At 36.0% G+C, this 60,948-nt stretch overlaps 1 protein-coding gene across 1 annotated transcript; it reads left to right on the top strand.

Annotated features, from left to right (window-relative positions):
- The first annotated feature begins 11,691 nt into the window (after nucleotides 1-11,691).
- Nucleotides 11,692-59,568, top strand: LOC149782342 (ATP-dependent translocase ABCB1-like). Its single transcript, XM_089933720.1, has 28 exons — nucleotides 11,692-12,051; nucleotides 19,627-19,672; nucleotides 20,226-20,352; nucleotides 27,940-28,079; nucleotides 28,888-29,021; nucleotides 31,041-31,212; nucleotides 31,795-31,919; nucleotides 33,419-33,535; nucleotides 33,956-34,031; nucleotides 34,505-34,618; nucleotides 36,403-36,513; nucleotides 36,998-37,123; nucleotides 38,745-38,948; nucleotides 39,872-40,042; nucleotides 40,454-40,670; nucleotides 41,359-41,474; nucleotides 43,387-43,551; nucleotides 43,922-44,011; nucleotides 45,708-45,869; nucleotides 46,126-46,258; nucleotides 46,658-46,728; nucleotides 48,182-48,282; nucleotides 51,083-51,223; nucleotides 52,120-52,276; nucleotides 52,944-53,141; nucleotides 53,583-53,783; nucleotides 55,380-55,526; nucleotides 58,955-59,568. The coding sequence occupies exons 1-28, from the start codon at nucleotides 11,960-11,962 to the stop codon at nucleotides 59,150-59,152; spliced, it is 3,852 nt and encodes a 1,283-aa protein (XP_089789846.1). The 5' UTR covers nucleotides 11,692-11,959; the 3' UTR covers nucleotides 59,153-59,568.
- The last annotated feature ends 1,380 nt before the right edge of the window (nucleotides 59,569-60,948 follow it).

A 60,948-nucleotide genomic window follows, 5' to 3' on the forward strand; every position in this document is an offset into this window, starting at 1 on the left:
TGTATCATGAACCTGTAATTCGATTCTCCCCCGCTGATTTGGTAGTCTTGCGTCATAAGAATAAAATTGATAATCACGTACTGACTCGTACTTAAGGACAGGTGCCTCCATATCAAATGCTGGGTCTGATTCGCGCCTGAACATTTTTATTATAGTTACCATTTTTCCAAATGATGATCATCGTCGACGAAGACCACTTCCTGCTATTAAATTTGATGTTATATTTTTTCCGCTTCTTCAGATATCGCCGCTAGTTTTTGATTTGCAGCCTGATTTATTATTTTACTTACGTCTGCGGGCATCACCTCAGTACTTGCCAGTTTCACCGGTGGTTGTTGTTTTCGTCGCAATAATCGTGCTAGTCTTTCTTTGATCGCCGAGAACGCCTTACCAGCAACATTGACAATTGCACCAGGAGCTTTATCACGAACAATATCAATAGCCTTCATCGATAATTGTTTTGCAACAGGTGCTACTTTGGGAGCTATCCTCGTGAATAATCCTCGAATGACATCACCAAGTCCATTTCCGTAAATAACACTATAGATTGGTAATCGTGAGTTTACCGCTCTAACCTGTGTGGGTTTACGATGATTATCATGCACAATCATCTTATTTTATTTACCATTTATCTAACAACTAGTCATCAACGAGCTCATCAATAAGTTCTCGGTAAACGCCGATATCCATGATACCACCTTGAAATAGTCGCCGACAAATATCAGCTGCTTCATTGGTTATTTCTGGTGAATTATTTCCAGTTCGTTTTCCTCCTATGAGAACTTCTAACCGTGACACGTCATTGATGATATTATCAGGACATAAACCAGATCCTGTTTTAGGTTCATCTTGAGGTGGTGGTTGCATTACCGGAGTAGGTACTTCAGTGGTGTCCGGGGGTGAGTCACCTTCTTGAAATCCATGTGGTGAACCTGTCGGTGTAAATGTCATTTTCGGTGCAGAAATTTTCTTCGAGAAGGGTGATTTAAGTGACTTTTTAGCCTTTTTAATTTTCGACATCAACCCTTGCTGTGGCGAAGAAGATTGTTGTTGTTGTTCCATTTGTTGCAGAGGTGGAGGAAGCTGATACTGGAAGGACTCTCCTTGTTCTAGTTGTTCCCGTCTCCCTCTAAGTCTTTCTACTTCTTCTTTAAGTCTTTTAAATTCCTGACCTCTAGCTTGTTTTCTGTTGTAATATACGCGATATATCCATTTAATGAAATTATCATCACTTGTTTTTTCATGACCGGGTTTTAAAAAGTTAGATTTATTAGATATATTTTTTGATATCATCTCAGGTAATCTCTCTCTTTCAGTGTTTCTAATTTCCTCAACAACTCCTTCGTTAAATCTTGCAATTAATCTTAAGCTCTCTTCTACTGTTTTGGGTTCAGATGCAAGTTTTTTTCTCACATCGGCGACTTCAGCACGAAGTTCTCCAATACCTTCAAGTATTTCCTCACCAACAGGTGGAGGCTGAGCTGCAGCTATGTCAGTTGGAAGGTCTCGTAAAATCTTTTTTGTTTGTTTGGTTCTTCTTGCTGTTTTTTCAGCCTGCACTGCAGTTTGTTCTAATACCGGAAAAATACCCTTTTTCCTCTTCTCATCTTCCTCCGCAATATCTCCCCATATAGTTTTTTCAACAGCCGATGCACTTTTCTTAGTAGCTGCAGTGACGGGTTTAAATAGTTTTTTAGTGTCTTCTTCGTACTCAACTTTTGATTCTTGCTGCGCTTGCAGATTTTTTCTAAATGAGTCTCTGACAGGAAGAAATTTTTTAATTGTTTCTAATCGTTCTCGTGCTGTTCTTGCAGTATGAGATTCTGGATGTACCATTTTATTATAACATAATAATTTAATTAATATCACCAGAAGAGGAGCAGCAGAGAGGGTACCTACCAACGTTGGTCGTCAAAAAAATAAACAAGAAATAAATAAACACGTAGAGTACTTTATTTTTTCAGCTACTATTTCAAACTGAGGTTTTATTAGCACAATCGGTCATTGCAAAAATAAACATCTCAAGGAAAGTTCATTTGTAAAATCTGGACCTTTCTACGAGATGATTTATTTGTTTGTTTTATTTGTTTTGTCGGAATTCTATGGTCTGTTCACCCTCTCTGCTGCTCACGTACATGTACTTCCTTACCACCTGAAAATTACATAAATGCTATACATGTAACTCTACATCCTGTAACCATGTACATGTACTGCCTTACCGCCTGAAAATTACATAAATGCTGTACATGTAACTTAGACCAGCAAGTTGTTCTCCACCTTTTTTTTTCATTTCTGACTGGCGGCGGAGACCAACGTTATTTTGCACCACTCGTGCTGAGCCGTCCGCGCTATGTATTTTCGGATGATCGGACCGCGCGCTATTAATTAATAAATTTATTTAGACTAACCTTTGTATCCAGACGGTAAGTATAATCCCTCTTCTAATGATCCACAGCGTTAAATCCTTTAGAACACACACTCTTTTAGTATAAATTCCTGTCAGAACAGAACACCTGTGTATTCATCGGCTGTTGACCTCAGATTTGAATTACCCACGCATGCGTGTAAAGCAGCATCACTACATGGCAAGAGTAACGCGTGAAAACCGTCTTGCGAGGCATATATCATTGGAAACTTGCTGATGCTTGGGTGGGAGCTGTGTCGTTACGGCAGAAATTTAGGACAGAGACACACAGAGAGAGAGAGAGAGAGAGAGAGAGAAACAGAGAGAGAGACGTCATGTCAGAAATGTGAGATAGAGTGAATGATAAATAAATTGTAAAAAGACCACAAACTGTATTCACATGTGAAAATATGTTACACAATAATAATAATAATAATAATAATAATAATAATTTATTATTATTACTGGTGGTAGTATCTTCAATCATATTTAATAACATTTACAATGGTATAAATAGATTTTATGACATACATACATATTTACATATTAATACTTTACATTACTTATGAGAAGAACAAGATAAGGGAAACAAGATGGCCGCTATCGCTTAATCGGCTTGAAGCAGCTGTTCCGTTTTTAGTGCCGTTATCATTATATTTATGCTTGTTGCCTGTTTTCATCTTCGTTATTGTGCTCATTATGTATTGGCTGTTAAATTCGTATGTGTTTCTTCATCTCCTTGTTTTGGAAACGAGAATAATTAGACTTTTTCTCAGCTGTCTTGTCCATTGTTTTTGAACAACCGCCATCACGTGATACTCGCCAATCAACCCGTTTATGCTACGATGGACCCTCATTAATTGCTTTAAATGTTCACTCCTTGGCTCTCCACACTACATTGTGCTCTAGACTAAACGAACTGGGACTACATTCATCATTACCTAAATGTAAACAGAAGCGAAAAAAGAAACGTTGTTTCAAAGCTGGCCGGCATAGAACAGGAAGAAGAATTCCAGTTATCTCCCTTATTTCGGCACAACCATTTAAAAAATTTCGACCGTTAATTTAGATAACCTAGTTCAAATCCCAATTAATTCGTCAACCTTTGTGTCAACTATCCAAGAAATACCTCTGCGCATTGCATTATTCAATGTCCAGTCAGTAGGTCCACCGGAAAAGCGCACAGAAATAGTTAATTTTATCAAGGACCAAAATGTTGACATATTTTTCGTGACAGAAACATGGCTTAAAACATCAGGCGATGAGCCCAAGTGTGCGGATCTAACACCCACTGGTTACTCTATCAGGTATTTCCCCCGTAATTCTCGCGGAGGTGGAATTGCTGTCATCACAAAGAACTCCATGATAAAACATCCCAACTATACCACAACAGTCAATTTCGACCACATATCGTTTGAATTAGTCCAAACCACACTCACACTGGAGCAAAGGTCAGTCCATTTTTTCTGCCTATACCGCCCTCCTCCTAGTAGAAAGAAACAAGCTGGCTGACTTTCTCTTTTTGGAGTAGTTTCCGAATCTCCTGGACTATGGAAATTCGATAAGTGGCAACCTGATTATTCTTGGAGATTTCAACTTTCACTTTGACTGACCCGGAAACTCAAATACATCAAAACTCATAGATTCCATTAATGTTTTCAACCTCAAACAGTCAGTTAACCAATCCACCCATAAACATGGTCACATTTTAGACTGGATTCTTCATAGACCTGATGATAACATTCTACGGTCCTCCCTGGTATCCCATGACCTTGCATCAGATCACCTCTACATTATATGCCATCTTGACGTATCAGTCCCTAACCCTCCACCTTTATCTGCTACTAAGAGAAACCTCTGTATGATAAATAGAACCAAACTAATGCACGACATCCAAGCTAACCTAACAACTGGTTTACCTCCTGCCACAGAACAACTCGATAACTGTCTGCGTTCATTACTTGACAAACATGCCCCAGCTACCAAGTGCAGAGTATCAATTCAAAAGTGTTCTCCATGGTATAGCAGTGTTAGGGACCAGCTTCGCACTACTAAAAGAGACCGCCGTAAAGCTGAGAGGCTCTGGCTTTCCACCAGATTCACTATTCATATGCAAATCTATGAAGTCGCTAAGAAGAATGTCACAAATATAGTCCATGCAGCGAAATCAGCCCACTGCACTACTAAGATCATGGAAAGTTCCAGCTGCAAAGAGCTCTTCAAGATTACTAACAAGCTAATGTCAAGGAACAAATCAACACCACTTCCAACTACCTTCTCTCCAGTCGACCTTCCGGATATGTTTGCAAATTTCTTCCGTGACAAAGTACAAACCATTAGAGATAAGCTTGACACCACAATTTCAATTGACTCGTCGTCACCATACATTTGGGATACAGAATTTGAGCGGCAACCATTAGCAGCATTTGAACCTGTCTGTGGATTTCGTACATACAATCGTGATGAAGAGTGCACCAAAGTCATGTGAACTTGATCCAATTCCAACATCACTGCCGCTTGAGTGCTTAGGTCCAGTATTGCATTCACTAACTGATGTTATTAATACCTCTCTCTCATCTGGGGAATTCCCATCATTTTTCAAAACTGCCATTGTAAAGCCTCTGCTGAAGAAATCAACACCAGACCATAACGATTTAAAGAACTACCGCCCAGTTTCTAATCTCCCATTCATTTCAAAAATCTTAGAAAAAGTTGTTCTATTCCAGCTTGTATCTCAACTAAATTCAAATAGTCTTTTAGCAATGTACAATCTGCATATCGCCCTTGCCACAGTACTGAAACAACTCTTCTAAAAGTAGTTAATGACATTCTCTTTGCGTTGGATAGCGGAAAGATTACAGTCCTCACCCTCCTTGATTTGTCTGCAGTATTTGACACAATAGACCATGATATATTACTTCACCGTCTCCAGCATGTATTTGGCATTCATGATACAGCCTTACTGTGGTTCAAGTCCTACTTGGTCAACAGCATACAAATTGTATCTGCAAATGGAATACACTCCAGCCCAGTTGATCTATGTTGTGGTGTTCCACAGGGGTCTGTTCTTGGACCTGTTCTCTTCATTCTGTACACTCAGTCGCTCTCAAATGTCATAGATCATGATCCAGTATCTCACCAATTGTACGCTGATGACACCCAAATATATAAATCTAGCCACCCAACTGAAGTTGATGCTACCATCCAAGGTGAAGAGAGGTGCATTTCTGATGTGAAGTCATGGATGACTTGTAACAAGCTGCAGATGAATGATGATAAAACTGAGGCCATTCTGATTACAACACAAAGATTTTCTCATTCACATCCTTTACCTCAAACAATAAATATCAGCAACGCCAACATTAAATTCACACAATCAGTACGAAACCTAGGTGTTACTCTGGACAGTACTCTCACATTGCACCAACATGTCATGAACATATGCAAGGCTGCATATCTTGAGCTGAGACGCATTAGCTCAGTTCGCAAATATCTTTCAGTTGATGCCACTAAAACACTTGTGTGTTCATTAGTAATTTCAAGACTGGACTATTGTAACTCAATTCTGTCTGGTTCATCTCAATATCTGCTCCAGAAACTTCAAAAAGTTCAAAACGCAGCTGCTCGGATCATACTTAGAGTACCACGATTAGAGCACACCTCCCCGCTGCTCTGTACCCTACACTGGCTATCCATTCGATCCAGAATCAAACACAAAATTTGTTCTCTGTGCTACATTTCACTGTCGGACTCTAGTCCAACATACCTATCTGACCTCACCCATGTGTACACACCTGCAAGATACTTACACTCCTCTTCTAACAGTTGTATACTCATTATTCCCACTATGAAAACAAAGTCATATGGACAGCGTTCTTTTGCATACCAGGGCCCAGCTACGTGGAATGAATTGCCCACTGAACTTAGACACAAAGACACAGTGATCACATTCAAGAGGGCTCTCAAAACTCACTTATTTCGACTTCAAGAACAAACTTAAAGACCTAATAATGTTTCCTACCTGAAATAATCTCAGCATGTTTTTAACTTTTTAATGTTTCTCTAATTTCGTGTTGTTTGTTTTTGTAACAATAGTATTATGTTTCTTACCTTACAGGTGTTGTCTAATGTTGTAAAGCGCTTAGAGCTTCTAAAGATTAGGCGCTATACAAAGTCCTCATTATTATTATTATTATTATGAACATTATTAATAACATTTGCAATGGTATTTATGAATACATACATACATACATACATACATACATGCATATTAATACTTAACATTAATTATAACATGATTAGTATGATGAACTTTATTAATAAGATTTACAGTGGTATTTATGAATACAAACATACATGCATGCATACATATATACGTATGTTATAATTTTACACCATAACTTATAACATTGATAATGTTATATTTTAATCAAAAACAATAGTTTCTTCTTCCCTTGTGACCACGGGTCTTCAAAATTCCTTAATAATTATGTCCTGTGTCTCTTTATCTGTGGAGGAATGATACATTTCAATCAAACGTGTCTTTGCTGATTTTTTGCCTCAGTATACTTGGTCTCCCTATTCTTCAATCAACCAGGACCAAACATTATAAACAGCACTGCATGTTCTGAAATAATAATAATAATAATAATAATAATAATCCTTTTCATATGAAATATTCCCCCGCCCAGCTGGTATCAGACCACGTACATCCGACTCACTTCCCCATCTCCTGTTTTGACTGCAAATATAAATTTTCTCCTTCATATTTTATTCCCTCGTGAAACAAATCTTTACTTATAACATGATTAGTATGATGAACTTTATACATGCATACATACATACATACATACATACATACATACATACATACATTATAAATTGACATGTGAGTTAGCGATAATTTTGTTGCTTTTGTCAAATTTGCGTGACAATTTGTTTATGTGCGAGATGTATATGTCTGTGTTCTTTATTCTTGCTTCTGAGCGGAAATTCTGATAAGCTATGTGATATCTTCCAGGGATTTCTCTTTAGAGTTCCTCATCCTTCAGTACTCTGACAAAAGTTTCAATATCATTTCTTCGTGAAAATGTTGATTTTCCTGTCTGGAAACTTTCCAATTCGGAGACTGTTGTAGAATATATTTTATCTAGAACATGGCCAACCCCACCAGCCAACTTGTTATGTCTGGCCAAAGTGGCGTCACTCAGCTGATGATCGGCCGATCGTAAGCTTTATATAAAGATAATAAAAAGTAGCATTTATATTTTAACCTCCAAAGTTAACATTATGTGGTAGTTTTCAAATTAATGAACACATAATATATTAGACATCAAGAACATCATGTTAAAGTCGTATTTCCACGAATTACAAAATACTGCATATACTAAGACTTCATATATTTATAAAACAATAATTCCGTTATCAAATGATTTACCTTTGAACTCCTTGTTCAAAAAGTCATTGACTAGGTCAACATCATCATTGTTTCCTCCTCGACGATTAACTGTTCTGTTCCACACCAAGTCTTGCTGCATTCTCTCTGATACGCACCCAGACAAGTCTGCAAGAATTTAATTTGCTTTGTTACTTAGGACTGTTTTCTCATTGTTTAACTGATTCTTATACAAATTTACTGTTACTGACCCACAAATGAAATAAAGATGTTATATACTACCGCAGAATGATCACACTAAATTAAAACTATTTTCTTCAGAATATTTGATGTATGCATCTGATGATTCTGATATAGTCCTAATGGATATTCAGCTGTCACGTCCTTGATGTTCCAAAATTATATTAAATATAGGTGACATTTTATAAATGAACCGATATAATCTTTACTGTGGAACTTTTGTAACATCCAATTAAACACTTGTCATAACTTTTATAATTTATTTTGACTTGCTTTTTTAATACTTTTTGTACTTTAACCCTAAATCAAACACTAAGTGCCGCAAAAAACGGACCAAAAAAAAGTATAATGCAGGAATTTCTTATAACTAGTTTATGAACAAGCAAGCATTTAGTGGATTTTTCTTGTATGTGTTTTATCATGGATAACCATTTTGTTCTTTATAGTCGCTGGGAGAATGAACTAATATAGAATAATTACAGTAATAAAAGGCTTCAATGTAGGTTGTTCCTTCAAAATATTAGATGGAGTTACCTTGACCTAATTGACATATAAAGACATTAACGCTCTGAAACAAATATAACATGGCTTACTTGTAATTAGATTGTGCCCCAGGATAAAGTATTTTATGTGGTTATTGTTGTCGAATTTGACAATGTCTTGCTTCCAAAAAGGACACCATTGGTGGGCCATCATTTTCTCCGACAGCATCTCTTCTTACTTTCTCTTCCATCCCTCTGATGAGAATTGTCTTTGTATACTCGAATTTTCGGTCGACAGCCTTTTCGCATACAGAGTCTTTCTTGCTCTTCCCTTTCTTAGATTTCCTTCTTGATATCTTTTTGCAATTATAACAGACGTATATCTGTATTATGCACGTATTTTTGTATTCATAAATGCCACTGTAAATGTTATTAATAAAGTTCATCATACTAATCATGTTATAAGTAATGTTAAGTATTAACATGTATGTCTGTATGTATGTATGTATGTAAGTAACGACACAGCTCCCACCCAAGCATCAGCAAGTTCCCAATGATATATGCCTCGCAAGACGGTTTTCACGCGTTACTCTTGCCATGTGGTGATGCTGCTTACACGCATGCGTGGGCAATTCAAATCTGAGGTCAACAGTCGATGAATACACAGGTATTCTGTTTTGACAGGGATTTATACTAAAAAAGTGTGTGTTCTAAAGGATTTAACGCTGAGGATCATTAGAAGAGGGATTATACTTACCGTCTGGATACAAAGGTTAGTCTAAATAAATTTATTAATTAATAGCGCGCGGTCCGATCATCCGAAAATACATAGCGCGGACGGTTCAGCACAAGTGGTGCAGAATAACGTTGGTCTCCGCCGCCAGTCAAACAAAAAAAAAAAAAAAATAGGTGAACAACTTGCTGGTCTACATGTAACTCTACATCCTGTAACCATGTACATGTACTGCATTACCGCCTGAAACTTAGATAAATGCTCTACAAGTAACTCTACATCCTGTAACCATGTACATGTACTACATTACCGCCTGAAAATTAGATAAATGCTCTACATGTAACCCTACATCCTGTAACCATGTACATGTACTTCTTTACCGCCTGAAAATTAGAGAAATGCTCTACATCCTGTAACCATGTACATGTACTGCCTTACAGCATGAAAATTAGATAAATGCTCTACATGTAACTCTACATCCTGTAACCATGTACATGCACAGCCTTACAGCACGAAAATTAGATAAATGCTCTACATGTAACTCTACATCCTGTAACCATGTACATGTACTGCCTTACCGCCTGAAACTTAGATAAATGCTCTACATGTAACTCTAAATCCTATAACTATATACATGTACTGCCTTACCGCCTGAAAATTAGATAAATGCTCTACATGTAACTCTGCATCCAGTAACCATGTACATGCACTGCCTTACCGCTAGTACTAATATTAGTACCCTTACTCGTACCTCGTGGACAGGGTACTAACATGAGCATATACGTGTTAATGGAGCAAGCCGGGTGTGATTCACACCCGGCGCTCTTTTAGCCGAATAATAACACTTTAAACATATTCCTTGCATATAATCCAACAAATTGAGTAGTCCTCTTATTTAATACCGGAAGTATCGAAAACCATTGTAGAAATAGTTGTAAAATCTCGTTTACCTTTTTTAGCCGATATTTTCGTTTAGATCGTCCGCCATATTATTTCAAATAACGATTACTTCCGTTCTCAGCCTCGTTTGTTTGTGTGCCATATAAGGACATTGACGCCTTATTTGGAAATGTAAACAAATCGTAGTAAAAATTTGGCGCCGTTTGGGTCAGAAATTCTGCGCATTAAAACTAAATACGGTTTATCGGCAACTTTGAAATTCACCAAGAAGCGATTATTCGCACTGGATTGATAATAATATAGCGTAGAATATCCAAAATATAGTCTGGCAAGCCTTATGTAGAAAAGGGGTCACGGCGAGAGTCTCGCGTTATCTGTCATGGCGGACAGAATAAGATTAGAGTAACCATGCCAATTTATTTTATCGTCTAAGGGCTTAATAAATTCAAAATAAGCCAAACTTCTTTTACAACATGATTATACTTATGTAGTTGATTTCTACATTGTTTTTCTGATTTTAGTGATGATTTGTTTTTGCTCCATTACATGATATGGGATCAGTTCGTATCCTCAACCACAACAAATCAAGTTGAGGCTACGACGTCGTAGCTACCTTACCGCCTGAAAATTAGATAAATGCTCTACCTGTAACTCTACATCCTGTTGTTGTTGTTGTTGTTGTTGTAGGGTTTAAGGCCATTTTTCAGCACACGATAGGCTATACATGGCGGCCAGTATTAATGGTGGAGAAAGAACCCGGGAAAACCCGGAAAGAACCACCGACCCACGAGAAGCTACTGGCAAGCTTTTTCACATACCCACATTAGCCGAATCCGAGACTCGAACCCACGCAGACAGAGGTGAGATGGCAGTGATCCGTAACGGAGAGCGCTTTAGACCACTCGGGGCCCCTCTACATCCTGTAACCATATGCATACACTGCCTTACCGCCTGAAAATTAGATAAATGCTCTACTTGTAACTCTACATCCTGTAACCATGTACATGTACTTCCTTACCGCCTGAAAATTACATAAATGCTATACATGTAACTCTACATCCTGTAATCATGTATATGTACTGCCTTACCGCCTGAAACTTAAATAAATGCTCTAGATGTAATGTGCAATTTGTATGATTTTTTAAAACAATCTTTCTTTCCTTTTCGTTCATTATAATTTGTTTATTTATACATCCGTATACATACATCATGTGTGTATTCACCTGTCCATTATTCCATTCATGTATGCAATATTGGCACAATAGAACTATGATGAATATCATGGGGCGCCCGCATACTTATTTGGAGGGATCAAATATTTAGTGGCCAGCAATTACGTTTTACGGATATAAGCCAAAACATGTTTAGTTGTGAAATCGGTGGGTTGGGGTTGGTAGGGGCATGTGCCCCCCCCCCACACACACACACACACGCATGCTCCTATGTACAGCGCCCATGGTCCTGTTAACTAATGCATTTACATCACCCAGGTATGTCAGCCAATATCGTCACCGATCGAAGGTCCAGGTTAGGGGGCTATGTGTACAAGGGACACAGTACTTTAATCTTGAAAGGTAAATAAGCCGTACATGAAGATATTGTGCAATATCACAGCTCGGTGACATATACCGGTAGGCCATCCCTGTTCAGAAGTCATGACTATTTATATGCATATTTCGTCAGATGGATCTAGTAGCTGTATTATTCATTGATGTTTTAAACTGAACCACGACCATTCAGTGTCAACTGAAAAGTCTTTCCACTTGCATTGTCCACTTCTATTAATCTTCAAAGAAGTATTCGAAATGAACGACACGGTGGCGGAGAAGACGCCTTTGCTAAGAAAACCCCCGGCAGCTAACAGTAATGGGTCAGTTCCAATCGCCGACGACAAAACGTAAGTTAAATACGACACGTGTCATTTTTAAATTTATAAAGTATTCTAATGTCGTTGGCAACATTGGGCCTAGCGTATTCCGGGGATATAGTCGATACAGTGGTGCAGTTATGATGTTTGGGCTCCTATGCGAGCTCCTATGCAAAGCTTACCGATGGACCCCTGCCTAATTTATTGTGTACGAGAAAAAGCCCTGTGCCCCTAACCTGTACACACTCTTTCTATATGCTACCCTGAGTCGGTAGAAAAAAAAAAAAAGAACCAAGAACCCACACAGTGTTCATTTGACTTTACGAGCACCGAGTTTCATTACAAATTATACGATCTGACACATTTACCATAGAGGGAATGTAAACAGTTATTAATCATTTCAGTTTAGTGTTGTGTCAGCTTACGTTACGACACGTCTGCACTTTGTAAACTCTGTAATGCTAAGAACGGGGGGGGGGGGGAGGGTGAGGGGCTGAACTACTGAGCTATACGGAGGACTTGTCACCACTTGATCCCTCAGTTTACACGAGTTCGTTCCACGCACACACATAACATTATTGTATACTTTCTCTCTCTCTCTCTCTCTCTCTCTCTGGATCGATAGATCGATCGATGCATGTTACAACCACAAAAATATACCATAAACGGAATGTAAACAGTTATTAATCATTTCAGTTCAGTGTTTCATCAGCTTACGTTACGACACGTCTGCACTTTGTAAACTCCTTAATGCTAAGAACGGGGAGTGTGTTTCTGAAATACTGAGCTATAAAGAGGACTTGTCACCACCTCATCCCTCAGCTTGCACGAGTTCGTTCCACGCACACACATAACATTATTGTATGCTCTCTCTCTCTCTCTCTCTCTCTCTCTCTCTCTCTCTTTAAACATTGCTTTATTTCTTTGGGTTTTCCTGGACCAATTATGAAAATCTTACAAACAAACACCCACATTTGTCTTTTCTTCTGTGCCCCGCCTGCCAAATAAGGAGTCCGAAACTTCACGACGGAAGGAACTTAGAGTTTCGAAGTCTGCACGTGTCTTTGTACAACGGATTTTACATTACCTTAGTTTCTTAATGCAATACAAGAGAAAACACTCAACATTTAATTGTCATTTAATTGTAAAACACTGATACAAAACAAGCTACCACGATAAAGCTGGATTGGTTCACGGCAGTTTATGTCAAGTCTCAAAACGGGTCATTCTGGCTATAGATGAATTTACCCCATATAAAATACGATATAAAGCCCTCTAAAAAAAATATATGATGACAGGGTGAGGGCTAATGTAAATGCATTACATGGGTTATGCAACTGTTCACTTACTATGCTATAGTGAAGAAGAATGTTTCATTGCATAAATGAAGTTAAATGATACATAAATATGTAATAGCTGCATGTTTAGGTATTAACTTCGTTAAAGGTCCTTGGTAACTCTTACTGGCCGGTGTCTTATTGTATAGTCTTTCGGCATTTTGGGTCCTAAGACAAGCCGACTTGTCCAGCTTGACTGACTTCGCACTTGTAACAAAAGATACGACCAAATCACCCATCCTAGTAATTAGACACACAATATCATTGTTAAAATACATATATTGGTTTTACAAATATCCATCAAATGGAAAAGGTATAAAACTCAATTGTTTCTGCGCCAAGACATTAATTTGACGGATCGTTGATAAGAAACAGCATTTAGTAACCTAGATCAATATTTGGAAGTACAAATGTACAGGTTAGAAATTATTCTCGCGGAATTAAATATGACTTAAAAACGTTCACCTGGATTCTAAATTATATTCCATGCATCTGCTAAAGTACTATTCAGATAGATGTGCCTTGTCATGTGTGTTGGTTCCATGGGCCACACATCGTGTAACGTGTACAAATGAATCTCGATCAAGCTTTCAATAATCAGATTGTCCCAACCAAACCATTGTAGACGATAACCTTACTGTGTCCAGACACTTATTCTTGTTTGAGTGAATTACAAAGGTGTCGTATGTTAAAAGGGAAAATCAAATTTGAGCTGGTTTTGAAAAAAATTAAATGAAGAACAAAGCCGGTATAAATTTTAAAGCTAAAGCTTTGTCTTCTTGGTAAATATTAGGTTTCAAAACAGAAACCTTCATGGTATTTAATTATTTTGTGTGCGCCATATGATGAAATGTTTGCATTAATTTAACCTGAGGGAAAGTGTACTTTTTGTACATCGTATTATTTATGAGTATGTAGGTAGAAATATGTGTCCTGTTATAAAGTATCACTACCGTTTGGCATGTTGGAAACACTTCACGTTAATTTGGCCTAAAGTCTAAAGTACCGATTCTACATACTCATAAAGTGGGCATGCTGGTAATACGTCACGTGACATTGTCATAAAGTCTGAAGTACCGATTATACATACTCATAAAGTGGACATGTTGGTAATACGTCACGTGACATTGGCCTAAAGTCTGAAGTACCGATTCTACATACTCATAAAGTGGTCATGCTGGTAATACGTCACGTGACATTGGCCTAAAGTCTGAAGTACCGATTATACATACTCATAAAGTGGACATGTTGGTAATACGTCACGTGACATTGGCCTAAAGTCTGAAGTACCGATTCTACATACTCATAAAGTGGTCATGCTGGTAATACGTCACGTGACATTGGCCTAAAGTCTGAAGTACCGATTATACATACTCATAAAGTGGACATGTTGGTAATACGTCACGTGACATTGGCCTAAAGTCTAAAGTACCGATTCTACATACTCATAAAGTGGTCATGCTGGTAATACATCACGTGACATTGGCCTAAAGTCTGAAGTACCGATTATACATACTCATAAAGTGGACATGTTGGTAATACGTCACGTGACATTGGCCTAAAGCCTGAAGTACAGACTCTACATACTCATAAACAGAATAACATTTTCATGTCGGACCGAGTGGTTAGATCGTCCGCCTCGGATGCGGGATATCGTTTCGAATTCCGGTTGAGTCATACCAAAAACTTATAAAAATTATTCTAACAGCTGCATCGCTAGGCGCTCAGCATTCATATGTTAGTGTTAGGACTGGTCAGCCTGGTGTCAGGATAATGTGACTGGTTGGGATATCATGTTACATGTCTGGGGCATGATGCCCGAGAGCTATACATCTCTATAAACTGACTCACTGCAGACATCGTAGCGATATGAAGGAAAATGTTTTAAAGCTACGCTAATAATCCAAATATCACACACACACATCACTGAATTATCACCAATCAAGATGACTTGATTTACTGCCTATGAGAAAAGACTATGAGATGACAGAGTTATGTTGAGACAGTTCGAGCGAGACATACACATGCGATAAGATTCACCCCCCACCCCCTTTCGATTAGAATCAAAGCATTGGAAACAAAGCAAAAATGTTTAGTAATTAAATATGCATTGTTAATTTTTCCAAATAATTTGATCGTACGGTTTTATTAATATTCAAATCAGACAGAAATACAATAACGTCATCGAATCAAAGAGATGTTGAAGTTGTAAGTCGAAAATAATGAGTAATTGATTTATTAAAATGACTTAATCGATATAATATTGCTGAAAAATATATCAGATGTATGACAGGAAACAATGAACCAGTGAAATTATAAAGTAATGACGTCAAGTCCTGCAAAGGAGCAATATCAGAGCCATGTGAATGGGTTTATAGTCGTAACACCTTTGTAATTTCGGTTATTTTAATGACATTTGATGTTTACATTACCTGATCAACATAATCTTACATCTGCGTTCAATTTTTTATTTTAATTTATGTGTGTGCGTGTGATTTGGAATTTAACATAGCTTTAACAATTTTGCAGTCATATCGCTACGGTGTCTGCAGGGTGGCAGTTTATAGTGATGTCTAGTACTGGGGCATCATGCCACAGACATGCTGCATCAAGTTGCACCCAGTCACACTATATCCAGACACCAGGCCGTCCAGCCCTAACACTAACCTCTTAATGTTGAGCACCTAGCCAGGCATCTGTTAGTGCCATCTTTGAACTCTTTTATATGACTTGGCCAGGGTTCGAACCCGCTACCTCCCGCATCCGTGGTGGACGCTCTAACCACTAGGCTACCGAAGCGGTAAATGAAAAAATAAAATAAATTGCTAAAACACATATCAGATGTATGCCAGGGAACAATGAACCAGTGAAATTATAAAGTAATGACGTCAAGTCCTGCAAAGGAGCAATATCCGAGCCATGTGAATGGGTTTATAGTCGTAACACCTTTGTAATTTCGGTTCTTTTAATGACATTTGATGTTTACATTACGTGATAAACATAATCGTACATCTGCGTTCAGTCGAAATAAAAAAATATGTGTGTGCGTGTGATTTGGAATTTAACGTAGCTTTAACAGTTTTGCAGTCATATCGCTACGGTGTCTGCAGGGTGGCAGTTTATAGTGATATCTAGTACTGGGGCATCATGCCGCAGACATGTATCACCATGTCCCACCTAGTCACGTTATCCTGACACCAGATCGACGAGTCCTAACACTAACCTCTGAATGTTGAGCACCTAGCCAGGCACCTGTTAGTACCATCTTTGAACTCTTTTATATGACTTGGCCAGGGTTCGAACCCGCAGCCTCCCGCATCCGAGGTGGACGCTCTAACCACTAGGCCACCTGAGCGGTAAATGAAAAAATAAAATAAATCGCTAAAACACATATCAGATGTATGACAGGAAACAATGAACTAGTGAAATTATAAAGTAATGACGTCAAGTCCTGCAAATGAGCAATATCCGAACCATGTGAATGTGTTTATAGTCGCGACACCTTAGTAATTTAGTTGTTTTGTTTTTTTACATATGAGGTTCTCATCAAATGACAAGCATAATATTACATCTGTGTTCAGTCGAAATAAAAATAAGGAAACGAAATGATTAATTTCAATCAAAATTACGACCAATGAAAATCGGTTTATGGTTACATTTTTAACGCACGGTTCGTTTCCGACCGATTGAGCGATTGGATATAAGTTTAGTTTTTTTTTTTTCTTTCCGGAAGCTAAAGTCAGTTATGTTTTTTAATATCATCAGTCATGGGTATGTCGGGATAATTGCTGAGCTAGTCTCTTGTTTTCGAAAGCTAATATTTCTATACGGATATAAAATGTTTTGGTAGCTACATTCATTCCTACTTCTTTTTCTAACGGCAAACCTACAAGCCATGTGTGTTTTTATATCCATGGTCGCTTCTGAAAAGTATGGTAGAGTTACGGATTAGATATCAAACTACTTTAAAACGCAATCTTAAGGCGCTACGGCTTGTCTAATGCATATGGAAAACTAGTCCTTAAAATAGTGTACACAATCAAACTTAAAACTTGCTAAAATTTAAAGATAACGTAAAGTTAAACATACTTTGACATTGTGTTATTTTCATTTTAACGAATGTAATATGTTGACTCATAACCGTACGCAATACTATTAAACACAAATCTGTGTTTAACGGTTTATAAGCATTTTAACAGGTAATCATGATATTTGATGAAAGATAATGAAGAATTTATTGTTTTAGCCATGGATGATAACCGTCAAAGAATTAAACAAAAATTGGCTTTAGCAGAAAGAACCAAGTCTATGTGCCTGTGGAGATAAAGATGGTTATCAGTTTGTATGAATAGTGAGGTAACAAGAAATGAAGTTTGCGACTTCAGTTCTAAGAAAGGTTTAGTAAGAAAAAAAATTCATTTCCTATGGAGATAATATGGTAGCCTATATCTTCAGTTCAAATTTTTATGAACTACGATGTCCCATGCTCAGTGACTGTACGTTGTGGTCAAAAGTTAGCACGTCATATATAGATCTATTATCTGGCCTTTGTTGTGCAATCTCGTATATTTGCTGTGTAATCAGTTATTCTATATCATCCTAGTTTTCATCTGTTGGCTGCTAAATCTAACTAAAATTAGCTCACCTCCTTCCACCCCCTCCCCCCCCCCCTCCAAGATAAAATTAAATATTGACTGGATGCTGAACTTGCTAAGCTTGTTTTTTCAAGTGTGCGTCATAAGATCCTTTTTCAATAGTACCGCGAATCTTTCTGAATCCATATAGAAACACATTTATGGTATTTCACCTATGAATATTTGCAAAGTACAAGCTCTTGGATGTACTGTACGTAATAATGGCTCATTTTGCAAAGGCATACACTAAACAAGAACAAAAAAAACAGCAAACAAACACGATCTTTAGTTGGATCCTTTTAATTTATCGCGTCATTCTGAGCAACGCAGTATGCGTCGATTTCATAAAAGCGGACTACCTGAATAATTTAAAGTCTGCTATCAGCGTACCTTATAAATTATAATTAGCTACGAAAACGTGCGCCTTCAAATACCCTAAAGTACATAATTTAAAAACTTCTTTCCTTTTATAACATTAATACTGCCAAAATAAAATACACGAATATTGTGCAGTCACTGACCCAAGCAAGCTGGTATGTATTTGTCTCTTTTATTTTCATACATAGATGAGGTCTAACTCAGAAAAAGACACACTTTAAAGATATATTTGACATTTTTATATGCCGCCAAAAGGAGTTATCTTAAAGACAATTTCCTCAATAAATATATTTAAAATAATAGGACTATGACAGAACCGTAATAACTTCTAACCCGGATTTTTGAAATATTAAAATGTTAAACAACAAAATTATTTCCAGAAGGGAATGCTGCAAGTCATCAATGTTGTATGGATATTAAAAACCCTGCTTTCAAGCACAACTATGACTGTATCTGGCCATAAATACGTTTGGAAACTACAAGTGAAAAGGCGCACAAAGATCCTTTACAACAATACCAGCTAATGTATCACTCTGAAACTTGTACCACATTCCCTGAAGTGGATGATAACCGAACGTGTATTAACATGAGCCAAGCACAATGAATGTAAACTTTTAGATGAAAGTTAGCACGTCGTTATATGCCTATGTTTCGACCCTGATTGTGCAATCGCATATGTTTGCCTGTCTAACCAACAATTATTTGATATCATGGCATGTGCCGTCTATTGACAGTAAAATTCTATTTACCTGACCGCTCTCTCAGTCAAACTATATTTACCGGATTCCTCTATATCCCCTCTCTCTCTCTCTCTCTCTCCAAGATAAAAATAAACATTATATATTTTATTATCTGTAAGATCGTGTAGGTACTGTGAATATAATTGGGTCATGAATGTCTACGTGATTTCCAGTTGTAAATAACTAGGCTCAAAACTATGACACTTCTGTGTGTGCATTTTGCCAAAATAGCAGCATTATTTGACAAACTTGTATCGCACAACTTTTTCTAATTATCAATGAAACTTGTCACTTATTCCACCCTTTTTCCTTTTAATAGCTCTATTTGTATTTATTTTCAAACATTCAATGTGTCTTATTTCAGGCCCATGCAACCCCATATTTGAGCGATCAACTGTTTTCGACCATACCACATGTGGAGAAAGCAAGCGACAAAACATGCTTTCTTATTTTAAAGGAATTTATTTAAACAGGCTCAGCGACAGTAGATTACTTATGTGTTATATTTCTTTTCAGTAAGAGCAATGATACGGGTAAAAAGTCAGCCAGTCTCTCTGATCTCGTAAGTATAGAATATTATTATAAATCATTGAAAAGCTTCATTTAGAGCTTTTATAATTACATCACAAACAATTATCACATCATGCAAATTCTGAACGATCATAAAAAGCCATCTTGCATAAGATTTTGTCTTCATGTTAATTAAACGTTTGAATAAATCTTAGAAACATATCCACTTGTCAACCCAACGTTTCTATTCTTTCTAATGCGATCGTTTCATCTTTACGTATATATGTAATGAAAGTATTTTACTTATTGTTGGCGTATATTTACTTGTTTAAATTATCTCGATAAAGTCAAAGGTTTCGTTTACTTTGATAAGTTTTATATTTTGGTAATTTCCATCGAAGGTAATGTATATTACTGTATACTGCAACCACTTAATAGCTTTGTTTTGCTCTCGTTGTTCTAAGATGAAAATTTGGTTTGGTTCCGTTTTTTTAATGAAAAGGAAAGAAAGAAATTGTAGGCATCATTTTTACATATTTGATAAGTATATGCCCTTAACTTTGACTGTAACGTTGGAGATGCTGTAGTTGAGCCATTGATTTCAGTTTCGTTACGCCAACTGCCTGGATGTGTTGATGATGTTCATTGGTTCTCTCTTCTCCATAGTACACGGAGCGGCATGGCCCGTACTCTTTATCTTCTTCGGGGATATGACCAACGATTTTATAAAAGGTGAGATCATTGTTGACTTCTTTATATTGGGGAGATTGTGTACCTTTAACAAGAAAAACTAATGAAAAGAAAAAAGAAAACTGTCCTCAGAAGTGACAGGGATATCATGTTTTTAACGTATCAAGGCTAACGTGCTTGTCAAAGGTTCATTTTGTCAAGAGACTTCTTAAATTCTTTTATTATATCCGTCATGCTTAAAATATATATAAGAACCCTGTTGCATGCACGCATCTACTTTCAATAAAAGAACGAAGATGGCCTATTCCAACCTAAAAGTTAAAAGCCTGCGCTAAATGTTGTTTCTACAGCTATATAGCTTTTAATTGTATCGATATATCTTTAACAATATATATATATATATATATATATATATATATATATATATATATATATATATATATATGTGTGTGTGTGTATAAACCATAAACTGTTTAACTGTTCCCATGCAGGTAATACAAACACTTACGAAGATGTCGATACTTACTTTGTCATTTTCTTATGTAGACGAAATATAAAAGCTAAAGTGTTACTACAAAGGAGTTAGAAAACAAAGAAAGGTGGTGTGAGAGGTCATTAAGTATGAAATATTCATTAAATCGAATATTCCTGCCACAGCATTATCTTCTCTGACAACCTCCTTTAGTCTTTTACCATTCCCTTTTGCTATAATCAATATTAATTTTCACTGTGCCAGTTTGACGAATGGATCGGTCTTAGCACTACATATCAACAAGTTTTTTCCTGCACAAATCACTGGTCACGTATGTGAAACCAATACATTTTAACGATGAATGAGCGATGTAAGAATATACAATCCAAAGTATATGTACATTTTATAATGAGGGATACATTATGGAACGCAGTCTACCGAATCAAAATGACATTTTATCACAAAGATTTAGATTAGAATGGATGATTGTCTCTGATTAAACGAAATCCTACGTACGAAAATAAAGCTTCCTTTGAAATATAAGGTTCATGACTCCTAAATGTGTTTATTTAGATAACTCATTTTGATAAATGGTGGCCGGATATATTGTGTGATTTGAAACTAACGCTTTTACAATGAACATACATCAGTATTAGACATCGTTAGACCAGGATAGTAAACTCGCTCAAAAACATAGGCCTTGAATCGAAACAAAAGCAGCAAAGAAACATTCCAATTTATTATTTTATGACCAGAGTTTGAACTCCAGTCTTAAACTAACAGAACGGTCTGCAAAATGTTAGAACCTCACCCTCGTAACATTCATGATAGAAATGAGTATATAGTGAAATAAATGAACATAAGACAAGTTGCTTCAAGCTGAAATCCACAATGGTATTTACTCGTGCAAACAGTACAGTAGTGCAGTCATAGGTTTGACCATAACAGTTGTCAAATATCCTATAAATACAGCAATAACTGACAGAGTAGTTGCAATCACAAAATTATATAATACACTGCTCCTATTTGTCGTTTGGGCAGAGTAATAGCCATATGAAAATTCGCAAGGATACAGTTATTGTCCGTCATGTGCATCTTCATATGATGGCGATAACAAGTAGGAAATATCAAAGAAATTCATCCGTAAATACTTGATTCGCTATGTCACAAGATTCTGTCATATATGGCATGCAGGTGCAAATTTAACGGGCAATATATCTAATATAATAATTCACAACAATTTGAGGAAGTATAATCATTGGCTGAAATGCATGCACGTCTTCATGATAATCAGAATATATATGAAGGGGGAAACAAGTCAATCACAAACTGCGAGCCTAGCTTCAGTCAAAACAATTTATTATTTATAACATCCAGCGGAAAGTCGATAGGGGAAATAACTATTGTTAGAATTTCAGGCACACGGTGACGGTTATCTAAAATGGACGCCATAGTATGAGACTCTTAACCAGCTCCTGAAACATTCGGAAATACAGCTGTACAGAATAAAATATACTAGTTCTAAGTGCTACCAGCAACTAATGTAGGCTGTGCATAAAGTGTCAGGGTAACTTAGTAAACTCAATCTGTGGATATAATTACAGATTTGCATTTTTGCATATTCAGACAAAAGAACAGTAAAACAAGCATGGCCACTTCTTCACTGTCTCAGTGGATCTACTCATTTTTCAAATGAGATTCATCAGATTCATTTTCAGGATTTCCCCAAGAGGATCACTTAAATGATATAAAGAATATAGACACCCTCGCTACTGAACAGAACTATTTACTTGAAATAGATTCAAGCTACCAAGATTGTGTAACACCAGAATCCAACCTGGCTGACTCCTCCTATTCAAAAGCAAGCTTTCTTAAAATCCAAACATAATATGCAGAGTATAACAATCGCAGGTGACTCCAACAAAATTCCAACAATCAAGAAATTTTTGGATGAGAATCTACACTTCCATCAGGGACACTCACATAATGGACTGATCTGTAAATCCATGTATACAGATTCTGCCACAGTAACGTTATACCTAACAACTAGTAAATGTCATGTACAAGTGCCAGGCTATACAGAATGAGTAAATTATTTTGTCAACACTTGTCAGCAAATGGCAGATAACACCAGTTTGAAATTAATTACCTTTCAGCCAAGGGATTCAAAACCCATCCCTGAAGCCCACATATCTCAAAATCCACTTAACAGTAACATAGCATGAAGTAAGCCAGATTTCAATCAATGTGGAGAAAACTCCAGGACCCCAGTCTATGATAGGTACAACAAATTCCTTTGAGTTCTATGGAACCCAATGCCAGACTTGCACCTCCATACAGTGCTTAATAATGATAGGTAATCTCCAGGCCCAAGTAGAAAGGTTAGAACAGGAACTCTCTGCACTAAAATCAAAGAGTCTACGCAACATTCAAATGGATAAACCAGGTGCGAAAAAGTGTGCCAGGAAACCCATACAACACAATACACAAACATGTCAAAGGACCAAAACACAAGAGCATGTCAGGGCACTCAGACCATACCAAAACCAGCTATTAGAAAAAATCATTATACACACAAACAGATGCAACCACACCAATTAAACAAGATGACTCTTTTCTAGAAGTAATAGATGGCAGATCCAAAATCAGTTAAAGCACATACTGTAAACACTGACCATCATGTGTCTCACTTAATATCAAATCCAGGTACAGAAGGAACTGCTCTAAAGACAACCTCAAATTACCAACAGCACGAAGATAAATTAAATATAAATATTAAATACAGCAGTCACCAAACTCTCAGTCAGTCTAGTCATGGAAATCAAGAAGTCCAAGCAATGCATCTGAATCCCCCACTTGTCAAAATCAACAACATAGTTTAAGACAGATCTCTTCTCATAGGATCATCAATAATCAAAGGAGTAAGAACAAGAGGATTATACAAAACTGACGTAAAAACCCACAGAGGTGCAACTAATAATACTTTTGCAGAGAAAATATTGGAAATGGATATATCGCCATATCATACGGTAATTCTTCTAAATGGTGGCAATAATTACAGTAATGTCCAATCTGTAAAGGCACTGAGAATGATTATGAAAGCTTGTTGTATGCCATCATGTCCAAAAACGTCAGAATGTAAATAATCATCTCAGGTCTACCACCAAAAAGAGATGTACTTATGACTCCACTAAATGACACCCTAAGTACGTTGTGTGAAAATTTCCAAATACTCTTTGTTCCGGAATACAGACCCTCTTCAAAGACAATCGAGTGAACCAACAATTATACCAGCGAGACCGAATCCACTTGTCTAACAGAGGTACTTGCTGTTGTTGTTGTTCTAGGGTTTAACGCCATTTTTCAGCACAAGATGGGCCAGTATAACTGGTGGAGGAAGAACCCTGGAAAACCCAGGGAAGAACCACCGACCCACGAGAAGCTACTGGCAGGCTTTCCCACGTACCCACGCTAGCCGAGCCTTGGACTCGAACACACGCAAACAGAGGTGAGATGGCAGTGATCCGGAACGGTGAGCGTTTTAGACCACTCGGCCACTCGGGGCCCCAACAGAGGTACTGCCATGCTCCTTAGGAATATAGACCAGTACATAAGACTTTTAAAAGGGGTTAGGCATGAGTCTGAAAACTGCTTGTATTGTAGAGAGCACGGTCATGTAACACAGCGATGTCTGCAGGGAAAACAGATTCGTTGTCATCTTTGTAACGAAATAGGACATAAGCAACAGTTGTGCACATACCAATAGGTAGAAGGCAATGATGTGCAGGCTTATGGAACACATATCCAGCAACAAAATGCATTAGAATATGTGTATACTTTTCAATGAATTAATTATAATTCTATTTACAGATTCCAGGCACTATCTGATTTATGTACAAAGTGCAACTTGTTAACATGTAAACAACTATGTTCATGTTACTTCTTCCTCTACATGTGGTCATGGTAAAACAGATGGATCTTGTATGTTATCTTCTTCATGTGTTTATGTAAATAATCAAGGCGATGAAAAGAAATCTGTCAAGTCTAAAAACAATACATTGCATACGATCTTGTCTGAGATCAATCCTCTGATCGAAATTGTCATGTCATAGGCCTCAGAAGAGGTCTGCAAGTAATCAACCTAAATATTCAACACATCCTCCCTAAACTGAATGATATAAAGTTAATATTACAGCAAACTAGACCAGTCAATATTCTAAGTCTATGCGAAACCTTTCTTTTTGATGATACTGATGATTTGACTCTCCAAGTACAGGGTTTCAACTATGAAAGAAAAGATAGGAATCCATTGGAGGTGGGGGTATTCTTCTATATGTAGACAGTTCCATTAGTTATAACAGATGTGTTGATCTAGAGACTGTTAGGGTAAAGAGTATCTGATCGAAGTAACAATTGCCCAATCAAAGCCAATACTCTTATGTTCAGTTTACAGACCACCTAGTTCTACAGCTGATTGGATTGATAGATTTGAGGTGCAAATTCAAAAAGCATTACTAAAGGAAGATTCAGAAACTTATCATATTAGGTGATTTTAACATTGACTACATGAAAATTCCACCATTAACATGGATAAGTAACTTGGAAACTTGCAACTTTACACAATTAATTAACACCCCAACTAGAGTAACAGATAAAAGTGCCACTATCATTGATCATGTCTATACTAATAAACCTGAAAACATAAGTGAAATTAATGTGCCAGTGTATGCACTGAGTGACCACTACCCAGTCTGTATAACTGGACATGTTCCAAAATCATGTAAAAATGGTCAACACATTGAAATACAATACATGGAATTTAAACAGTTTGATGAGGAAATGTTTTTTAAATGATTTGGTTTGCAAACCCTTCTAATCAGTCTGCAATATAGCTGATGTCAAAACTGCCTTAGACAAATGGTGTCAGATGCTCAATGCAGCCTTAGACAAGCATACCCCAATTAAAACAAAACGGGTTAAACACCAAATTACACCCAAGTGGATTACCCCTGAGATCAGTGAGGCTAGGCACGTAAGATATAATCTCCACACGAAAAAAAAACATGAAAAGCTACAGAAAGTGGAGGAATAAAAATAAGTACCTGATAGATAAGGCAAAAGAGAACTACTATAAACAGGCTATTGGTGAAAGTAAGAGTACCAAATCATTGTGGAAGCATCTAAATGAACTGAACCCACCAACGAACAGTTTTCTTCCCCCTAGATTTAAGCAAAATGATGATATATCAACATATGTACAAGACATTGTGGAAATGTTCAACAATTTCTTCATAAGCATCTCCAGTAACAGTATTCAGAACCAGACTAACAGCGCAGTTGAACTTGATGCTCTTCTATTATTTATAAGAGCTAAAATTCCTGATGATAATTATTTTTCAGTAGCTAATTTTAGTGAAGCTGATGTTTTTGATATGCTAATTAAGGTGAATATTAATAAATCCTCTGGATTGGATGGGATTGGTCCACAAACTCTTAACATTGCTGCACCAGTAATAACAAGGTCACTAACTCATATCATTAACTTAAGTATAATGACTGGTAACTTTCCGGAAACACTGAAATGTGCAAAGGTTACGCCTATCTTTAAGAAAGGAGAAAAGAGGATCCAGGGAATTACAGACCAATATCAATTATACTTGTATTGTCAAAATTATTTGAAAAGCATGTAGCCATTCAGGTCTATACATTTTTTGAAACATAATCTGTATTTCATAAAGGGCAATCGGGATTTAAAAAGTACCACTCGTGCCAAACAGAAGTTACCAAATTAATTGATCTTTGGCTGAAGGAACTAGATAATGGGCATATGACTGAGATTGTTTTCCTTGACTTCAAGAAAGCCTTTGAAATTCTGTTGCAAACGTTGAACTGTTACAAGTTCAACTATCCTTCTTTAAGATGGTTTATATCATACCTAAACCAAAGATCTCAACAAGTAAGCATTGGTAATATTAGCTCTCAAACTCGCACAATTCATTCAGAGGTCCGTCAAGGCTCCGTTTCGGACCCTCTCCTGTTCCTTGTCAATATCAATGATCTACCATTAAATATTGAATCCATAAACACCGATTTGTTTGCAGATGATGCAACCTTGATTTCGTCTTGTTCTGATACTGAAATTATCCAAATGAGATTAAACTCAGACCTTATTAGAGTCCAAAACTGGGCACAACAAAATAGGATGATAATGAAGGTAAAACAAAATGTATGATTTTGGGGACATCACAAAAGCTACGCAAGTCAGGGAACCCAAATTGCCCTACTCAGCAGAATCAAGAAATATTTACCTTTGGAAACTCGAAATATACTACAAGTCATATATTCTTCCGAAAATGAATTATTGTTCAAATGTATGGGGAAACTGTGCTAAATCTGAGCCAGACAGGATTTATAACCTTCAGAAACGAGCAGCTTGCGTAATTTTAGATGCATATATTCATCATCCCTCAAAAGCATTATTTACAGAACTCACATGGCTCACAATATATGACAGGATAGATTTTCACAAGGCAGTTCTTTCATATAAATGTCTACATGGAACTGCACCAGATTATCTTCAGGACTTATTCAGGCCTTTTTCAACACAATACCAGTTGAGATCAATATCACATGGAAAACCTGCCACCAAAACCAAGAAAAGAACAATTTAAAAAGAGCTTCCAATACTCTGGTACAGCTATGTGGAACAAGATCCCACTACATGTAAAATCTGCTGAACATATTAGAGTATTTAAGAAGAGATATCATGGGCATGTATGTGCTTCTAATAGATAATGGAATTTAGTATTTTAATACTAAACATGTTAAAATAAACAGTAATTATTGCTATCTTCATATAATGGGCATTGTTATACTCTCCTTAGAGGGTCTGAAGGGAGAATATACATTGACTAATGAGTCATCCTCTATAAATAAAGCATTATTATTATTATTATTATTATTATTATTAGTCAGTGTGCGCATCTTCATATAATGACCACAATAGGAGCACATTAATCCGTTACAAGTTGTGAGACCGTTGCCCTAACAAGGGTCTGGCATATCCTGCATCCATTATCGGACAGGCAGAATAGGCTCTTGCATTAGGTTTCCTATATATCAGATGTCTGCACAGATTGTAAATTTCTTTCTTACAGGCCCCTCTGGATCAACCTTTAATTTTACTGCAAATCAAACTCAGGATGAAATGAAAGCACAGTTTGAAGAAAATATGACGAAGAATGTTTTATACTATATCTATATTGGCGCTGCTGTTTTAGTCGCCGGCTACTTCCAGGTAAGAGACACGGAATTAATTTATTTTAATTAGGAACGGGACTTTTATAATCGTTTCCACCTAGGTAGAAGACTCCGACTTAAATATCGTTGGGATAAGCGTTACAATTTCATTACTGGTCCTTTGCTTCCTCAAAGCGATGTCGATGATCAATTAATATCAATTATTTACGTTAAGGGAAAACCACTGATTTTGTAAAATAGAAACATATTAAAATATGTCAGAAGATAATTACATCTAAGAAAAATCCTCGTCATACAACAGCGGACATTGTCGTCGATTGGCCCATTCGTTACAATGAAATTTACCAATGCTGTATGGAACCTATTCTGGAGCAGCAGTAGGAGCCAAGAAAACCTTAAGAACATGACAAAATGAAACACTAAGTCTTGACCAGATACAACATCTTAATAAGGTAGTCAAGACGTTTAAAGGTGACAGCTCGTAGACTGTAGAGCCCTCCATCATAACAAAACAAGAGGAGCCTCGATACAGCAATTTGTCTGTGAATATTATTATTATTATTATTATTGGAAGGCAAATAATAATAATAATAATAATGATGATGATGATAATAATAATAAATTCGTCACTATTTCAATGTTGAAGTTGTTTTGGATAGTATTAATTATATGAACGAGACGGTTATATATCAGACACATTGCCAAATATTATACATTAAAACTAAGACATCAAAGACTGTTGGAAGTATTATGCAAGAGGAATAGGATATCTGCGTTAAGAGGTGTTCTCGAAGAAAGCAAATATTGTCATTTCCATCAGAATTACTTTATCTTTTTTCTCACAGATGTCGTTATGGACGATGTCATGTGAGAGACAGGTTCTGAAGATTAGAAAGAATTTCTTTAAGTCCATCTTGAGGCAAGAGATTGCCTGGTTTGATGAACAGAAGAGCGGGGAACTAACAACCAGGCTGGCAGAGTTAGTAGGAAACGGGGCAAAGCCCCAGTACAATGTCACAACACCATAAACACGCATCTGCATGTTAATTAATTTTTATGTTGGAACAAATCAGTTTTCCAAACTTCTTTTCGCTCTGCAATCGATCACCAATCCTCTCCATCAAAGACAAACCCACATCGATACGCAATGATATATATGACCAGATATCCAATCCATCCATCAGTGCTTGAAGCTTTTATCTTTTCTGAGAACTAAATAAAAACAAATCTAATTCTTATTTCATTCATTAAAATACGACATTTCTAAGATTTCGCTACAAACTAGTTAATTACAAAGCAATATTTAATGCTGATTGATGCTGTATTATGTATAACCATTCATTTTTATTTAATTCTAGGCTGTTAAAATGAATGAAAATCACCTCAATTTGTCATATCCATCTGCGGGACTTTTTAGATTTTGTTATGTTTGATACAGTAAGATTGTAAACAATTTGCATCATATGCATCTGCACAGTTGACTATGCAAGATATACATATGACTTTTATCTTATTCCTCTTCAATGTTTTCTCCATAAGATATTTTCACACTTTGTTTTATTCCTCTTAAACGTTTAGTAAACAAGAGAAACACACAATTTTTGTATTTACCCTCGGCAAGGTTGCCTGTACAAGAGATACACACCATCTGAATCTTATTATTCCACAAAGTTGTCTATACATCCAGCAGATAGAATTTGCATAGCATGTCTCAAAAAATTTGTTTTTTACAAGAGGTAAAAATGACTTATTTGTCTACAAAGTTGTCTCTATAAGAGATGCACATAATTTGTGCATTATGCCTTTAAACAGCTGTCGATAGAAGAGATACATATAATTTGAAAAGTTATTTATACAAGATATACACACGATTTGTATCTTATTCATAGACAAGGTTGTATCTGAGATACGCACGATCTGATCCTTATTCTTCTACAACGTTATCAATACAACGGATACACATAATTTGCATAGTATGCCTCAAGAAACTTGTCTATTTAAGAGATACACGTATTTGCATTGTATGCCTCAAGAAACTTGTCCATTAAAGAGATACACATATTTGCATAGTATGTCTCAAGAAGCTTGTCTTTTTAAGAGATACACATATTTGCATAGTATGCCTCAAGAAACTTGTCTATTTAAGAGATACACATATTTGCATAGTATGTCTCAAGAAGCTTGTCTATTTAAGAGATACACATATTTGCATAGTATGCCTCAAGAAACTTGTCTGTTTAAGAGATACACATGCTTGCATACTATGCCTCAAGTAACTTGGATATTTAAAAGATACACATATTTACATAGTATGCCTCATGAAACTTGTCTATTTAAGAGATACATATGTTTGCATAGTATTCCTCAAGTAACTTGGATATTTAAGAGATACACATATTTGCATAGTATGCCTCAAGAAACTTGTCTATTGAAGTGACCCACACAATTTACATCGTATTTCTCTGCAAAGTTCTCTATTCAAGATATACGCACGATGTGTACCTTATTCCTCAACGTAGTTCTTCTTATATGAAATACGTACGATTTCCTATAACTCTACAAAGTTAGTAGAAGTAACATTTTATAAACGAAAGGCGTATAACAATGATCAATTGATTTATCAATTTCCTTATCATCAAAAATCTTACCTTACTTCTATAGTATAGACTGATGGTATCATCTTTTTAAAACACATTGTTTCCTTGACCCAGCGAATGTAGTATTGAAACATCATGGATCTAACGAGGACACGCTCTCTTACACAAACTACACGTGCATGGATCATCTTTTAACACCGAGATAAAAAGAATGTTTCTCCATTAAAGTCAAAAGGTTTCATATTATTGCCGATAGGATGGGCATTCCCTCTTGAATAAATGTTAAATTATAGATTATCTGAATTGCACGTTTTTATATAGGGCATCTTCATTTCTGTATGTATATCGGGTACATGAATGGCTTGAATTTTTCTATTTCAAATGCTCTTTCTTACTGACAGTGATCTTGAGAGAGTACGGGAAGGTATCGGAGACAAAGTCAGTCTATGTATCCAGTTTGTTGCTGCTTTCGTTGGTGGTTTTGGCATCGGATTCTGGAAGGGCTGGAAGCTGACACTAGTCATGATGTCACTAACACCTATTCTTGCCATCTGTGCTGCATTCTTCTCAAAGGTACGGAACGTTGTCTTACTGAGCTACAACTCTCTCTCTCTCTCTCTCTCTCTCTCTCCAAAAATACGTAGGGACTGTTCGAACTTAGGTCCAAAACATTAAATACACTAATTATTAATAAATAAAATAGTACACTTGCCGCAACAATAACCCCACGATTTCATTCTTTATCTGTGTAACTACATAAGGAACATATTGATTCGGACAAGATATAACTTTTCAGTATGTACAAAGTTGCTTGTCTGTTGATTCTAAAGGAGAGAGAAAGACAAAATACAGAAAGTACGGTCATATCAAAGTCGTACCTATGCCAGAAGTAAATAAAGTGTCTATATTATGAACGCCTGTTTGAAACAAAATCGAGTAGCCCACCAAACTGTGTTATCGATCTAGAAAGCTGAGTAATCAAAAATCGTCTTTTTCTGATTGAACTAGTACAGTCTTGAAAATGATAGAAGGTTATTTGGATGAGGTCACGTCCAATAATATTTTAATTACATTACGATACATTTACGAATCTAGCCAGAATACCTATTTCTGATTTCATAAAAAGTAATCATGTACATGAATATGTACTTCCAGATTCTCGTTAATTATACAAAAAAGGAACAGGAAACATATGCCCAAGCCGGAAGTGTAGCAGAAGAGGTATTGTCCTGTATCAGAACCGTCATGTCCTTCAATGGGCAGACGCTGGAACGGAAACGGTAATTCAGAGTCTGTGTTTCAAATTTGTAACATACTTCTGTCAAATATCGTTTTGAAATGGTGCATCCTTAATGCGGCTTACAATGCATGTTATCTGACAGGTATACACAATATAATTAATATAAATTTTAATAAGCAGATAAAAAGTATTTTATCTTCTGTTTATTTTTCTATCACTGCGATATATGTAAAGTTCTAACTGTTATGGTATCATGCTTGGTACATAGAAAACATCACACTACCTCGCCGGCATTTTATTGTCTTTAAAATGCAGGCGGATTCATCTGTTTTCTATATTCAGGCTGATGGATTTTAAATAGTCCTAGCACTTTCATAATACGACATCTACAAAGGACAGTGATTAATAATTATTTTTAATATGGACGATGTAGACATCTGATTTTATGTTTAAAACCATAGTATCTCTCTAATCTAAGGAAACTTTTGAACACTTACATGGTTTAATACCCATACATTTTACAGTCCCAAGAATACAAATAATAGAGAAATTTTCGGAGGGTGCATGATAGGACTGGCGACTGCGGAATTACCGCTAAGTTCTAAAGAGTTGGTCATAATAAGTCCCACCCATATTTAAAAGTTTACCTTAATTTTAAAAGGAGGGAAAGTGTCCCCTAAGTTTTAGTTCTTCAGTAAACCCTTAATGGTTATTCAAAAAAGTGTCCTTTTCCCAAACGAAACTAATAAAATCCTTTCGAAAGTCGCAGAGATTTTGGTGCGGTCCTTTATCTTTAGTCTGGATTGTCTTAATTTTGAATAAGAAATTAGTTACAGGAACTTTTATCCTTGAAGAGACCGATCTCGAAACTTTTAACAGTCAAGCGAGTGTGTGGCCTATAGCTCTTGAAAGAGGTGTTTAAAGCTGTGAGATCTATTTACACATTTTAAGAATGTGTTATTTCCATGAAAAATAATAAAGTGTACAAAGAGGTTTTTATATTTTTGTAAATCTTACTTCTGTTCTTCTTAATGTGCACTAACCTGGTGATATTTTGCAGTTTAATGTGCGCTGACCAGGGCATGATAATTTCAGCAGGCTTTGTTTTGTTGGGGGTTTGTTTTGGGTTTTGTTTGTGCTGCAGCTTTTTCTTTGTTTTCTCAAATTGAAACTTTTTCAATATAGACTGATGTTAATAAATGTTCGACATATTCATTGTACTTGAATTATGAATGTTTGATTCTGAGAAGTTAGTTAAATGTCTACAGCGAAGCCTAACGCCAGGTCTGACAAAGTCATTTGAGTATGTACCGTTTTATGTAAGAGCACTGCATTACACGACACTCCGAATTATTGTATTTAAGGCAACGAATGACACAGAGATAATACATGCTATAGGAAAATCATTCTCAGTTTTGCTGATAAGTGTGTTGATGAAAACTAATGGTATGCATCATAGAAAAAGAAGATAAAGCTCTGCTTTAGAGAAGCTTATGCACGATATAAAATGATGGTCAAATGTTGCTGCCGTTTTTGCAGGTACGAGAAGGCATTGGAGGAAAGTAAGAAAATGGGAATAAAGAAGGCCTTGGTGACAGGTTTAGGAACGGGTTTCACGTTCTTCGTTATGTTTGCAACATATGCACTTGCATTCTGGTAAGTTCCAATAACATATAACCAACTTCACCCATTTGGAATATATATATATATATATGTGTGTGTGTGTGTGTGTGTGTGTGTGTGCCCAAGAGGCTTTTTCCTCGAAATAGATATCTAAGAACATTTTTTTTATTAATAAGGTAATATTGAGTTGTAACTTCATTAAAGACTAATTCTACGGCAAAGACGATTTGTGAAGCAAATGTCAAATAATGAAATCAATTGATTTTGCTTTTGCAATCACGATCCGGTTATTAATTTTATATTCTCGAAGCAAAGACTTTGTCACTGAAGTATTTTCATGTTTTGGTGTTTTGAGGACCGTCAGATTATTTTATGTGACAGATAATGATATTTTTCTGGTAAACCGTTTTATCGGCATTGTTTTACTTTATGAATTATTTACAATCACTACAGGTTTGGTAACAACCAGGTAAAGGACTGGTACAATTCGGGCCAAGAGGAAGGGTTGTCTCCAGGCTCTGTTCTTACGGTAAGTTTACACCTTGTCATATATTTTATGGAAAAAAATTAAAACTACTCGAATTAGAGCTAACTTTCTGAAATTCACGTTGAGGAATTGACATCAAATTGAATACTGATTTAGTGTATATTTGGTACAATTTGGAAAGTCAAAGAAGTTGGCACATTAGAATTCTTGTGTAATATGATTTCATAGGATCCTGCCATACATAGTATGATGTCGTTCGTTTATATATAATCAAGCGTACATAATGTGCGCCACAGAAATGTCAAACTTCACATGAAATTATGTTTTTCATAACGACATTCATATTTCTCTAATTTTAGTTGAAATGTTGATGGAAAAAAGACGATTACGTTAGAATGTGTTTCAACTTTTTCTGGGTACAACAAATAAAATGAAGTTAAAATATTATGGACAAAGTCGTAAGAAGTTTATGAATTTACATGTTTTAATTATTGCAATAAATCCTTTGACCACAGGTATTCTTTTGTGTTATCATTGGCTCTTTCTCCATCGGGAATGCTTCTCCACATCTTAACAGTATTGCAACGGCAAAGGGAGCAGCTGCAGTGTTGTTTGATATCATTGATAATGTAACCTCTCTCTCTCTCTCTGTGTTCTGTAAATCGTATTTAATTCTAACCTTTTGTGCTACATATCCTGATAGAAAATTTCCTAAAATTATATCATCTATACGTGCGAGTCTGTAATAATCAGTTCAAGATTTAAACATTTAACGAAGTGAACATTCGATATGGGAATTCGAGCAATTTTCCAGATTAGTTCCCTCCTAAAAGTACTGTACCATTTTCGTGGAAAAGGGGTTCTCTTTTAATTATGTTAATTCCTTTCTCTCAAAGAGTCTTTAAAAGCCTACATACAGCAATATACATGTTCGTGCATTGAATATGAACGAATCTGGCAAATGCCAATATTGTTATTTTCATTTATATGTTTGTTTCAACAAAAGACAATGAAAAAGGAAATGGTTTTAAATCATGCAAAGTTATAATTGTTATCAGGGACGTTTATCAATGTGATCTTTGATATTTTCTACATTATTATAGATAACTGCATTTCTGTGGGAAAATATGAATTAGTTTATCGGATGGATATACTGCACGACAATGGGAGTACAGTATATCCATCCGACGAAACGAGTTCATATTTTCCCATACAAATGCAGTAACCTTTTTATTACATGCTCATTTTCTTATGCTTAATTATATAAACAAAATACATTACAAGAAACAAAGAAACTGAATATATGCCGTATTCCAAACTAAATACACAAGCGCAGATTCGTCATTACACAACAACAACATTTTTAATGCGCACATAACTCCGCCCAGATAAATTTGAACTTAGTCCCGCGCTAGACATAACTTTCAAATGAAAATGGCGTTTTGGTCTACTTAAAAATGAATTTCTTAGCCATATTGTGAATGAATAAGCATTGCAGCAAAGTTTCCATTTGATCTGAAATGAATAGAGTTTGGTATTTTTCTCGAGTATGCGAAATTTCGTGACTATGAACTGCAAATATATGTGCCAATTCTACGATACATACGTCGAACTGAAGCAGCAATGGAGAAGCTTGTTGACATTTGCAAGTATGGTTCTGTTCTGTAATTTAATGTTTGATATCATAATGTGGAAACACTATGAAGTCTTCCAGTTGCAATTATCAAAACGACGCTATGGAACTTAATATTTATTTCATTGTGAGCGCATTAAGGAGGATGTACTTGCACTTACAATATAGTCGAAATGACAGTACAATTTCAAAATATGTAATCAAGCTTGAGAACCCACGAAATGGCTCGTGTAATTCGGATTTGCTGAACTAAGAAAGCACATTTTGAGTTAATTCAGGGTGTAAAACTGTAAGTATATTTTATTGTATTCTTACTACCAGCTAAAACAGACAGTTTATCCCTTGTCACGTGCATGTTATTTGTAGGTACCCATCAATTTTATGGAATTTGGCGTCTATCGCCCGTCTAAATCCGAAACATTGTATCAAAAAAGTTAAAGCGGAATGTGGCAAACAGCTGGTATGTGGCAGTCAACGAAACATCTGCTTTAGTTCCTTCATAAAACTATTTAATCAACCAAAACGTAAACCGCCTACTACGTGAGTGTACGTGATTTGTTTACAATCAAAAGTGCTGGCGTCTGCGTCCGTTGTTTGTTTGCCATAGAAAGTAGTTCCTTTAAGATTGAATTATGAAGTTCGCGCGAGTTCAATATTGTAAAACACTGAACGATTCTGACATTGCAAAGATAACGGAGAAAAAAATGAACATATAATAATAAATGTTATTCTCCAATACTTTATATGTTACTGCAGTCTGTGTGTTTAAAATACATTTAGAAACCAAAGATTGATCCCAGCTCAACAGAGGGACAGAGACTTAATACAGTTCACGGGCAGATAGAATTTCATGGAGTTAACTTTACCTATCCTACAAGATCTGATGTTAAGGTATTATATTTTACTGTATAATGAAGAAGAAACATCTAAAACAATCTGCCTTATCAGCAAACCTAAATTTCAAGAACTGTTGATGAAAGTTCGGTTACTATTCTGTTTAACTATATCAGCCATTGAAAATGGGTAAGAGTTTGACTCTATCAATCATAATCTACTTTAGTCATATAGCGTGAACTTTTTTTTCTCAGGTACCGTTGATGCGATTAGTCTTTGAGCTTTTGAGATATTCATTAATATAAAAAGGTTTCATAGTTTAATTCTTTTTCCTATAGGTGGCATTTCTTTTCGTCAAGTATCCTTCAAAAGATAAGAGAAAATTGATATCAAACAATAAAAATAAATTGTAAGTGCTTTATAGATTCAAACATTATTAACTTTATTAAATCATTGAATTAATATGGTCTAGTTCCATAAACACGAAGAAAAAAACAAGGTTTACTTTTTGTTAAAGATTACAATTCGTTTCTTATCTCAGGTACTGGAGAATTTTTCACTCCGTGTCAACCCAGGAGAAACAGTGGCGCTTGTGGGACACAGTGGATGCGGTAAATCGACAGTTGTCAATTTATTACAGAGATTTTATGATCCTCAAGACGGCAAGGTATCAGTTATTATTCCTTTTAATTCGGATAGGTTTTTATGTTCCTTTAGTTTGAGGTTAATAAAAGAAATAGATATATAGTCAACATGTCATCACGTTTCATGTGTTTGGCCAGTAATTTAGATAATTATTTGCTTTCGTTAAAAACCGCTATCATCAACCATCTTATTGGCGTAAATTCGTATTAGCTCGTTTGACTCATCAAAGACAAATATATGACAATTGTGTACATGATCACTAAAGACAGCAACTGTCAAACATTCTTTAACTGCTTTGTTATGTAATGTTATGTGGTAAGTAGAGCAAGATCTTACTTTATATCGATATTCATGCAATACTTATAAATTGGATGAACGTCATAACTACTATTTTATGAGTACTCCATCGTGACTTGCATGGTATTTTATGCCTTGCTTAAAAGTTGGTGATATGGGTGACCTTCGTTTCTACCAAATATTATACAAATTTTTAATAAATATTCGTGATCAACGCTGTCTTTGTATGTATTGTTCTTCAACATCTCATATAAATGTGTTATATATTCAGTCTCGAGTAACGCAATATCAGTTAACTTGCCAAGTTTTTGTAATTATATCAGCCGTTACGTGTGTGGTAGTTTTGTAGAATTCATCCTCTTGCATCCGACAAAGGTACACCTATTATATCTGACCAAGACTGCATATGTGCATCGATCTGTGCATTCATGCATGCCTTGTATCTTCGTACTTCTCTGATACTTTTGAATACATAGACTTGTTGTTGTTGTTGTTGTAGGGTTTAGCGCCATTTTTCAACACACGATAGGCTATACATGGCGGCCGGTATTAATGGTGGAGGAAGAACCCGGGAAAACCCCGGGAAGAACCACCGACCCACGAGAAGCTATTGCTAAGCTTTCTCACATACCCACATTGGCTGAATCCGAGTCTCGAACCCACGCAGACAGAGATAATTATTGGCTTTCGTTAAAAACCGCTATTATCACCGTGATGGCAGTGATACGTAACGGAGAGTGCTTTAGACCACTCGGCCACTCGGGGCCCCCATAGATATGTAACTTGATATCGGACTATCTGAGCATATTGCGGTAGTCGTTTTAGAACGTGACCATGTGGATGGGAGTGGAAGGATACGGATCGTTTGTTAAAACATACTACTATCATCGATTGTTCTGATATTTACTACTTGCGCTCAGATTTATGTCTTGTGATGAATTTATGGAAACAAAACTCCCCTAGCGGAGTTGGGTAATGCCTACGTATATCTCTATCAACTTTCCTGTTCTGTCATAGAATTTTCATTGTGCATGCGTGTTTCGGTCATTCGTACGTGCCCCCAATTACGGTTTACAGTATTCCAAATAATAATTAGGTACATTACACCAGAAGTCACAGGTATAAGCAAGAGTAAAGAATCTCACAAATTTGATCAGTGAACATTCTTAGCCTAAATCTTTAGAAGCTTATTTCAACTCATTAGCAATTTGCTTTTAAATTTTACATCATATAAATATCATTGCTATTGTCGTTATGGATCCTAGCCAAGTTTTATAATTTATGGAGCACTCGTTTAATGCATTAGAAATATCGGATGCTTTAATTGACTGATGTTCATTTGTCAGATCTGTCTTGATGAGGTGAATGTAAAGGACTTGAATGTGAGATGGCTGAGACAAAATATTGGAGTTGTGTCCCAGGAACCTGTTCTGTTTGGTTTCACCATCAAGGAAAATATTCTCCTGGGCAATCCCACTGCTACTGAAGACCAGATTATCGATGCTGCTAAAGCAGCCAATGCGCATGACTTCATTGCTCAACTTCCTGAGGTTCGTTCTGCTTTACAGCAACTCGACATGTGTATATGTATGTATGTATGTATGTATGCATGTATGTATGGATGGATGTATGCATGTATTTATGTACGTATCTATGTATGTATGTATGTATTAATCAAACGATGTGTTACTAGCAACGTGCCACTTATAATATACAGCATGAGGTCTAAATTAAGATGATAAGTATTCGACTTGATTAAACAAACAAAAGTGCTAAAATAATTTTGTGGATATCATTCAAGAAAACGATAAAAAGTTGCTCAAAATATAGCTAGTGCCGTTGTATAAATACGCCTTATGTATGAATGTATGTATGTATGTATGTATGTATGTATGAATGCATCCATGTGTGTGTGTGTCTGTGTGTGTGTGTGTGTGTGTGTGTGTACTTAAATGGCTTTCCGGAACCGGGTTTTATTAAATGCAGAAACGGCTAAAGGAATTATGGATAGCTCTCTGTTGAGCAGGAAATCGCTTACACACTATAGACGTTATCAGCTACAATTCATACGGTGATACATGTAACTCTAGTCAACAGTATGTACCCTTTATCTAAAATATGTACAACCAAAATACTTTTTATCGACCGTCACAAGAGACATATCGTACATCTTACTGGAGATATTTGCATCTTTTCACACACACACACACACACACACACATATATATATATATATATATATATATATATATATATATATATATATATATATATATATATATATATATATATATAGTGCATTTGTCCTGTAAGTTTTCCGGCTTGATACGGATGAGTTGCGTGTGAAAAGAGAAACACTTGCTAAGCAAATATCATGTACATTTGTTTTTTAATTCAGTAGAGAAGTAGAGGAATACTTCGAAATAGGACATACCCCTTTACTTTATTCATCTCGAACCGTTGTTTTCTGTAGGGATACGATACGCTGGTGGGTGAGCGCGGTGCCCAGCTCTCCGGGGGCCAGAGACAGAGAGTGGCCATCGCACGCGCCATTATCCGTAATCCAAAGATTTTGCTGCTGGATGAGGCTACGTCAGCACTGGACACTAAGAGCGAGGGAATTGTCCAGGCCGCCCTAGACAAGGCAATACACAATACTCACTTCTTGCTTGATTCCGATATCTGCCTAATTCACATGTCACACATATTGTTCAAAAACATTTCCTCTAAAAAGACAAAAGATTCACGTAAAATACCAAAAGTATTCCTCCTTATCTCCCTGAAACTATTATTAATTCTTCAAACATATTGTATGTGAACGTTAAATTTATTTATTTCAAAAATATAAATGAATGCCATCTTTAAGCATTTCTCCAATTTGGCAAATGTACAGAAGCGTAAAACAAACTTAACCGAAACAAGCTGACAAAACGTTAGTTTTTAAAATCGCACCGAAAGGTATTGATATGGATTTATTATGTATCTCAACACGTGTTCCTTTCTGTAATTCTAAAATAAATTCTATCTGACTCTAAGCAACATGAATCATTTGTAGGCGAGAGAAGGCAGAACAACCATCGTGATAGCACACCGTCTATCCACAATACAGAATGCCAATATGATCCACGTTTTAGACATGGGCCAGGTCGTTGAAAGTGGCACTCACTCAGAATTAATGGAGAGACAAGGTGCCTACTTTCACCTTGTTACAGCGCAGCAGCTTGCAGAGGAGGAGGAGGGATTTGAAATAGACGAAGACGATGAGAAAGAAGGTATTCAGCATTTAATTCGTCCATAATAAAATGTATATGTGAGGGAAAATATAAATGCTGTGAAATGTGCTCCAAATTGTGTGCGATATTGCAGACACTAATGTTACACTTGTAATTTAATGACACACATGAAGGGACTAGACTTACTTTGATCAGTGTCTGGTGGCAATCACCACCCCCCACCCACCCACCCCCCTTGAGTTTGCTGGCTGCATTTCGAACCTTGATTAATTGTCCATGACAATGTAAGATGTTGATGTTTGATAGTAAGAATGCATAAGATACCTAATAACAAAGCTTGTTTGATTACATACAATATTAAGGTGTGGGTGTGTGTGTGGGTGTGTTTCTTGCTTTAGTACCAAACAAAAGACACATAAAAATAAAAGAATACCATTAGTTGTTAAACAAACTTGTCGTTTTGTGACAGTTCTTGTAGACATGTTAATTCTTTTTTTGTTTTAAAGAAGTCGTTGTTTTTCAAAGGAATAACGAGGACTAACATAATGTTATACTGTCATAATGCCATGGTGTATGCAGTAATTGTGCACTTAACAAAGACGCGATTGTTCATCGCTGAAGATAAAAGAATATTTGCATTGACACAGTGCGGAAGAAAGTTACAAAAGAAAGCTTCAGTTATTCGATATATTGTCTGATGAAATAGTTTGTGATTTCTCTTCCTCAGCCACAGCTAAACCAAAACCTAGACGTATGAGATCAACTTCCAGTAGTGCGATACAACGCCAACAGTCAAATATATCCCGACAACATTCCATAGGGTCTAAACAAGAGACACTAAAGGTAGGGACAGTTGCATTACAATCAAATATTTAGAATTCTTCAAGATCTTTTTCTTCTTTCGGTCACCTATAAGTAATTAAGTACGTTTAAAGAAGACGTTCTGTAATTTACTACGAAATGCTGGGTCTATTAAGCCTCCGAGACAACTATTGCCTACTTATTAGGGTCCGTTAATACGTTATATAGTTGTTAGAGCCCGGATCACTTAATGCCTGCAAATCCAGTTATATATATATATATATATATATATATATATATATATATATATATATATATATCGTCCATCAAGTCGATGAGGACCGCTTTAGTCATACAGTGATTTAGCGGGAACAAATGACATGGGGGTGCGTAGGTGGCCGATGAGGCCGATGTGAGCGCTGAATGTTCTGTGGCATTATGGACATGGGATGGTATCAGCTATCATTGTGGGGTTGCTGGCTCGGGATTTCCTGGGCTGCCTCCGTTGTTCTGCCGCGGCTGTCCTGTTTGCCTCGCAAGCTGTAACACCTTTAGTGATGGAAGAGCGCCACGCGATCCTCTCCGGGCTGTCTTCTCCCACGTGTCGTACCTAATGCCAGAGTTCTTCAATGATGTCTTCATGGTGTCCTTGTATCGTTTTAGCTTGCTTCACATGTTGCATTTACCTTCTTAGAGCTCACGATAAGCCGATGGTCTGGCATGCGAGCTTCATGGCCCGCCATCGTAACTGTGATTGCATCAAAATGGTGTAGATACTGGGAAGGCTTGCTTGGGCAAGGACATCAGTATCCAGGATCCTCTCTTGCCATTTAATATTTAGAAGTATTTTGAGGCAGCTAGTTTGAAAGTGGTTCAACTTCTCCACATGGCGGTGGTACACTGTCAAAATTTCGCGGGTATATAATGGTATAGGGAGTACTATAGCTCTGTACACCTTCAACTTTGTGGACTAATCCCTCTTCTGGTCCGGATATTGGCGTATAGTCTGCCGAAGGCTGCGCCGGCCTTTGCAATCCTGGCATTAACTTCGCCATCGTTTACAACGTTCAGGTACAGAGTGCAGCCAAGATAGGTGAATCTGTTTACTGCCCGCAGTTTGTAGCCGTCGACTGTGATTTTCGGCTGAGCATACCGTTTTTCTGAGGCTGGCGGATACATGATTTCATTCTTAGTAGCATTGATTGTAAGGCCTAAATTTGTGCAAGTATCAGAGAACTTGATTATTTGTGACACAATACATATACCCTGAGGCTTACAAAAACGAAAGTTGAAATTCCCTTCCTAGTCATTGTGCATATGAGATTCACGGTACGCTGTAAGATCCGTACAGCTGATTTGCTGAGGGTTCTACAAATGTCGCATACCTTGTAAACCACAGTGCTCCAATATTTCATGATTAGGATGGGAAATAAAGATGTCCTTTTATATCTAGAAATGTATGTGTTTTTGGTGTAATTTACTTTGGATCTTTAAGCAAACTTTCTGGACGAACATGAGTTACAACGTGTAATATTGACTCAAACTTCGTGTGGAAGTTGCGTAAAGAATGGTTACATTTATATATTCTCAGTACAGTGAAATGCTGATAATTTTAAATCAATAATTTATTTTTATCTATTTCGATATGTTAAGATTAAAAATTACTGTTGTTTTAAGAGTAACAAACATAAATATTTTCTTTCACATTATCATTGTAACAGTCAGTCATAAAATTGCAAACATATATCAATACTGATAGGTAACGTTGACGATTCTGATTTCTAATCTGAGGGCCAATGTGTTTGGTCTTCTTGAACAACCGACAACTACTGTCATGTGAGATATCTCCCTATAGTTTCCGATCCTGTTGGTATATACCGTCCATGATATACCTTCGCAATTTGCTTTGAACAACTAATCATATGGGATCAATGTTGACTTTGTATTCATCTAGGAAGGTGAAGATGAAGAAGAGGAAGTGGCAGAGAAACCTGGATTTTGTCGCATTGTTAGGGAGAACAGGTCAGAATGGCCATTCATTTTTATAGGCTGTTTTGCAGCGGCTATCAACGGTGCGACCATGCCAGTATTTGCAGTTTTCTTCAGTGAAATGATCAAGGTATAATTTAACATTTGACCCATATATGTATATAAACTTAAATAAATGTTCATCCTCAGACACAAAAAAACAAGGCACTAAACGAATTATGTAAACGGTAAATACACATCGAAGGCTGTTGAACAATCCATAGGCTACTTTCACTTTAGATCAAGATATACACTGTAATTATGTCTGACTGTTTTCTTGAAATTAGATTAGATCACATGGTTCTAAGATCCACCGCATATTGTCATTTTGCCAATTTGTATATACATATGACCTGATTATCGAATGTCGCTACCCTTTGTTGATTCTTATGTTTCGTTTTCAATACATGTTATTAACACACTATATTAACTATCTTGTCGATACAAATCATATGTTTTAGGTTTTTATTGAGATGGGGAACAATGGTCTATTCTGGAGTATGATGTTTTTGGTTCTAGGCAGCGTCAATTTTTTGACCAATTCTATTCAGGTAAGAAACGGAAAGATTTTTTGTCCCTCTAAACAGACTAGACTAAAAGTTACATACATTATAAAATTAATTCAATTTAATGTCATATTCTTGTTTTCTGATCCGCTGACTATTAAAATATCTGCATCGGGCATTTGAAAGAAATAAATTTAAACAATGCTATTTGAATATCTGAAATACATCTTTTATCATGTTGACGTCATGCAAGCAGGTCTTCAATGCATATCAGTCACCATGTGAACTTTCAATTCATGTTCCAATGACAGAACTTACGATAGAAGCAAGAAAAATTCTTGCCCTTAAGATCTTGTAAACATTAGCCGCCGACTAACTTTCTGAGTATCATCAAAGGGACACAATTGGACTGGAATTTACACAGAGATGTGAACACGTACTCATTTGTTAACTATGAATGTAGCCTTGGAGTGCACACAGGCGTCAAGAGATGTTCCTTTAAAGTACCTACTTTTGAACCACTCTGCTTGTCTTCACTATTATTTAACAGGGAAGATATATCTAACATTCATTGGCAAAATGTGCCAGAATGGATCGTAGACAATTTGCTAATAAGTATACAATTATAATTTTAATTTCTTAGTTTGCCCATTATATTTTGTAAAGTACAATCCAAATGCATCACATATAATAAAACGTATGTTGTTATTGCATACAACGTAAACAATTAAACTGCTACAAAGGAACTTTATTTTATCAATATTTCTACTTGCTAATTCGAAATTCCAATATAGACACACGAATCCTTTTATATTGACGATGCTAGTTATTATTGATTTACGTTAGTACAAATATGTCTGAGGGTTGAAGGAAAATGGATATTTTTATACAAATGTATTTAAAACATATAACTTTATTTTCAAACAGAAATTGATCACATTTTATCTTTTTCGACCAAACACTGGTAAAGCTATATCCAGCTCTCGCATAAATAGTCACAGCTGAATTTTACGTAAGTGCACAATAACCCACATCGTGATGCTTCTTTAGTTTTAAATACTAATGATAAATGTACCACTAGTATCGTCATTTGCATATCAAACGTGAATTACTAGATAACTTGCAACGCCTTTGTGCGCACACTCACTGCTACAAGATGTGCGGATCCCCTGGTTTCCACAGTTTTTGCTTCTTGATGCGCTGATCACTAGTATGTTCTATCATTGCTTCAAGGTGCTCGGATCTCTGGCATACTCTGTCTTTGCTTCAGGGTGTGCTTATCTCTAGTTTGCATTGTCGCTGATTCAGGGTGCGCGGATATCTTGTATATACTGTCTCTGCTTCTTTGTGTGCAGATCGCTTGTATACACGGTCTCTGAATTAGAGTGCGCGGATATCCAGTATGCACTGTCTCTGTTTCAGGGAACTTGGATCCCTTATATGCAATGTCTCTGTTTCAAGGTATGTGGATTCCAAGACAACACGGTTTCTGCTTCAAATTTTGTTGTACACTAGTATGCACTGTCTTTGCTTCGAGGTATAAGGATTCTATCATTTTTGTATTCGGAAGCAAATTTCAAGACACTATAATCGAAATTTGATCACCAGCTGAATATTTAATCCGAAATCAATGATCTTGCCTACATAGGTTACGTGTCACACCATACATCATTGTCCAATGTGGCGATCTAATGCATCAGGCAATATTATTTATATAGTGTACTATAATCTCGTCTTCCAGATATACTGCTTTGGGCAATCCGGGGAGCGTTTGACAATGAGACTTCGTCTCCAGACATTTACAGCCCTAGTACGACAAGATGTGGCATATTTTGACGACAAAAAACACTCTACTGGAGCCCTAACTACACGCTTGGCCACCGATGCCTCGTTGGTGAAAAATGTATGTAGACCAAATTCGATTGCTTCTGCGTCAAATCCAAATGAAAACTAACATTAGCATTGTTTGATCAAGAACATAAGTGGACATATACTAGAACAGATTTAAGCGTAAACTTTGTAAAATATAATGACAACCCAGAGTTTTATTACGATGGCAAACTTACTAGTAAATGCATTATGACAGGACAAATTGTCACAATTATGCATAATATATATTCATGGTGCTTTTATTATTATTATTATTATTATTATTTCAGGCCACTGGTATTAGAATAGGAACAACTATTCAGATTGTGTTTGGCTTAATTACTGCTCTCATCATCTCCTTTTACTTCGGATGGAAACTGGCGTTTGTTGTCCTGGGAGCAGTTCCAATTCTAGCGATTTCAAGTACGATCAAATATATATATAATTTTCAATGGAAAATCAGAATCTAGAATTTAATTTTAAGTTCATCAATTTTTAACTTATACTGGATTACTTTCTAAGTTTGGGATGTTCAGGTCACAGTTCTCTAACATAATTTTGTTAACAGTACATTATCTTCATAATGAATTGTTCTAGCGTCCTTAATTGCAACAAGTATTTTTGGTGACCAAGTCCTAATGTAAATATTTGTCGAACCCACCTGGCGATCATTTAGGCGCCCGAGTGAATATCCGTCCGTATTCGTTTCTCTGCCGTCAAAATAGTTTGCACAGCTTCACTGCAAACCATTTATAATGGAATATTCACGGGAACATCGTCTCCATGTATGTACATGCAACTTTGTTTTTGTTTTTTCTACAGGCACTATCCAAATGAAGGTCTTCATGGGAAAACAGAAACAAAATACGGTTGAGCTAGAAAAGGCTGGAAAGGCAAGAAACATTTTGTAATAAAAACATTACGTTTGTTTTCCAATAGTGAAATAGACTAAAGTGTTACCGTTATCAAAATATAAGGATTTATTTGAGGATAATCCTCAGTTAGCTATCAAGTAGGGTGCACAGGAAGATATATATATATATATATATATATATATATATATATATATATATATATATATATATATATATATATATATATATAGAGAGAGAGAGAGAGAGAGAGAGAGAGAGAGAGAGAGAGAGAGAGAGAGATTCATTTGCTTGTATTATACACCATTCGATAGATTCCGGTCATATTTTTAATAGATCGTTGTAATTCAACTCACCCACTGGCACATTTATCCTTGGTGACAAGGCCACAGCGATATAAAATTAGCGTAAGTTTCTGGATTAAAGTTTTGTATTTGATTATATGTATTGAACCCAAACCCCAAATGCATTATGTTTATACTTTGATTGAGTCTTGATGATGGAAATGAAATTACGTCTCTGAGACATTAACTTGTCCTTTTGACCTTGGAGTAAAGGACACAGTCAAAGAAGAGTTGTTTTCAGTGGTATGGTAAAGTTATTTCTTGTTTATATTTTCTACACCCCTTAATGGTTTCGGTTCATTTAAAATTCCTCGTCACAGAGCAAAGTCAGCTCATTCTCGTTCACATTTATATATTATGGTGATGATTACAGGCACAGAACATTCTCAGCAAGCTTCTGGTTAAAGTCTTTCATTTGCTTGTTTATCTGCGCCTTATAGAGTCTGTTCAGGCATGTACATGGGGTGTCTCATTATGAAATAATGAAACACCTTTCTACATCACTTGTTAAACTATTGACATCGGAGTCAGTGAAATAAGCTATGCGGTGATAAATAGATGCAATCTTGACATGTGATCCCTAGCCTTCTTGCCTTTATCAATAAGCATCTACCTCATGATGCATATCGCTGAGACCTTTGTTTCAGTACAAGGCAAGTATGAGATTTCATGACAAATCTGGTTTCTAATTTACCCTAAATATCGTGCCAATGAAACGATGGTTATTACAGTCGTGCTTTGCTGCACGTATGTCATGAGATGTTTGTTACTATCGAAGGAATATTCAGTCTTTTAGCGAATCCAAGGATCGGACACATTGTAATTGAGTTTTTGTTATATCGTTTGCTAGGCTAAATTGGCTATAGCTTCATACAAAATATAGTCACAAGGTGAATGCGACATGATAATTCATCTCATTTTCGCCGTAGTACGTAATTCGACTTCGAACACCTTTGTACCTCGTCCCAAGAACTCTTGAGTACCTCAGCTAATGAGTCTTCAGATAATAACTAAATTCTTGTTTCAGTTACTTGCAACTGTTTCGTTGCTTCTCCACTTGATCAAGTTACATCGCATGAAAACATTCAGGAAGTTAAGAGTCCGTTGAATTTGCAAGTTTAATCTTTCAGATTGCTAGTGAATCCATTGAAAATATCAGAACTGTACAGTCTCTGACGAGGGAAGTACACTTTTACGACCAGTACCACAAGTATTTGCTCAAGCCTTTTAGGTAGGTTGGTCAATTTATGATTGATTATTTGTGTACAGTAAACTAAATCATGTTTTAGACAATGCTTTTTTGACAACTTTTCAAGGTTACTTCACAGTCGTTTGCATTTGGTTAAATAGGTTTTAATTTCGTAGATAACTGTCAACCTATCTAATTCTCTCCGTCTTCACACAATTCGTGCATGTGCAAACCTCTTTGTATCAAAACTGTTGACAAGAACAACAATCGAGAGCTTCGCATCAACAGTACGTTATCAATTACATAACATATCATTTTTTCTGTCTGCATTTCGCGTTCGTTCAATCAGGATAGTTATTTTCTCTAGTAAATTAGCGCCGAAGATTTCTTGAATTGATAATGCAAGGAAGCAGTGTGGCTAAATTAAATTATAGACAGAGACAAGAATTCATATTGGAAAAGACTAATAATTCTAATTTTAAAACATTTCTCACAAAGATATGTTAGAAACACTGAATAAAATCGATTACCAGATCAACTGTATAAAAGACAAGCTTTAGAAAAAAGATTTTAAAATGGAATGTAATCTCTGGTATGGAAGTCATAATAAACAAAACATCAGAATATTGTTTCTTCTTCGAATACATTACCCAATCATAATACCTTAGGAGAACTACCAGTACCTCACAAATCCAGCCCTCCCAGACACTACTTTTAGCTCAAGGGAGCTAAATGTTGTCTGCCGACCTATTGGTGGTCGGGCAGAATGACCTCCCCTTACATATAAGACTTGTTGCAAGGCATAAGGATATGTTACTTATAACTTCCGCTCGTGCCTAGAAGAGGGACCCTGCAAAAGCCAGAAGCTATATGGAAGATATGCCACTACAAGTTGGAGGAGTTTTTTCACTTCAAATTAAAGTATACTCCATCAATATTTCCAACTTTTTCTCTCTTTCTATCACGACAAGGTTCTGCCCTTACAAATTGTTACACTTTTGTCGTCGTCACACACTGAGGCAATTGTACGTGAGCCTAAGCAACTTCACAGTCCGTTCGCGCTATATTTATTGTATACGTGCAAGTTTCTAGTGTTTATATACTCCTATATATGTGTAATTCCCGTACTAACGGGTACATATTGGCGAGTTTATTCCACGGCTTTCATAGCATCAGGGCGCCATCTTAGTATTGCCTCCTAATGGATTTTTGTCGCATCTACCGTGTACGTCTCGATAACGGTGCCTTAATTCCCGTTTATGCGAATGTTGTTTGTGTGTAACGTAGACACTCGGATATATTTCTGTATTTATGCCATTCTAGTCGGACAAGTACAGGTCAGCGCTCTGCACATGGTTCATTCAGTCACCTCATGCGCATGCATGTTTATATAGGCGACCATTGAGTTATGTGTATCTGCATACCTTGATATCATATTGATCAAACACTTAGTCTCGCGCACGTGTAGCCCATATGACTACATACGTTTCGGGCTATACTATTGATATGAATGCATCTTTTTATGCTCTGAAGGACCCCGTATATATGTATACTTACATTCTTTGTTGTATATCTAGGGAGATTTTCCATGGTAGTTTTAGCCTTGGAACGCCATTCTTCAAAGATTCTACCTCTACAGACCCTACTTTGAACTCCCTACAGGCAAGCATGGGCAAAGCACAAACAACATACAGCTCAGACCAAAGGCGTCAATAGTATACATGCTGATTTATTCTGCAGTATGAACCTTTATGGGAACAAGGGAAATAATTCGCCACCAACATTGCATTCGAGCGGAACTGTTCTCTAACCGCCATCATTCAGGCTGCGGGATGGAGATCTGAGTCCTCACTCACTAGCTGTTATCTCCGAGATTTGTTATCTCAAATAGCCCACTTTGATCTGGTGGGACCTTTATATGCAGCTCAGCAGGTCGCACTTCCAGGTCAAAAGACAGCTTCAAAAGACGCGGCTTCCCAACTTCCGCTTGATTTGCGGGGGAAAAAATTTCATTCTGAAGCCGTGCTCCAACAGATGGAATCTTTTCCAGTCGGGCTACTTAAAAGCTTTATCGCATATCTCCGGGTAAGAGGATGTACTTCTCTCCATCTCTTACTTTTTCTCATAAGGTAATATGATTGGGTATTGCATTCGAAGAAAAAGAAAATTCCTAGTAAAATATGTTTATTCGAAAATACGTACCCAATCATAATGCAAATACATCGGGTCCCCGAGTGGCCGAGTGGTCTAAAGCGCTCTCCGTTACGGATCGCTGCCATCTCACCTCTGTCTGCGTGGGTTCGAGTCTAGGATTCGGCCAATGTGGATATGTGATAAAGCTTGCCAGTAGCTTCTCATGGGTCGGTGGTTCTTCCTGGGGTTTTCCCTGGTTCTTCCTCTACCATTAATACTGGCCGCCATGCATAGTCTATCGTGTTCTGAAAATGGCGTTAAACCCAACAACAACAACAACAAATACATTCTCCCAGCCTCCCCGCAGTTACATCCATAACGAGGGTGCCTTCCGATCCAGTAATAACTAACATCCTTACGCCTTGCCGCCAAGTCTTATATGTAACGGCAGATCACTCTGCCCGACCACCAATAGGTCAGCAGAAAACTTTGAGCTCCCTTGAGCTAAAATTAGTATCTTGGAAGGCTGGATTTGCGAGATAGTGGTATTTCTTGTACGGTATTATGATTGGGTAAGTAATATAGAAACAACGTATTTTACTAGGAAATTGGTTTTTTCGTGTTTCATCTACAGAAAAGGATGTAAGCGTATCTACTTTCTAGGTTAGCATTTTAATAGGAAAAGTATTGTTTGCATTATTTATTCCAGAGACGCCATGAAACAGGCGAACTCCTACGGAATGGCATTCGGATTTTCCCAAAGCGTAGTGTTCATGCTATACGCGGGTTGCTTCAGATTTGGTGCATACATGGTTAGCTTGAACGAAATGGCCCCGGAGAACGTCTACAAGTAGGTTAATGTAACGTTTTACTTCGACTCTAGTCCAAAGGTACAGATTTATAACTAAAAGTCTCAACAACTCTAAGATAAGTTCATTCAGTGGTCCAAAATAATCAGTTAATTCAGTAACAATAAGTACAGGTATTACTGAAAATCTGGAGCATACTAGGCTTTCATGCAATTGAGTTGTCACTCCATTAACCAGTATTAATATATGTAGAAATTTAACTAACGTCGTTTAAAAAATTCTTGCACACTGGCCATGTAAACGGATGGAGAGCGAAAGAGAGACAACAGACAGACAGAAGCACTGAGAGAGGAAACATTTATACATGTCAGTGTTACAAATGGTGTTGAGTACAGGCCACTTAAATGAAAAGAAGGATACCCAGTGCCTTAGGGTAATATTTAGGCATGTCAGTGTTGCAAATGTTGAATAAATATAAGTACAAAAAAGAGAGGGTGAGAGGTACGCGTATGGTGTATTACAAAACGTAGAAATATTGACGTCACAAATGTTATTGGCTACAGGTCAATTAAAGGAATCTAGAGACAGATATATATATATATATATATATATATATATATATATATATATATATATATATATATATATATATATATATATATATATATCCTGCCTTATGGAAATATTTAGCTATGACAGTGTTACAAAATGCTAGCACAATGTTCAGGTGAAACTATACTAAATAGAACCTCTTTGAGGTGACCACGTGTCATGAGAAAACATAAAATTTCTAACCTACATTTGATACCTTGAATCATAAAATATACGTACATGGATCGAATATGTAAACAACCGTTTCGGGAGTTTGAACAGGGTAGACATACTACTAATGGACGCTCAAGAAACTTTTACAACTCCTGAATCTTGCTCTTTCTAGGGTTTTCTTCGCCATTTCGTTTACTGGGATAGTTATTGGGCAGGCATCATCTTTTCTGCCCGACTACTCCAAAGCCCGGCAGGCCGCTGGGCTGATATTTAAGACGCTGGATACAAAACCCCTTATCGACATTTATTCTGCCCGAGGACAGCGTCCTGTAAGTGTTCCTTTACATTTTGTCATTAGGAAACGCTACTTTCATGTGCAAAAAGATACAAATATTCTGCAAAAAATATGTTTCTGATGATTTAAGATTTTAAGTCTTTGATAGAGAATTGATTTTCAACTTGGGAATGTAAGATAGTACACTATATGGTTATCACAGATAGTTGCTTTGAATTGCATTGTAAGCTTTTTCTTATATGAGGAATATTGTTCCGAATCTGGAAATTGCAACTTGGTGTAAATATGGTTTTCCTGTGAAATATTGTTCAAAATCTGGAAATTGCAACACCGAGGAAATATGACTTTAAACGTGTGCTATATCAGTTGTATTATAATTGGCTATCTTAGCTGAACGCTATTTTTATTTATTTATTTTACATTTGCAGTTTATTAGCTTTACTCATGAACTCATCGAGAATAAAGTATTAAATCATGTTACAGAGTTTAACTTGACACTTCTGGATGCAAATATGGAATGAAAATTATTGCTTCTAAAACAATAACTTTTCTGTCTCTTCTATTTAGAATAATGTTACAGGCCAGGTAGAATTCTTGCTTCTAGAACAATACATTTTCTGTCTTTTCTATCTAGAATAATGTTACAGGCCAGGTAGAATTCTTGCTTCTAGAACAATATATTTTCTGTCTTTTGTATTTAGAATAATGTTACAGGCCAGGTAGAATTCCGCAACGTCCATTTTCACTATCCGTCACGACTAGAGGTCGAGGTGTTAAGGGGCCTTAGCTTCCAAGTGGAGTCAGGACAAACAGTGGCCCTAGTGGGGCCTAGTGGTTGTGGGAAAAGTACAGTAATCTCTCTTCTGCAGAGGTTCTATGATCCAAACGATGGAGACATTGTATGTATTGCGTTTATTTCTAAATAGTATAGCACATATCAGTCTAAACATAATTTGTAGCCGATTCTTCCAACGCGTTTTGCAATGCTGAAAAGACACAAATACGTGAAGAAACAAAGAATACCTATTAGGTATTTATTTTTCAATGAAAACAGCAATGACCATGACATTCTGGTGCTTTATCGTAGGCACAGTAACTCTTCTGATAAATCATAATGTTCCCAAAAAAATCTTGATTAAATGACTGCAAAGCATGTAATCCACACTGGAAAACCGTAGTAATTGTATATGATGAAGACTAACATAGACGTAGAAATGGTGTTCGCTGATAGATATTGCTTCACATAAAATAATCACTGCTGGTTTTAAGCCCTTGAAAGAAAGAGTTTAAACAGGTCGTATTTAGTGCCTTTAAAGCACTCATTAGAATATGTATTTCAGCTTGTCGACGGTGTGAACATCAAGGATCTCCACTTAAAGAGTCTGCGGGCCTTCATTAGCGTAGTGAGTCAAGAACCCGTGCTTTTTGACTGCAGCATCTTGGAAAATATAAAGTACGGGGACGATTCTGTTTCCACGGAGGACGTGATGGCTGCAGCCAGAATTGCCAATATTCATGAATTCATCACTGGACTACCTCTAGTAAGATTTTACAAATATAATGGCGACATTTAATTGATACGCTCTTAAAACAAATGTTTTACATGTGGTTCTGAGAACAAGACGAATTCTTCTTACTTATAAAGATTATATCCTTAGATAATAACTAAAACCTAAACAAATAAACTGTATGGATGATATAACGAAGTGATTGGTCCAAGATGAGCGGACTGATCTTCAGTTTTATCATTTCACGATGTTCATTGAATGTTTATGGAATCGCCGTGTTTCCTTTGAAAGAACCGTGGCATTAATTGGTCAATGTATCTGAATTATCGGGCGTTAAGGTGCTTCGTCAACAAAGATATTAGAAAAGATGTGCCGCCCATCACCTTAACATTTACATATCCATTTAGCTGTTTCAGACTAATGCTGATTTTCTAAACAATCCATGACCAAGGAAACAAAATGCGCAGTCGGAATGGTGATTTAGACAGTATGGTTTTCGGACTATTAATACTAATGTTCAATTATTTTATTAACAAAGCTGAAAATGTCTCCACTTGCGGAAAGTAACTTACGGTCATATAATCCATGAACTACTTGCATTCATTAATCTAACATGCATACGAAATTGACACCTTTTATGGCAACCATGCTTAATAATTAAAGACACTATAGTTTTCTGAGACTCGCTTTGGTATGAAGTTCCATCTACATCTTCCGAAATAAAAGAAAAATATTTCTAACTGTTGCATGAACATACTGTTTCAACCAAACTACCACATTTCTATTTCCAACACAATGTACATTTCATCTTCAAGTGTACCGCTTGGCTAATGTTAATCTAGAGTTATGAATTTTGGAACACAAAGTATCTCTCGGTAATTATGACTAGCTTTATCCAAATTCATAACGTAATATCAAAGGAGTCTAATTCTGAGATTAGGTGAACTGTATAAGACCGAGCCATGTTTGCTAACCTGTCACCTAGGGAGGTATTCAAAGTCCACCGAACAATATTTAACTGGTCATTCCGACAAACACAAACTAAGCCATTCACTTTAAAATAGAAGAATGTAGCGGTTCACTGTCATCAGCATACGTAATGTCACCTGGATTAAGATTATCGCAGGATTATCATTACGGGGGGTGGGATTGGGGTGGAATTTATACGATAGTGTTTACTTGGAGATGTGGATACTGAGTTTAAAGACTGAAAAGATTTCAAAGAAAGTAATTTAATGCAAATTTGAGCAATATTGTGCTTGTATTATTTGCATGTAGCTAGGCTTACAATTACCTGAGGTTCCTTGAGAAATATATAGCTTGAATACGAGATACTGGCTTGGTTTAGTATTTAACGTCACATCAACAATTTGAAGACTGTATCATATCAAGGCAAGTAAAGTACCTTGCCAAAGGATATATCTCGAAAGCCGTTCTGGCCTAATCCGTCCGTAGGAATCAAATCTACATACGTCTGATAACACATTGAACGCATTTGCCTCTGAGGCACTGCGACTGCTTACGAAAAATTGGCCAATTATATTACTGCTGTTTGTTCAGTATTTAGCACCGAAGAATAATTTGGTGGTGCACATACATAAAATTATACCATTTTCTACTTTCCCACAGGCTTACGACACTTTAGTTGGAGAGAAGGGCGCGCAATTGTCTGGCGGCCAGAAACAACGTGTGGCTCTGGCAAGAGCACTTGTCCGAAATCCAAAAGTTCTCCTGCTGGACGAGGCCACATCGGCTTTGGATACGCAGAGTGAAAAGGTTTGGTCTTCTTCTAAATGTGTTTAATTTGTCAGTAAATATTTACGTTGAAACATGTTTTTCCAAGTAATATACAAATATGCAAAATGGGCGAATGTACGAATAGTTCAACGTTTTTGTAAGACCTCTGGTGGCGTAAGTAAGTTGAGAGCATGTTATATTTGCTTCCTCCTTACGACACCAATTAGTGGCCTTTCCGCGAGATATGACAGGAGGAAACTATTTGTAAACACTTTATAATGATGATTTATTTATGGTAACTGAAACTGTAATATCACCATAATTACCACATTAGCCATGGAGTGTCATCGTATTTAACCATGTTTGTTGCATTTATTTTAGAAGTGTAATTTCCTGTGGTTTTATCTGTATATAATAACAAAAAATGAAATAAGCTGTTTTTGAAAATGTATGGTGTAATGAGCACAGAAGAATACTATACAAAGGAAAACATTGTTATATGAGATTTGATTCTTTGGAGAAAAATATAGTGATTTACATTGATGATTTAACACTAAGAAAAGTGTTTTTTTACGCTCTTTTAAATGTATTATGAACAAGTTTGCTTTTAAATCTAATTCTCGTAAAGGGAAATGAACTGCTTGAGAACGAACCGAGGTTGTTCAATACAAACTAAGAGGAAGTGCTGTGTTTACCGAAATTTATGTAACTATTTGGTCACTCTTGCTCTAAAAAATAAATATGAAATGTTTTGTTTTTGATGAATGAGTACCTAATATAACGCGCTGCAAGCAGCAAAGAATTACATGGTGCTAGAGTTTAAACAAAATTAATGTTCAACAGGTGAATTTATTCTGATCAGCCAATATACCATTTGTCTCAATTAATTATGAATGAATTTTATTATAATAACTTGAAAGTTGCATATGATATTATATACTAATACATATATTCTGCATTAGAAATAACAACATACAATATTCATGATAAGAAAGGATGATATGCTGTATGATACAACAGATTAACCCGAGGATCGTCTTTCCTTTAGTGCAACTAATAAACAAATTGTAGAATGACTTAGGGTAATGATAAACCACGATAGGGCTTGTTGGATTACATCATGAAATGTACTCATTATTGATAATAAACGAATCAATAAAGGGAAGGTGTTATCAAAATGAATGGCTACAAAAAAGGAATTAAATCATGAACTGAACAAAAGTCATCATCTCAAAAAGTATAGAGAAAGCGTAATATATATTCTACAAAATGGGTCAGCCTTTACATTTGTGTATATGAACCTACTACAACACTCCTATCTGTCAGCTGTGCACATCGACCATTTATTCAAGAAGATAGGATTATACTTTATACCCATGGAAATAAACTAACGACTTTTAAGTGAGTACTTATTTTGTTTTAATATACTAGTTAGAATTCAGTTTTATTTATGAGAAAAATTTCAGTTAATTTAAGTCGATCACAACTTCAACCCCATTAAAATATTTCATTCTTTACGTAATTTTTTGTATTGATATAATTAAGATTTTTGAAGTATGGAAATTTAAATAATGCATCTAAAAATTAAGTTTGAGTAATAACACGTTTTTGGGAATGTGCACAATCTTCAAAGTACACATAAATATGTCCTCATAAATATGAATCAAGAAATGTTATTGAACAAGGTATTGATAACTTATTTTTAAAACCGGAAAAAGTAGGTTGCTAAACACTGCCCTTTTTCAGGCCACTGAAAAAGTATTTAAGATTCAATTTTCACCGATAACTAAGACAGAACTGCATATCTTAATCTCTAAAACAGATAAATGTTAATTTGAGAACACACACACACACACACACACATCAGTTGATACAAATTACATTCTCAATACCTTGAAATAATATTATTTTACAAAAAAATTAATTGACTAACAAAAAAGTTTAACTGTATGATTTAACTTCTAAAACACATGCATTTCAATTTTAAGTCCACTTAAGTTTAAAAACTAGTTTTGGAATTCCAATAATCCTGACTGGATGCTTATTGCAAAATAAATAGGGACATTTTGAGATTTGATTTCATAATAGAGTTGATTAGACGTAGCTGATATAGATGTTCAAGTAAAGTTGCAGGATATATTTATTCAATAGTTATTGTATAATTCTCTATAAAAAAATTGGTCATAAAATTGTACATTTTAAACTCTGGGTTTAAAATTTTTTTTATATCATTTCATTGTAAGATGATGTCGGATATTTTGTAATTGACGTTTTGGTTACGTAAACATAATAAACAAATTAAATTAAATCAGCATTCAACTGAATAATAACAGCATTGCACGACCATTGGAAATATGCTATCTTGGAAATATATTTGAAATCCGAGGTTGTCATGCAAAATTATTGTGTTTTATAGGGTATGTATAAAACTCATTACCACTTTATTTGCACCTTTCTGATTCAAAAAGCCATCAAACGTCTACCGTCATCAGTCTAATGGTCCAGTTTACTTCGTCATGGTGGAAAAATATAGAACTAGCGATTCGGAAAAAATAATAATAATGACTCTATCAAATTGAAGTGAGCACACATTTACGCTATTTTCAGTATTGTTTTTCTTAAGAACAGCTACGTATCTTTTCCAATACTGCAGGGTAGATAAAATAATTTATATTGTAAGGTCCGTGAAAGCATTTGACATTATTTCTTTGACTGCAGAGTGATTCAACAACTTTGGACAGAATTGTTTGTTTCATATGACATGAGTTAAATTGAATATAAATATACCTTTAAATCCTCACTATTCGCATCATGATATGTCAATGACACATCTAACTCTTGTCGATGCATATCTTTTGCATAACAAATAGCAGAAATATTCTTGCAAATTTCAAGAATATTTACAGTATAAAATCGGTTCTTCTGAACTTCATAAAATGTTTAAAATTATTTAAAAGTACATCTACCTATTACTTATCCCGCTGCGTAGGAATACGAACAATCAGGAAATAAAGAATGCAGAAATATTGAATACACTACAGTCAGTAATTGATCATCCGTCAATAAGATCGGAGTGTGTAGTCGGCATGTTAGGTTATTTTTAACTTTTGCATAAAGCACGAACGAATCAATGTCAAGTTCGTAACTATCGAATTTTGAACGTTTGGGAACAAAAATTTTAAAAAAAATAATTCTGGACGAAACAGTCATTTTGGGATATAACTTTTCTATTTCTTGAAAGAGATTTTCATTTTCAACGTAAATAGCTTTTTTATGCAGTTGTTAGGTAAATGCTGTATTTTGTTATTGATCGTAAATATATCTTTCAGAAATATTTTGTCTTCTATAAAACTTCCAACGGTGATACACTATTGTGGAACCTATGATTTTTCGCATGGTTTTAAATGGTCATACAGGTGATCCTGGTCTTTTAAAAACATCAATTACGTTTCTCTATATTGTTTTAGCTGGTCCAAGATGCCCTAGACAACGCCCAGAAGGGGAGAACATGCATAGTAATCGCCCACAGACTATCCACTATCCAAAATGCAGATGTCATACTCGTCATTGATAAAGGCCAGATCATAGAGCGTGGAAATCATCAACAGTTATTAGCTCAGAAAGGCGTCTATGCAACACTGGTCGCCAGCCAAAAACTTATCTGATATAGATATTTTTAAGTTTAATAAATATTTAAATAAGTGATACCTCCTCTGAAAAATGGTACGTTGCATCGTGTAGGCCTTGATCACGACAAACGTCAAACAGTGCTAATTGTGACAGTGCTTCAAGTAATGTTTGACTGCAAATCCAAATCACTCTGCATATATTAATATCATTATATACAGAATATTTATATTTATATTTGCCAGGATTGTTTGTGATATTTTACATCCATTGTCATAATAACGGTATATCTATACATTGTTTGTGGAAATAATTACAACAGTGCCATTCTTAACTTTAATACATTGCTTTCAAGACAGGTTATTCGAGCATTGTTGTATGTATGGACAACAGCGATAATACGGTGAATTTCCGACGTATTATAAGTCAATAAATATCCCATTATAGCTTTGTATATATTGTTTTCCATTTATCTTTGCTCTTTCTCTTATAAAGTGTGCTTGCCTAACACAAAGAATTTTTATAACGCTCAAAATTACTAGTTTCTTATTTATACTTACATTGTTTATTGTTCATTTGTTGCTTTCATGTAGCAGTGATTGGATGCATAATGACAAAGTTCTAGTTATTTTTAACTACAACCTTTGAGGTATTTTATTTAGTTCCGATAATATTGATTGAACCTACATTAGTAGTAAGCGAGACACAGCAATTATAGTTCAAGTGCCGATGGCAACCGTGGAGCAGAAGGCAACAGCTTGACGATATATGTTACTTCAATTTTGTCCATTTGCGAACATTTCATAAATACAGATATATTCTTATCGTATTACGTATTAACCAATATAATGCCAGACATGTTATTATAGAGCACGCACGAGTAGTCATATGACATCAGACATGCTTGCTCGCCTATTTTACCTTGGATTCACGATTACAGAAAGTATGCGTTAATGCTTTGGTTACCATTTCGTTTACTTCTAATCCTCAACACCCTTATATAATTTTTATGGATCTTTAAGAATTTTAAACAAGAATACTAGAAAACTGGAATAGTACATGTCCATTTGTCCATTTAACCTTAGGGTCACCGTCACCGTGGCAGAAAATCTGTTTTACGGTTTCATAAAGCATAACCCTTTCATAGATCCTCACCACAATGGGTAAAACGTATATTATCATTCTACGTCACCCTTATTGTTGACGTTTGCCTCAAGAACCCAGTCAAAACAGATTGTGTTAACGTTTATGATGAAGTTGTTGTATTTGCTTATATATCCCAAGCTTTTGACGATTTTTTTATATTCAGAATGAATCGTTATAAAAGTTAAGGCAATGTATTTGGTGACATGCACGCTTATCTGTTTGCCCCTGTGGTCAAATGTTCAACTGCATAATAATTGCGATTCAGTTTTGATTAAAGTTTTGTTTTAATTTTATGCATATATTTTTTATACCTGGCGAAGCGTTTTCATTATGAATTGGAGAATCATTGTGAAGCTCAAAGAATTCATTCTACATCATGCTTTGTTATTCCTTTTATGTATTGGTGTCAACGTCTTAGTCACAGGATTTTTGTTGTAGGATTTTCGGTAATGTCTAAGCACATGCTATTCTAAATCTATTGAAAGAGTCTCATCTTATTTGGCATTAATCTATATGACGCTATAAAGCTGATTAGCGATTCACCTTCTGAAGGATGAAAAATCAACTGTTTGAAAATGCCTTAAAATGATTCGTATGGAGTGTTTAGTCTCAAAGAGATCTTATTGTCTGGCAGATACTACCATAGTCAAGACCTTCCAAGAGCTGCCATCCGTCCGTTGTATTATTT

This window comes from Sinohyriopsis cumingii, chromosome 15 (genome assembly GCF_028554795.1).
Source record: "Sinohyriopsis cumingii isolate HCF-2022 chromosome 15, ASM2855479v2, whole genome shotgun sequence".
Taxonomy (NCBI): domain Eukaryota; kingdom Metazoa; phylum Mollusca; class Bivalvia; order Unionida; family Unionidae; genus Sinohyriopsis; species Sinohyriopsis cumingii.

What these genes read in the sequence shown, in the direction of transcription:
- LOC149782342 (XM_089933720.1), top strand. Translation starts at nt 11,960, where the DNA reads ATGAACGACACGGTGGCGGAGAAGACGCCTTTGCTAAGAAAACCCCCG. An exon ending in GTGCTGCATTCTTCTCAAAG is followed by an intron (nt 31,213 to 31,794) that starts GTACGGAACGTT and finishes ATGTACTTCCAG; the next exon opens with ATTCTCGTTAATTATACAAA. An exon ending in AGCTAGAAAAGGCTGGAAAG is followed by an intron (nt 46,729 to 48,181) that starts GCAAGAAACATT and finishes TTAATCTTTCAG; the next exon opens with ATTGCTAGTGAATCCATTGA.